At 36.7% G+C, this 72089-nt stretch overlaps 2 protein-coding genes and 2 long non-coding RNA genes across 5 annotated transcripts; all 4 read right to left on the bottom strand.

Annotated features, from left to right (window-relative positions):
- Positions 1-22985: 22985 nt before the first annotated feature.
- On the bottom strand, positions 22986-42072 carry LOC100893653 (adhesion G-protein coupled receptor G7-like). Its single transcript, XM_030995901.1, has 18 exons — positions 41991-42072; positions 41396-41509; positions 40752-40871; positions 40082-40354; positions 39689-39807; positions 38107-38332; positions 37658-37774; positions 37103-37224; positions 36366-36512; positions 35194-35379; positions 33455-33604; positions 32791-33045; positions 30987-31211; positions 28403-28512; positions 27572-27855; positions 27153-27219; positions 26437-26695; positions 22986-24217 (listed from the first exon to the last, which is right to left on the bottom strand). The coding sequence occupies exons 1-18, from the start codon at positions 42004-42006 to the stop codon at positions 23864-23866; spliced, it is 3144 nt and encodes a 1047-aa protein (XP_030851761.1). The 5' UTR covers positions 42007-42072; the 3' UTR covers positions 22986-23863.
- A 1261-nt stretch (positions 42073-43333) lies between these two features.
- Positions 43334-44577, bottom strand: LOC115928725. 2 transcript variants are annotated; one of them, XR_004066199.1, is made up of 3 exons: positions 44463-44577; positions 44081-44320; positions 43334-43556 (listed from the first exon to the last, which is right to left on the bottom strand). It is a non-coding gene; the product is annotated as an uncharacterized LOC115928725 (long non-coding RNA). The 2 variants fall into 2 exon arrangements; XR_004066200.1 differs by lacking the exon at positions 43334-43556 and adding an exon at positions 43743-43938.
- Positions 44578-45446: 869 nt separating this feature from the next.
- LOC115928568 lies at positions 45447-47413 on the bottom strand. Its single transcript, XM_030995902.1, has 4 exons — positions 47140-47413; positions 46758-46997; positions 46111-46232; positions 45447-45467 (listed from the first exon to the last, which is right to left on the bottom strand). Exons 1-4 carry the CDS (start codon positions 47393-47395, stop codon positions 45447-45449), a joined length of 639 nt encoding a protein of 212 aa, XP_030851762.1. The 5' UTR covers positions 47396-47413.
- Positions 47414-48338: 925 nt separating this feature from the next.
- LOC115928779 lies at positions 48339-49298 on the bottom strand. Its single transcript, XR_004066213.1, has 3 exons — positions 49053-49298; positions 48671-48910; positions 48339-48527 (listed from the first exon to the last, which is right to left on the bottom strand). It is a non-coding gene; the product is annotated as an uncharacterized LOC115928779 (long non-coding RNA).
- Positions 49299-72089: the final 22791 nt, after the last annotated feature.

The raw sequence follows: 72089 nt of genomic DNA on the forward strand, positions 1-72089 counted from the left end.
GGTAAAGAGAGAGAGAGAGAGAGAGAGAGAGAGAGAGAGAGAGAGAGAGAGAGAAAGAGAGAGAGGGAGGGGGAGAGGGGGGGGGGGGTCATCACTAAAACGGGATGGGGCGAAATGCACCTGGGCAGAAGGACTTCATTAGTAAATACACTACAAGAATTATATTTCTCTGGGCATCTAAGCGGGTGGGGTGTGGGGAGGGGATGGGGGGGGGGGGGGGGTCATCACTAAAACGGGATGGGGCGAAATGCACCTAGGCAGAAGGACTTCATTAGTAAATACACTACAAGAATTATATTTCTCTGGGCATCTAAGCGGGTGGGGTGTGGGGAGGGGATGGGGGGGGGGGGACTGACGCCAGCTCCACCTTATACGCCATTAAAACCAGTATAGGCTTATAAATTAAGAAAGTAGGAATAGATTCTGCAACCCAACCATGGATGATGAGGATAACGCCGATGATGATTAAGATGATGATGATGGTGATTATAGTGAAGAAGATTATGATTATGAAGATAATGATTATGATGATGATGACGACGACGATGATGATGATGATGATGATGACGACGACGACGATGATGATGATGATGATGATGATGACGCCGATGATGATTATGATGATGGATGTTGACGCCGATAATGATAAAGATGATGATGATGGCGATTATGATGAAGAAGACTACGACGATGATGATGATGATGATGATGATGATGATGATGACGACGATGATGATGATGATGATTATGATGATGATGATGCCTATGATGATGAGTACGAGGAGTAAGGAGAGGAGGAGAAAGAAATGATCATTACTGCATGCGTGTATCCTTCATCAAAAAGAGAACAAACTGAATTTTCAACTTGATAAAACGCATTGGTGTCGCAATGGGATACAGAGGGCAAAAAAAAAAGGGGGAAAAAAAGATTGTTTCATTCATTAACCTATTTTCCACATTCAAGCAAACAAACAAAAAATGCAAGATACAAAATAAAGTGCATTTCATGAGATGCAAGCGAATATACAAAGAAACAAGCTTATGAACAAGCAACTAATTTCAAACAGTTGTAAATATATTTTTTTTTAAAGCTCCTTGTCAGGGTAATGGCAACGAAAACAGAAGAAAAGAGTCATATAGATGATGTGATGGGGACGTGCAGATAACACGACCCCTCCTTTACCCTTTCCCGCTATCGTCACTGTTTTGCACCCCGTTCATCATGCTTGCCCAACCCCTCCCCCAGTTACACAAGTGCCCCTCAACAGACGGTCCCACGCTACACCGTTTAATCACAGTATACTTGCAGTGGCGTGCAACAGATTGCAATATGCGAAAGAAAAACCTGCCCTCAAATAATTCCGGTATTGGTTTGACCTATTTTAACCGGTAAAAAAATCAATTCTTTTCTTCGGAAAAAAAAATGCGGGAGAGAAAAATCGATGAACATGTCTGAATTTTAAAAAGGTTGCACGATTATGTGACATTTAGCCATGCGGATTGGTTCATTATTATATTGGTGGATATATTTTTCTTTGATGCATTCACTGAAAATGGATGGGGGTCATCAATTTCTCATAAACATCCATAATGTATTTGTGATGATTTGTTAATGTTCTCTCAAGTTTGAATGGAATATAAGTGAATGTCTTACAATTAAGGCATTATCTCCGTCGTTTCATAGTGGTCGAGTGATTAGAACGCTTGACTGGAGATATTAAAGTGATTCGTTCGGGCTCCGGCATTGCACTTGTTTGTTTGTTTAACGAAAGAAAGAAGGGAGAAATAAAGGAGAGGGGTAAACCAAAAATAGATGATAGCAAACCGTCCCAATAAAACCCCCCGCAGTAGGTGGACCTGGATGGAGAGGGGCAAATGACTGTAGTATAATATCTTGCATTTTAGTGCCGGGCTGAGATTCGAACCCTCAGCCCTTGGATTGAGAATCAAGTGAATGAACCACTGCATCACCATACCTTCATGGTTATCGTCATCCTTACAGTTTCTTAATTTGTCCACGCGCATTGTATTGTTGGTGGCAATAATATATGCTTTTAGCATGAACAAATACATTTTTTGCGACCAGGCCTAATAATTATGCTGGACACTTTTTCTTCTTCCATGGTTTACGGGCTACCCATAGATTCAACAAGTCACGCTCTGAAGCAATAGAAACAGACAATGAGATATTGCAGAGGAAAAAAAACGCGCGGGAACCTATACCAAAGTCATTTCTTGTGCCTTGATATCAATTTTATTTTATTTTCGATGTATTATTCATATCGTTGCCATAGTGACGTGACACAGGCAATATCGATTAAAAACGCATAGTCAGTCAGCCGATTGCCACGTACATAGACTCTGATTGGTTGATACCAGTTATTAATTATCGAGGTCCCCCAAACAACGTAATTTCCTATACGAGGGACTACTGTACGCAATCAGGCGATGGTCCATCACGATAGTACCTTCATTAAGTATCATTCAACGCTTAGCAAAGCGAATGCAAGCTCTAGAAGACAAATTTCTAATGACCATTGCGCAAAAATCGTGTTTGGTTCGTGTTAACAAAAGCCCTTATGTGTATTGAAGAAAAAAGTCAAGCGGGTCACTTTTAAGGCCAACCGACTTCGCTATAGAAATAGCATTTGTCAGTTCAGCCGGTTAATATTAATCAAACAGTAATGAACAAAACGCTCTGAATCGCCATTCAACGCTGTATCGTTAGGCTTCTAAATTGCCAGATGATAAACGAGACCATTTTGCATATTATTGAAGAATAACGTGATGTACGCGAAACGAGAACTGATTATAAGTCCTCTCCGTAATAATTTGTTGAGTGTAAGATAATTATTGTAAAAAGGGCAATCATTGTTTAAGGTTCATTATAATCCTCATCACGGACAGTGCATAGTTACTCTTCAATACGATGTCCACTATCAATTACAGTAATTAACGCTATTCAGCCGGAGAGAGCGGGTATATAATAATTATTATGTAATTACGGGTGGTGCGGTGTTGTGGTGGTGGTGGTGGTGGTGGTGGTGAAGATGATGATGAGAGAGGGTGAGGGAAGGAGAGAGAGAGAGATGAGAAGAGAAAAATAGAGAGAGAGAGAGCGAGAGAGAGAGAGAGAGAGAGGGGGGGGGGATGAGAAGAGAAAGGGAGAGAGAGAGAGAGAGAGAGAGAGAGAGATGAGCAGCGTAATCATCAATTTGAAGTAAAACCAGATAATAATGGGTCAAAAAGAAAGAAAAAAATGAAAGCGAAATATGGATAAATGGAGATAAATGGACAGAGAGAGAGAGGGGGGAGAGGAGAGAGAGAGAGAGAGGAGAAAGAGAGAGAGGGAGAGAGAGAGAGAGAGAGAGAGAGAGAGAGAGAGAGAGAGAGAGAGAGAGAGAGAGAGAGAGGGAGGGGGGGGGGGGGGGGGGGGGGGAGAAATGGAGACCGGAATGTGGATGTACTTGTTCTGAGGTTGAAAGGTGGCGTTGTAACAAGAAGAAGAAGAAGGCAGGTCCAGAAAACAGAGAGAAAACAAACTTCTGAAGATATTGCAAATAGGCCAAGTTAAACGAATATATATATATTCCCCCCCCCCTACATGATAAATTATTATCCATGAACATCTCAACGACCGACACGGCCAAGTTGAAAGTAGATAACAACCAACATATCTACGAAAGGCCTTACAAGAATGGGAGTCGATGTTTATCTAAACAAGATATGAATCGAGTAATATGGCCAATAGATGGCGCTATACGACTTACGTCTCTGCCCGATATGGTATAACAAGTTCTATTTTATCTATTACTACTTCAACGCATTGTTTTCCTACATATTTACCTTGATCTATATGATAATGGCCTCTTTATCGAAATAACACTGAATGTAGTGTTCGAGTCAGATGAGGAAGCATAAAAGCATACCTTGAACAAAGCGGAATTAATATGTATAATTAGGTAGAATACTAGAGGCTAAAGGGGAAAGAGGGCTGTCATCTCTTTCCCGAACATCAATTTTCTAGCAAGTGATTAACATTCGAGACATTACATTCATGTTATAGAGACAGCCAATATGGTGGAACAAACTGTATCCACACAAAAAGTATGATACATGCATTGTATAAAACGAACATCTCGCAGCCCGAATATTAGGGCGTTCCAAATAGAGTTGCAGGGATGGGGCGGGGGATCAACTCCCTTATCACATTAAGCATTTCCAACCTTAGGGCTTTACAACAGTCGACTGTTTGCACTCATCCCTATTCCTGATCTGAGAAGGCACGCCGGTATCTTATTTTCTTTCGTAGCCATAAACAAACCCATATTTCAAAATGGAGAATTATTTGAGAATGGTGTTAAAAGAATGCTAACTTTTCCACTTCTTATGACCATAAAAAAAAAAATCAAAAAAAAAAAATCATGATATTAAATATTTCTGATGAATTATTGTTAGATAAGAACAGATGAAGGCTTTATAACGGCTCCTAATTACAAGCATACAGAGTAGTGGTCTCGTAACCGTGATATCTGGGTTCGAAACCAAGTCGATGCGCTAGTGCCCTTCGGTAAGGCTTTAATCATTATTACCAAGTCCCTTAGAGAGGACTTAAATCCGTCGGTCCTCTAGATGCTTACTTACAAGCATACACAAAAATGCTTTCTCAGCAGTCAGGTAAAACCAATCAAACCATCTATTTCATTCTTGGTTACTTGATTATAAGTTGTCAATTTGGTACGCTTTGTCCGATGTAAACATATACAAAATCATAGAAAATCATCTGAACTGGAAATGACCTCGCTCTAATCTATTGTGTTCTAAAATAAACTTATGATATAATTATTTCATCGCACAGTCAATATAGCAAGAGAGCAAATCCTTTCCATTCAATGTTTATAGAGCGAACAGGTATATGGGACACACATCGTTGTATTTGAAAAGGGCAAAATCTGACCGATACTAATTGTAAACGGTTTGCGTGTTGTTACCACGGCAACAACTATATCGATTGGTAAAAAAAAAATCATTATTGCTTATGATTTGGGTTTAACTCGAATGATGTGTGTATTTTACTACTGGTAGGATTTTCACGACATTTTGTTAAAGTCATTAACATCTGAAAGTGTTAACATCTTGAACCGAACAAGTTAATATCAGTGAAGCACAGTGGTCTTGTGGATAAGACATCGCTTCACAATGCAGATGTACTCGGTTCGATTCCCGGCTGTGCCTTTCTACCTTGTGTTTTTTAATCACTTTTTCTTCATATTGATTTGTCCTTCTCTTTTTTTGTTTAGGGGACACCCCCTCCTCCTCAACAAAGGAGTACAAGTAGTTTATCAGCATATTTTTTACAGTCAATAACATCAGAAAGTGTTAACATCTTGCACCGAAAAAGTTAATATCAGTGAAGCACACTAGACTTGTGGATAAGATATCTCTTCACAATGCAGATGTACTCGGTTCGATTCCCTGCTATGCCTTTCTACCTCGTGTTTTTTAATCATTTTTTTCCTTCATATTGATTGTCCTTCTCTTTTTTTGTTTAGGGGACACCCCCTCCTCATCAACAAAGGAGTAAAATTAGTTTATCAGCATATTTTTTAAAGTCATTAACATCAGAAAGTGTTAACATCTTGAACCGAACAAGTTAATGACAGTGAAGCACAGTGGTCTTGTTTATAAGACATCGCATCACAAAGCAGATGTGCTCGGTTCGATTCCCGGCTATGCCTTTCTAACTCGTGTTTTTTTAAGCAATTTTTTCTTCATATTGATTTGCCTTTTTTTTTTAGGGGTCTCTTCCACCTCCTCAAAAAAGGAGTACAAGAAGTTTATCAGCATATTTTGTTAAATTCATTAACATCAGAAAGTGTTAACACCTTGAACCGAACAAGTAAATATCAGTGAAGCACAGTGGACTTGTGGATAAGACATCTCTTCACAATGCAGATGTACTCGGTTCGATTCCCTGCTTTGCCTTTCTACCTCGTGTTTTTTAATCATTTTTTTTTTCATATTGATTTGTCCTTCTCTTTTTTTGTTTAGGAGACACCCCCTCCTCATCAACAAAGGAGTACAAGTAGTTTATCAGCATATTTTTTATAGTCATTAACATCAGAAAGTGTTAACATCTTGAACCGAACAAGTAAATATCAGTGAAGCACAGTGGACTTGTGGATAAGACATCTCTTCACAATGCAGATGTACTCGGTTCGATTCCCTGCTTTGCCTTTCTACCTCGTGTTTTTTAATCATTTTTTTTTCCATATTGATTTGTCCTTCTCTTTTTTTGTTTAGGGGACACCCCCTCCTCATCAACAAAGGAGTACAAGTAGTTTATCAGCATATTTTTTATAGTCATTAACATCAGAAAGTGTTAACATCTTGAACCGAACAAGTGAATAACAGTGAAGCACAGTGGACTTGTGGATAAAACATCGCTTCACAATGCAGATGTACTCGGTTGGATTCCCGGCTAGCCTCTCTACCTCGAGTTTTTTTATTTCATCTTTTTTTGTTTGTTTAGGGGACACCCCCTCCACCTCACCACGAGGTAACAAGTAGTTTATCAGCATATTTTTTATAGTCATTAACATCAGAAAGTGTTAACATCTTGAACCAAACAAGTTAATGACAGTGAAGCACAGTGGTCTTGTTGATAAGACATCGCTTCACAAAGCGGATGTACTCGGTTCGATTCCCGGCTATGCCTTTCTAACTCGTGTTTTTTTAAAGCAATTTTTTCTTCATATTGATTTGTCCTTTTTTTTTTTAGGGGTCTCTTCCACCTCCTCAACAAAGGAGTACAAGTAGTTTATCAGCATATTTTTTTAAAGTCATTAACATCAGAAAGTGTTAACATCTTGAACCGAACAAGTAAATATCAGTGAAGCACAGTGGACTTGTGGATAAGACATCGCTTCACAATGCAGATGTACTCGGTTCGATTCCCGGCTACGCCTCTCTACCTCGAGTTTTTGATTTTTTATTTCATCTCTTTTTTTTGTTTAGGGGACACCCCCTCCACCTCAACACAGGGGTACAAGTAGTTTATCAGCATATTTTAATAGTCATTAACATCAGAAAGTGTTAACATCTTGAACCAAACAAGTAAATAACAGTGAAGCACAGTGGTCTTGTGGATAAGACATCGCTTCACAATGTAAATGTACTAGGTTCAATTCTCTGCTATGCCTTTCTACCTCGTGTTTTATAATCATTTTTTATTTCCCATTTGCTTTAACCCGTTGACTACTGAATTCACTCAATCCCGTAGAGTTAACACAGTGACCACCAGGCTCCCGTAGCCAAAGGGTTAAATGTGCTTAAACTCACATGAAATGTAGATTATTATATACCTCATCGAATACGGGATGCAAAAATTCTAGCAGCCGACATTAAAAAAGGTTTTATTTGAGCGCATAACAACCAATGTCCAGAACAAATATTTTCGTTCATAGCGAATAACGTGGAGAGTATATCGGTGAATGGGGTTTCGGGCTTTAAAGGCCCACTGCACTACTTGAAGCTACTTGCGCCCTCTATACAACAAACAATGCCTAATCGGTGACCTTCGGTCCCCCATGATCCTCTTTTTCTTATGTTAACTGAGATCCGAGTCGATGAGATAACCACCTGTCCAGTGACCTTGTAGGGCGGTCTAATCCATCCTGTAAACTATGGCAGATAAGCTTTAATACATTCGCCGCTAATTCCAGTTTGCCTTAATTTTGCTGAAGATCACATGAAATGTAGATTATTAAATACCTGATCGAATACGGGGTGCAAATTTTCTAGCAGCCGACGTTAAAAAGGTCTCATTTGAGTGCATATCAACCAATGTCCAGAACAAACCTAAACGTTTTGGCGCATATAACGTCTAGAGTATATAGAAAGGGGTGGGGGGTTAATACATTCGTTGCTAATTTCCCATTTGCATTAAATGTGCTGAAACTCATATGAAATGTAGATTATTATATACCTCATCGAATACGGGGTGCAAAAATTCTAGCAGCCGACATTAAAAAGGTTTTATTTAAGCGCATATCAACCAACGTCCAGAACAAACCTAAACGTTTGGCGCATATAACATCTAGAGTATATAGAAGGGGGTGGGGTTAATACATTCCTTGCTAATTCCCATTTGCTTTAAATGTGCTGAAGCTCATATGAAATGTAGATTATTATATACCTCATCCAATACGGGGTGCACAAAATCTAGCAGACGACATTACAATTTTTTTTTTTTGAGCGCATATCAACCAATGTCCAGAACAAATATTTTCGTTCATAGCGAATAACTTGGAGAGTATATCGGTGAATGGGGTTTCGGGCTTTAATACATTCGCTGCTTATTCCCATTTGCCTTAATTTTGCTGAAAATCACATGAAATGTAGATTATAATATACCTGATCGAATACGGGGTGCAATTTTTCTAGCAGCCGATGTTAAAAAGGTCTTATTTGAGTGCATATCAACCAATGTCCAGAACAAACCTAAACGTTTGGCGCATATAACGTCTAGAGTATATCGAAAGGGGAGGGGGTTAATACATTCATTGCTAATTTCCTATTTGCTTTAAATGTGCTTAAACTCACATAAAATGTAGATTATTATATACCTGATCGAATACGGGGTGTAAATTTTTTAGTAGCCGACGTTAAAAAGGTCTCATTTGAGTGCATATCAACCAATGTCCAGAACAAACCTAAACGTTTTGGCGCATATAACGTCTAGAGTATATAGAAAGGGGTGGGGGGTTAATACATTCGTTGCTAATTTCCCATTTGCATTAAATGTGCTGAAACTCATATGAAATGTAGATTATTATATACCTCATCGAATACAGGGTGCACAAATTCTAGCAGCCGACATTAAAAAGTTTTTTTTTGAGCGCATATCAACCAATGTCCAGAACAAATATTTTCGTTCATAGCGAATAACGTGGAGAGTATATCGGTGAATGGGGTTTCGGGCTTTAATACATTCGCCACTTATTCACATTTGCCTTAATTTTGCTGAAAATCACATGAAATGTGCATTATTATATACTTGATCGAATACGGGGTGCAAATTTTCTAGCGGCCGACGTTAAAAAGGTCTTATTTGAGTGCATATCAACCAATGTCCAGAACAAACCTAAACCTTTGGCGCATATAACGTCTAGTGTATATAGAAAGGGGTCGGGGTTAATACATTCGTTGCTAATTTCCCATTTGCTTTAAATGTGCTTAAACTCACATGAAATGTAGATTATTATATACAGGTTCAGCCGATTTTGAAGAGCCCATTCAATTGCAACTTTTTAAATTTGTATGCATTATGTTTTCTGGTTGTTCGTCCGTCCATCATTCTCGTGATCGCGTTATCTCAAGAACCAATAAATTGATTACCGCCAAACTTGGGTCATGTATGTATCTTGCACAGCCAATGAACTGATCAGAATTTAGGGTCATGAGGTAAAAGTTCAAAGGTCATGGGGCTCCTTATGTATGCACAAATAGCTTGTTTGAGTTTGAGTTTGAAGTTTTATTATCCAAATAAAAAGTACATCAATAAAACAATCAAACGTGAATGTTTAACATTGAAAGGGTAAATGGGACCAGTCAATAGCATGATAGGTTAATCGTGTCTGGTACCACTAACTCACAAAAGTATCACAACAATGATTGCGAATGTAATGAATAGATATGAATAACTATTGAATACATACGGTTACGGTTACGGTTTTGAATTTTTATCATAATTTTGAAAGTGTATATTCCTATTCCATGAAACTTGAACATAGGGGTTATCAAGTATCATCAATTATGTGATTAGTCTTTTAGGTGACAAAGTCAAGATCAAATGTAATTTAAGGTCTGCAAACTAAGACTTTGTTGTGGAATCAACATCAAGATTTTGAATTTTTAGCATAATTTCAAAAGCGTTTGTTCAAATTCCATGAAACTTGTACACAAGGGTTATCAAGTATCACAAATCATATGACACAAATTCCGGGTCACAAAGTCAAGGTCAGTAGACTTGGATTATGTTTTCTCAACTCAATATGATCAATATGATTAATAGATCAAATTTTGTTATTTATTTCATGACAGTTATTAATCGTGGTAAAACTAATAGTAAATAATTCTTCTGATGGTTCTTAGTCGATATTCACTTCAAAATGCTGATTATATTCAGAGGATTTCATTTGGGGGAGGGGCCTGTTAAAAAAATGTCCCAATAACCTCAATTTTTCATCATATCGAATTGCATAAGGCAGGCGAGACCGCCGAGAGCGTTTCCCTAGTGTAAGGCAGGGGTAGCTATTTTTTTTTTTTTTTTTTTTTTGGAGGGGAGGGGGGGGGGGGGGGGGGGTTGTACCCCCTGAAAATTCGAAAAAGTGCAAAACAAATTTATAGCAAATACTGACTAAAGACTGCAACACATTTTTAGGATCTGGAGGGCCTAAGAGTGCAGCGTATAGACAAATAAAAATGCAAAAATCTTCTCACTCGGGAGCTACGCTTCCTCGTACAATATCTTTCAGAATGTACAAGTAAATAACGAGAAAAGTGAAGTGTGAAAAAAGTATATTGCCTGTTTTTATTATACTATAGTTTTGCAAAGGACTGTGATTTTTAATACAACAAAACTTCAAAAACCTGTGAGGGGGTGGTCACTTCCGTCACCTTCATCCGTCTCATTCACTATCTCTCCTTCGCACTTTCGTACTGATTGGAGTGGGGGGGGGGGGGGGCTTTGAGGCAGTTCCCCCAAAATGAAATTCAAACGTGGTTTATTTCCAAATGTTGCTGAAATGGCATAATTTTTCCCTCTGCCCCTATGGATACTCATCTGATCGTAATGTAACACCTGATCTTCTGGGGGCTCTGCCCCCTGGACCACACTCCAATTAGTGACCTGCATGCCATTGTCACAAATAAGGTATCAAAATATGCTCATCTGACCGTAAATAAATGCCTAAACCCCTGAGCTTCATGGGGCTTTGCCTCTGGACTCCACGCCAATTGACACTCCACTTTGCTTTGCTTTGCTCTATCTGATCGTAAATACTTTAGCCCCCCCCCCCTTCGAAAAACGTTCCCAGGGCCTGCGTAACATGTAAGAAGCGGATTTGTTTTCTTCCCCCCCCCCCCAAAAAAAAAAAAAAAAAAAAAAAAAAACGTTTTGCTCATTACCCCCAGCTCCCTCGTCCCTCGCATATACACTGTTTTCCACATTTGTTTCCTTGGCACTTGCGACTGTTCCTCCTTTACAAGTTGCCAAAATGTTCATGCAAAAGCGATTCTTTGTAGGAAGTTATTACCTGGCCTAAGGTAAGCTGATGAATATTTTTGCTATCGTCGCCAATGCCTAATAAAAATGAGGCATTGGCGACGGGAATACTAATCACTGGCCAGGAAATAGACGTCGTATGGGGAATTACCCCCCCCCCCCTCATGGATTCGCTCGAATTGTAATGATTAAAATAATTACATTTTTAAAAAGGGAAACTCGGTCGGGGTGCCTTAGGAAAGGCGGCGCAATGGCTCGCTTAAACCATGGACCTATTACATGATTTTGTAGAACATCGTGATTCCAATTTGGAGACGTTATCATACTTTTTTTTGGAAAGTTATTTGCCATTTGGTCTAAAAGGAACAAAAGTGAGCTTCTGGGACGTCGTGTTCTACAAAATCATGTAATTAATTAATAACCAAAGATGAAAAAACATAAACCGATGTCGCGAACAGGTAGAGGAGCTCGAAATAATGAAGATCACTTTGGAGGCCATACCATTCGTTTTAAGAAAGATATTTGCAAATGTGATGAAAAACTAAAAAAATGCTTCAAATGACTCTTTTATTGCGCAATATGACAGTATATGCGCGATTTAATCGTTTTCAAGATTGCGCAATAAATAAAGATAAAAAACATAAACCGATGTCGCGAACCGTATCAGGACAATTACCCCCTGGGCAATCACCCCCCGGAAAATTACCCCCCGGAAAACTACCCCCCAAGGACAATTACCCCCTGGAAATTTACCCCCCGGAGAATTACCCCCAGAGGACAATTACCCCCCAAGGACAATTACCCCCGGAAAATTACCCCCCGGAGAATTACCCCCCGAGGACAATTACCCCCCAAGGACAATTACCCCCCCCCGGAAAATTACCCCCCGGAGAATTACCCCCCCCCCCGAGGACAACTACCCCCGAGGACAATTACCCCCCGAGGACAATTACCCCCGAGGACAACTACCCCCGAGGACAATTACCAACCGAGGACAACTACCCCCCGAGGACAATTACCCCCCCCCCTCGAAACACCATTACCGCGGCCCGAGGACAATCACACCAAGGGAATTTGTAACACTGTGACGTATAATGCGAGCTCCTCTTCAAATTGCTATTTAGAGAAAATGTCATGAACTTTCATTTTCTTAGTTATTTATGACGGAATAGATTTGTTTCGTACAGGGGTTGTGTATAAATTATATTTATATTCGTAGCTCACATTCAAAGCCCTCGTACCCATCTGCCAAATCTTTTTGCTTGACGTACATGTATCCTCCTAGGAGGAGATTTCACCCACCCCTCTCGCTCTGTATCCATTCCACCTTTGTGAAGTTTGACTTGATATGCCACGTGTACTGAATCAAATTCAATTGCCAGAAGACGCATGTATAAAATCGAATTCAATTGCCAGAAAACGCATGTATCAAATCAAAGTACGGTATTTACATTTCTTAGAAATTTAACAATACATTGCGCGCAGATGAGTACGCGTTAATACAGCTAGTCTCCCCCAAAATGGCCCAACAAAGAAATTAGGATGTAAGATATCATTATTTATGCATCCTCTGTAACTTTTCTAATCAGCTGATCGTATATTGGTCTTTGTATGTATAATGGGCCCTCATCCATGATCTATTCCAAAATTAAGGTTCTCTTCATGTTTATAAATGTAATGTAATATATATATATATATATTTCTGTTGTCATGGTGAACTAAAATATGTTTTCTTGTACTGTAATTTATTTTGAAATAAAAATTGCCTTCAAGTTAAATATATGGTATGTACGGTGCCATATTAAAAGAAAATAAGTATCCGCACTTGGGTACATTCATCTCAATGATTTTGTAATTCCAGAGCAGCGTTTTTTCAACTGGGGTGCCGCAAGAGAATGTTAGTTACATGACAATTTTTTTTGGCAAACGTTGATTTTGAGAAAAACAAATATCAGAAACGGGTAGAGTATTTATTTTCATGAGAAAATAAAATGTAAACAAATAATAAAATGTCTTTCTTCCTTGCTCACTGACAATATTTTGCGAATATATATCTTTTATTTCGACATCACATTGTTACCACACTTATCACAATTATAAACATGATGAATCAAGGCAACGAGAGGCCCGAATATCCTCATATTCGTGTATCAAGGTCATGACCGAATATTTCACTTTATATTCGTGTACATTCGGCGGTAAGGCGCCCGCATACCTTAAATCTGTGCTAGTGTGTTGATTACAACATTATGTTTTACCATTTTGAAAATGTCTTGTCCTTGTTTTTCTTACTCGTTCACTAAATCAAGAAACAAATGTGCCCATACGTGTGTACATAGCACTTGACGAGTGCCAGAGTGATGCAAAATAAATAGTTTGTGAAGAATTTAAGATTGGGCGAAACTTTTCATTTCTTAAGAGGGCATCGTGTCGAACAAAAAGTTGAAATAACGGTGCACAAGAGAAATCCTTCGTAGAAAACTGCAACCACAGTGTTGTTGCATAGATTATAGTTAAAGAAAAATGTGTAGTAATGAGGAAGATCACGCGCAAGTATTTGAACGAATGTGGGTTCATGCACGGGATTTTATGGGCTCGTAGCCTTCACAGCATCTCTCAACGTGACAGATCGTCTTTTGCTATTGAATCCTCATTGTTCCCGGGGGGGGGGGGGTAATTGTCCTCGGGGGTAGTTGTCCTCGGGGGGTAATTTTCCGGGGGTAGTTTTCCGGGGGGTAATTATCCTTGGGGGTAATTGTCCTCGGGGGGTAATTCTCCAGGGGGTAATTTTCCGGGGGGTAATTGTCCTCGGGGGGTAATTCTCCGGGGGGTAATTCTCCGGGGGGTAATTGTCCTTGGGGGGTAGTTTTCCGGGGGTAACTTTCCGGGGGGTGATTGCCCAGGGGGTAATTGTCCTAGAACCGTCGCGAACAGGTAGAGAAGCTCGAGCGCAACATAATGATACCACTTAGGAGACCATAGCTTTCTTTTTAAGAAAGATATTTGCAAATGTAAACAAATGCTTAAAATGACTCTTTTATTGCGCAATATGACAGTATATGCGCGTTTTAATCGTTTTCAACATTGTGCAATAAATAAAGATGAGTAACATAAACCGATGTCGCGAACAGGTAGAGAAGCTCGAGCGCAACATAATGATACCACTTAGGAGACCTATACCATTTTTTTAAAGAAAGATATTTGCAAATGTGATGACAAACTAAAAAATGCTTCCAATGACTCTTTTATTGCGCAATATGATAGTATATACGCGTTTAAATTGTTTTCAAGATTGCGCAATAAATAAAGATGGAAAAACATAAACCGATGTCGCGAACAGGTAGAGGAGCTCAAGCGCAAAATAATGAATACCACTTTGGAGACCATACCATTCGTTTTAAGAAAGATATTTGCAAATGTGATGAAAAACTAAAAAAGTGCTTCTGATATGACTCTTTTATTGCGCAATATGACGGTATATGCGCGATTTAATCGTTTTCAAGATTGCGCAATAAATAAAGATGAACAAAATAAACCGATGTGGCGAACAGGTAGAGGACCTCGAGCGCATAATAATAAATACTACTTAGAATATAATAATCAACAATCATGTGAGTTTCAGCACATTTAAAGCAAGTAGGAATTAGCGGCGAATGTATTAAAGGCCGAAACACCCTTTTCCGATATACTCTAAATGTTATGGGCTACTAACGAAAATATATGTTCTGGACATTGGTTGATATGCGCTCAAATAAGACCTTTTTCAATGTCGACTGCTAGAATGTGTGCACCCCGTATTCGATGAGGTATATAAGAATCTACATTTCATGTGAGTTTCAGCACATTTAAAGCAAATGGGAATTAGCAACGAATGTATTAACCCCACCCCCTTCTATATACTCTAGACGTTATATGCGCTATACGTTTAGGTTTGTTCTGGACATTGATTGATATGCGCTCAAAAAAGACCTTTTTAATGTCGGCTGCTAGATTAAGTGCACCCCGTACTCTATGAGGTATATAAGAATCTACATTTCATGTGAGTTTCAGCACAGTTAAAGCAAATTGGAATTAGCAACGAATGTATTAACCCCACCCCTTCTATATACTCTAAACGTTATATGCGCTATACGTTTAGGTTTGTTCTAGACATTGGTTGATATGCGATCAAATAAGGCCTTTTTAATGTCGAATGCTAGAATGTGTGCACCCCGTTTTCGATGAGGTATATAAGAATCTACATTTCATGTGAGTTTCAGCACATTTAAAGCATATGGGAATTAGCAACGAATGTATTAACCCCCACCCCCTTCTATATACTCTAGACGTTATATGCGCTATACGGTTAGGTTTGTTCTGGACATTGATTGATATGCGCTCAAAAAAGACCTTTTTAATGTCGGCTGCTAGATTTAGTGCACCCCGTATTCGATGAGATATATAAGAATCTACATTTCATGTGAGTTTCAGCACATTTAAAAAAAAAAAATGGGAATTAGCAACGAATGTATTAACCCCCACCCCCTTCTATATACTCTAGACGTTATATGCGCTATACGTTTAGGTTTGTTCTGGACGTTGGTTGATATGCGCTCAAATAAGACCTTTTTAATGTCGACTGCTAGAATGTGTGCACCCCGTATTCGATGAGGTATATAAGAATCTACATTTCATGTGAGTTTCAACACATTTAAAGCAAATGGGAATTAGCAACGAATGTATTAACCCACACCCCCTTCTATATACTCTAGACGTTATATGCGCTATACGTTTAGGTTTGTTCTGGATGTTGGTTGATATGCGCTCAAATAAGACCTTTTTAATGTCGACTGCTACAACTTGTGCACCTCGGTTTCGCTGAAGTATATAATAATCTACATTTCATGTGAGTTTCAGCACATTTAAAGCAAGTGAGAATTAGCGGGGAATGTATTGAAGGCCGAAACCCCATTCACCGATATACTCTACATGTTATGCGCTACTAATGAAAATATACGTTTTGGACATTGGTTGATATGCGCTCAAATAAGACCTTTTTCAATGTCAGTTGCTATAATTTGTGCACCCCGTATTCAATGAGGTATATAATAATCTACATCTCTTGTGAGTTTCAGCACATTTAAAGCAAATGGGAATCAGCAACGAATGTATTAACCCCCACCCCTTCTATATACTCTAGGCGTTATACGCGCTATACGTTTATGTTTGTTCTGGACATTGGTTGAAATGCGCTCAAATAAGACCTTTTTAATGTCGGCTGCTAGAATTTGTGCACCCCGTATTCGATGAGGTATATAATAATCTACATTTCACCCTTCAGTGCCTAAGCGCTTTATGTTATGAACTAAATTTAAGGGGCCCATAAGAGGTAATTTATGTCCGTTTCTTGCGTTTGCAATGTCCAGTGATACTACTTCCTACTGACAAAGTTTAGTGCATGGGCTAGATGGTGTGAGATCGAAAAGATGTTGGGTTCTGTTTCAGAAGCTCTGGGAGCTATAATATACACACGGCCACACGAGATAATACTAATACCAGGAGACTGGCAACCATCTTTCCATCGATTGTATGAGTAACTACGAGGGGTTAAATTTTGTGATCGGAGATCAGTTAGTGTATGTATGTTTGTATTTGTGTTACTAAATTATTTCCCATATCCTCTTCCTATTTAAAAAAAAAAAAATCTAGTAATTTAAATATTACGAATAGTATTTGTTAATACAATCAATTGAGACAGACTTTTACAAAAGCCCGGCCTTCCTTTTTAAAAAAAATAATACTTTCATTAATGTACATACACTGTAAAAAAGAATTTGTTCATTGGTAATTTTTACGTATTTTTTCCATGTAGAATTTACTTGAAAACATTAGTTTTGCCACTTACGCACTAAATTTAAGTCTTGCTAACTCAAACTTTCAATTTAGTAGAACATACGTGGAATATTTAAGTAAAATCAAATACATAAGAACTTTAAGTAATTTCAGCTTGTATTAATTTAGTAATTTTAACTCAAAATCAGAAATTATACGTATTACTCAAACAATTTATGTTGATTATTCTTATCTTTTTAAAGTAAGGACCGATGCAGTGCGTAATAGAAATATTTACATAATTTATGATCATTCATGAAGACCAACTTAAACTCTTTTTTAAATAAAACAATTCTTTTTTGTGGTTGAATGAAAATTTAAGGACTTTAAAACATTTACTAATTCATTTAACATGGCTTAGCAAAGACAAGACAATTTTTAATTGTTATCCAGTTCAAAACAAATCAAAACTTTATATTTCAGGAAATTGTCAACCAATTTTCCTTTTAAGATGCTACGATCAAGTATATATAAAATTTGGAGCCTTTCAATATGTGTCGAATTGAAGCGTATGTAATAGTTTGTGATGGTGGTAGATATATGTATATATATACGGTATGATTAGTGGATGTTACTTGATAGATTAGATGGGTACCAAATCGTGCAATATGTAATCCTATCATAGCTTTTTTTTAATTATCTAAAATGATTATAATACTTAAATTATTTACGTTAATGTAACTCGATTTAACTGAGTAAAAATTTATTCAGCAAAATAAGTAAATTCTACTTAAGATGCCGTAGGTAATATTTACTTAATAAAAATAAGGCAATTCTTTTCCTCAATTTTATTGAGTTATTTCGACTATTATTTTTTACAGTGTAGATTTTTACCCTTATTCTTCTTGTCATCTCTGCTTATGTTATTCTCATGTTATATATTGACATTATTTTGTAATTTTATGTTTTTTTACGTTTGTTTATTTCAAATAAATGTATTGAATAAAGTGAACTTAACTTGAAATGGGTGACTTTTCCAGGAAAGGCTCTTGGCTTACAATAAAATCTTATTCCACCAACAATTGATTCTTTTTTATTTAAAAGAAAGAAGTAAATTTATGTTAGCTTGAAAAGAAACACATTAATGTGATATATAGAGTAAAATTAATAAAAATGTAAACATTTGTACTTGAATTACTTCCTTCTTCAATACACCCATAGGTGGAGTGAAATGAAGACCAATATTGATGATTGGAAAAATTAGACAAAAATGCAATGAACACATATATCCAAGATTTAAAGCTAGAAACTTAAGTTTATTAAGTTTTGGAATATCTGTGTAAACATAAAGCGCATAAGACAAAGGAAACCGGCAAAGATAACTACTGTGCATTTTAAAAAAACCTTTAAATTCTGTACAGTAAATGAGCGATTCGGAGAGTCAGTTTACTAAAAACACACAAGTAATAGTTATCTTAGACGCATTCATCAAATAATCTCAACCCACTCCTCAAGTCTCTATACCAATGATGTGACAAAATATTAAATTAATCTGTTTTGAAAGATGAAAATACATAGTTGCGGATAGATGACTTGACTTTACGAGTGGTGGTTAGAAGTTAATAACCGAAGTATAACATGAATAATCGCGATCAATCACAAGAAAGACATATACTTATCACAATACGTTTATACAATGAATATGCATATGATATATTTCAATACACGAATTAGGTGGAATAAAATGAAGCCTCAATGTGATCACTTAAACCAATAAAAAGGATAGGAAAAATCTCACAAAAATGCAATGAACACGTTTAAGGGCCATTTACGCTTGCAACCCAACACGCCAAAAGAAGACAAACCGGTGTAAGACCGCGATCTTTCAGTAATGTTTGCTAGACAGCTACGCAAAACTGCCAAAGATGCTAAGCCAGAAACATTCCAAGCCGGAGTGTGATTTGTGTAATGTCCGCGTGATATGTGGTAATGTTTGGTAATGTAAACTGTAGCAACTGAAACATAGCGATGTTTAGCACGTGACCTTCAGCACTTCAGGGTCAAAGGTTGGGAAGACCACACGTGCGCATTACCAACCAAACACGCCAAAACAACACTGAGCATAAGTATAAATGGCAGCGCAAAACATCGTGATCTTTTTAAATGAAAGCAAGTAACTAACAGATTTGGAATATATGTGTGAACATGAAGCACATTAGACAAAGGGGGTCAAATGAAACTGGCAACGATACGTATTGTGCTTTTGGACAACCTTTCCCTTTTTATACAGTAGATGAGCGTTTCGGACAGTCAGTTATCTAAAAAGAATCAACAAAATAATTATCTACGACTCATTCCTGAAATAGCCTCAACCCACTCCCCAAGACTCTACCCCGATGATGTGACAAAATATTTAAGTATTCGGTTTTGGAAGACGAAAAAACTCAGTTGCGGATAGATAGCTTGTCTTTACAAGTGGAGGTTACAGAGTTCATAACCGCTGTATAACATGAATAATCGTGATTGAAGCACAGGAAAGAGATATAATATCATTCTCATACATCGAATACGTAAATACAATAATGTATGTGCTATAGGTGAAAGACATTGTTTTAAATAATGAAAATACATACTTTCTGCTGCAGTAGCTGCCAGCGGTGACCAAAACGAATTTCCTTATTTTTTGTGTCAGCAAGACAATCTGCGTATGTTATTTATTTATTATAGTTTTATTTCAACAGGGTGGTCTCATTTCAAGTCCATTTCTGGACCTGCTCTCCCAGAGAGCCCTGCATTCACACAAAACATGAACAATAAAAACATGAATTCAAAACATACAGACAAAGGTAAAAATATACATGGCGTATACAACAATTCAACTCAAATTGATATAGATAAGAGAAAGGAAAACAAATAAAGATTAAACATAGGTAACATAAAAACACACAATCATTAACAATTATAAGGACAAAAATACATCTATCATATTGAGAAAACTAAATAAAATGTAATTGATAAAGGTCATATCAACGTAAAAAGATGTTTACAAGAGAAAGTGAAAAGCTTGAACATTCTTTTTAAAGCTTTGCAGAGACTTTTTAAAATGATATTACAGGGTAATTTATTGTATAATTTAGCCCCTGAAACCGCTAAGGTTTTCATTTTTAATATTTGTTTTACATTTTGGAATGAATAATGGACTGTCTAGAGTAGAATATAATACAGGTCTTTTACTTATACATGGATTTGGATATGGTGGTGATAGGACGTTTATGATTTTAAAAATCAAGATGCATTTCTGATATTTTATTCTTTCCTCAACTGACTGCCAATTCAATTTACACATTAAAACATTTTGGGGTGTAAAATATTTGGCACGAAGAACTAATCGTGCATATCTATTTTTAAAATTGTGACAACTTTGTTATATTTCCCCATACTGAATTACAGTACTTTAAATGCGGTAGGATAAGAGAATAGTATAATGTAATTAGAGTTTTAAGAGTACTATAATGGCGTATACGTCTAATGCAGGCAATCGTACCCGATACTTTCTTAACAACTTCTCTTATGCTTACGGACTTTTATCCGTAAGCATCCGCAGCTACCGTAAGTGGCCGTGTGACTGTGCCATATTGGCACAGTCACACGGCCACTTACGGTAGCTGCGGATGCTTACGGATAAAAGTCCGTAAGCATCCGCAAGGATCCGTATCATCCGTAAGCATCCGTATCCATCCGTAATTCAATCCGCAGGATCCGCAGACATACCCAGATCCGCAGCGGAATTTTGAAAATCTCAAAATTTTGCTGCGGATGAAATATACGTAAGCATCCGCAGGTCCGTAACATGGCCGTGTGACTGTAGCATAACATGAAGCGACCATGTTAGACATTTGTTTAGTGTTGCACCTAGATATTTCATACTTTCGACTGAGTAGAGTACATTATCACTGAAATGAATTCAAAAATTATTATTTTGAATTTTTTTTTTTTACAACCCAAGAGTATTGTTTTGGTTTTATTTGCATTTAAAAACAGTCCATTGTATTTAAGCCATTTCAAGATACTAGAAAAGTCTTTTAGGGGATGCATTCACAAACTTTGTAATCTTTCCATGATGAAACACTGCCGTTCCATCCGCAGGAAATCTTGTCTTAGAATGGAGTTGCAGGTTACAAATATCATTCACATAGAGGCAAACATTAATGGCCCTAGTATTGATCCTTGTGGAATTCCTGATTTCACAGTTATAAAATTTCTTTTCGTCTTTTGCAAGAATACACATTGTTGCCTATTGGATAGATACCACTCGAACCACTTAATTTCAACTCCCCCAATACCACACAATAACTTTTTCTAAATAATCAACGGATGTGTACTTATGAATAGGTCCATGTTTATATTTATAAAGTAGCTTTTTTCAGCTACTATATAAATATGAACTGCGCTTAATACAAAGTATCATAATATGATACTTTGTATAATATTATTATAACCCCGGCTGTAGCTTAAAGAAGTTTCGCCTAATCTATGTATAGCATTTTTGCATACATTAATTGAACACATTTGAATAACTGAAATGTAATAAACCCCAAAGTTATCTTTTGAAATTAGGTACGAGTCATGAAATTACATTGTGAAAGAGATTGGTCGGTAATTAATTGCAAAGGGTGAATGAGAAACAAGAAATTACATAAACAGTCAGGTGTTGGAATAATTACAATAGAAAGAAAGAAAATCGATCATGCTGAAAATCACATGTACTCCAAACAAAATGGGACTACACACACCTGTGTCATGAAAGCTTTGGTCTATGAGTCTTATGGGGCTTTCACATATACACTCCGGGGCCCGTACGGCGAGTAAAAACAGACATTTTGGGAATTTTCGGCCGGTGTCCGGCTGGTTGCCGTAAAGTTCCTACAGGCGCCGGGACAGTTTTTTAAGCCGTACGGGCGCCATGGTGCTGAATTGGCTGCTCCCAATTCTCCCGGCGTTTTTATCTGACCGTTAGGCCGTAGAAAGCCTGTAAAGGGCTCGTAGGGCACCTTATGGGTCCCGTGCGGGCTCCGGACGGTGGCCAGACGGGCCCCTCACGATTTTGGGGGTCAATTCTCATGAAAAATCTTTACGGGCGCCTTGCGGTGCTCAAGGGCCCCTCAAGAGCCCCGGGTGATATGCACAACAATATGCGTCTGCCGTCCGGGGGCCATTTAAAATGAATATTGCCCGTGCGGGTCCCTCACGGAGGCATCTCGAAATGTACAACGCAGTTTTAAATACAGGAGATGCGGATACCAGAGGACACCTAAAGAGTGAGTCAGAAAAAATGTGCCACTTTTTAAAAGTTGTATTGTTTGAAGTATGAATATTTAATCATGAGTTTCATGATTTGTCTTGATAGAGTTATCCTCCCATTACATTAAGGTAACATTTTCCTTTGAATCTCTGCCAGATTACAAGAATAACATTGAGTGACCAGCATTCCGTAATACTTATAATACAACATATATATAAAAAATAACTCTGCTCAAATTGATATTTAAAGGTAAAGACCAGTATTGGAAACGCCCCAATTTCAAAAAATGAAATGGAAGCTCTCATTACCAATCATGTGAAAAAATATGTTTTGACTAATACATGATGATAAAAAATTTGCCGGGAAACCGCCTACTAATTCATATATTTGGTAAATTTGTTTCTCTCATAGGGTAGTCCCATATACATCTTTCTGTGTATAGTGCTTGTAACTTTACAAAGAATGGGCCAAATTTCTTATCATTTTGATGATTCCAGAACCTTGCAGATGCTAGATGCTAGATGATCAACCTTTTCTGATCGATTCCACAACGTTTCTTTTACAATGCAATCGCATGACCATAACTGGTCTTTACCTTTAAATATCGATGTTGACGAAAGATTCGTCATACATTATATAGTAACTCATTCATTTATTTGAGTATGGACAGCGGTAAACATGTACGATCGTGTGTTTTTGTGAACTAGTTTTAAAGGCAGATTTTAAAGAAAAAAACGACTACTAGATAAGAAATCCTTAATAATAACTAAAAGTCTCGAGGATTCACCAGTGTGCTATAAATCAGATCTCTTTCTTTTTTTAAACTTGCTCTATTTACATTTAGACAAAAATTTTCATTGTAATTCAGTTGATTTCTTTACATTTACAATCATTTATTTATATAACATGTCTTGAAAGAGTGCTGACTATGCTGACATCAAAGCAAAAAAAAGGATACACCAAACGACCTGTTTATTACAAAATAAAGTATAATTTAAGATATTTCCTTAGCCTGTAGGGGTAAAGTGCTTTCATTGCCGAAGTGTAAGAGACCTGAAGAGCCTATATTACATATTAAAAGCAGAAGGTAAGGAATCCTGTTATGGATAATAGTGCCTTAATTGCCGACAACAATTACAAAAGAAGAAGGACCAACAGACCCATGGAAAATATATTACAAACTTAAGTGATACAAAAAAACTTTCATTAGTTGTGGTTATTGTAACATATATTTTAAGCTTCTACCAATCTTGACATTTAGTCGGCAAGCTTTCATCCACTAAAAGTTGAAGTTTATATAAATTATTTCATTAGAGATAATAGTGCTTTAATTGTCGACAATAATTAAGACTTGAAAACATACCAAGAAAACTTGGGCCTATTTTTACAAACCAAAAGTAAAGTTATAGGAATTTTGTTAGAGATAATGGAGCTTAGCAGAGATTGTTATTGATCCAATGAGATTAGATTTTGCTTTCGTCAGAGTGTTCAGTGGAAGTGCCAAAGTCGAGGCCATGATATGCGGGATTGGAGACTGACGCTGACAGTGAAGAGTCTGCGCCATTTGAAACTCCAGTTAGACTCTCCTCGCCAACGCTGTACTTCTTCACACGTTTGCTGCTGAAGAACTTAGAGATGGTAGTCAGGCTATCAGAAGCTGATGAGACTCGTCTTCCACCACTCTGCGTACTTTCTCCATCGCACCAGGAGCAGGTCAAACCCCATTGCTGACGGATTAGAGGCTTTCGCACACAGTAGAGGATGAAGATGAAGAGACCTTGGAAGGAGTTGAACATGATGAATAGGGCCTGGACAACCTGGAGAAGAGACAATGGATCAAATTCCTGTTGACTTTGGAGCATTTACAGTTTGTCCCAATTATTTTACAAAGTCCTCGATTATCGTAATTAATGGAGAAAGCGATAACCTAAATCAGAACAAAATGATGAGAAGGAGAAATGTATTTTATTCCCCCCACGTTTTAACGTTTATTGTATGAATATATTTGCAGTCTGTAAAAAGGCACGTTTATTTTTTAATCGGCTCAAGAATTCTTTCGGGGGTGGAGGGGGGGGGGGGAATTATATTGTTCATATAAATTACCATACAAAATACTTTTGTGTGTGTTTCCTTGATGATGTCTCATTCTGATGACCAGGTTTTACAAAAAAAATTTAAGCAAGAAATTTTGAAACTTTCTAATTGGTTTTTATATAATAAATTGGTTTTAAATTGTGATAAAACAAAGTTTATGGTTTTTACAAATAGAAATATTGATTTAAACAACATTCACTTACGAGTAAATGATCATAATTTTGAACGTGTAGATAATCTTAAGTTTTTAGGTATTGTAATTAATCATAAATTGAAGTGGCATGGGCATATAAATGTGGTGTGCAATAAAATAGCAAAAAATATTGGTATTTTATATAAAGTTCATTTTTATCCCTTAAATATTTTGAAAATGTTGTATCATACTTTAATAACACCATATTTTAATTACTGTATAGTTGCATGGGCAAATTTTAATAAAAATGATATGTTTAGGTTACTTAAGCTTCAAAAGAAAGCAATACGCATTATAACTCATTCCCAATATTATGCTCACTGTAATCCTTTATTTTGTAAACTTGGAATTTCGAATGTAATCGATATGCATAATTTTTATATTGCAGTTTTCATGTTTTCATGGCAACTTGCCTACCTTTTTATCTACATGTTTTAACTTAAATTGTGACGTGCATAATTTTAATACTAGAAATGCCCTAAATTATCACCTTCCCAAGATTAGAACGACTTGCATAAAAAATTCACTATTTTTAAAGGACCATTAATATGGAATAGTATACCTCAGAAAATTAAAAAATGCAAAACCCTCAATCTTTTTAAAATCGAATATAAACAATTTTTGTTAAACAAGTATAATAATCAGTATCAATAGTATCGGCCAATGTTTGACATTTTTTTTAATATACTCTGATCGTGCATGATAATAAGTTTTAATATGTTCTTTGTTTTTTGTTCTGTTCTTTTGTTCTTGTTTTCATGTATGTGTGTTTTTAGGGGTAGGCTTTTATATAAGGAACTTCCCTCCTTTCTGCCTATCCCAAATGCTCTTATAAATTTCCATTGTATTTGTCATCACTTTCTTGTGTCTTTTTATATTTATAACTCCATTCTGTATTTGTATATTTTAAATGTTTTTATGAAGAGTATTGAATAAACTTTGAATTTGAATTTGAATTGAAGCAAATATTTGGTCTATCTCTTGGCGCATTCTTGAAACAAAAACATCCATTATTTGTAAACCTTTCTTGGTCTAATAATTTCTTCCATGGCTGAATATACTCATACACACACACACACAAACACACACACACATATATATATATATATATATATATATATGTAAAAATCAAAACTATTGAAATAAAAATCCTTTAGAGTTTTCTACTTCACTATGACCAGTTTCATTTTATTTTGTCAGATAGTCCAAAATTGAAACCGGTCATAGTAAAGAAGTGGATTTTTATTTCAACTGCCTTATTATGTATATATATACAGGCCTGGATATGTATATGTGTGTGTTTGTTTGTGTGTGTGTGTGTGCGCGTGTGTGTGAGTGTGTGAGTGTGTGCTCTCGCCTCAGCATTCTTGTGGGGTTTTATGTGCGCTTCACATACCCCTTGTGAGGCATTTTTACTTTGTGGGGTATTTTTTCAGGACCCCACAGAGTAAAGTCTTTCAAATGACTGTATATTCGGTGTCCTATGCCCTGCGGGGCATTAGAAGTGGTACCCCATAAATGACTTTTTGTGAGCGTGTGCTAAAACTTGCACACTTTTTTATGGTAACATCGTAAGCACACCGCCGGGTTGTTATCGCCAGGTTGTACATACCCCACTAGTAGGGGACCACAAGGTATATCTGGAACGCACAGAAATACCCCACAATCAGGTGCCCCACAAAGGCCCTGATGTGAGAATGCGTGTGTATGTGTGTGTGCGCGTATGTGAGTCAATGAGAACGGGTTTACCAGAGTAAAGGCTTCGATAAGTAGAAGATATCCAGTAGTCCAAGTCAGCCCCATCAATACCAGGATTGTCACTGCATTCTTGACGCGTTCAATCATCTCTTCGCGCCTTCCATCTTTGTCTTTCTTTATTTTCCCGGCTATCTGAGCCGATTTCGATAGCTGTCGGATGACCAAAATAAAGATGACCATGTTGGTGATCAGGACGACGGCTACAGGTATCAGAAGGCCGCCGACTTGAGACCAGAGGCGAAGGAAGCAGCTATATTGGGAGGCAGGTACATTAACAAATATATTATCAATTTGGTAAATGAACACCAATAATACATATAGGTTGCACGCACGCCAATCAATATTATGCTGTAGTCATTCTGTGTCTTACATAAATTCATTATACATTCAAAAGATTTGTTATGTGTATATTTTCATTATTTTTATTTGGCTTTTAGCAATTGTAGACTACCGATGATACATTGGCTTATAGAGTCAGGGAAAATAACAAATAATAACATTAAACACAAAAAATAAAAATAAACATAATAAAAGAAACAAACAAACAAACTACAACGTAATGCATTTTTTTTACAGTTGTGTGCGTCACTTATCAAAATATGCCTAACATGATTCCTTAAGGCAATGTAATAGAAAACTAAAATGACACTTTAGTTGATTTCTCAAAAGATTTTCCGATCGCGCTCTGTGTAAATATCTTAACTTACACATCTTCCCTGGCATAGTTCGTGTTTGCAATACCACCAGTCAGGATAACGATGATTACAGGGATACCTACAGTAGTAGAGAAAAGACAAAACAAAACATCAGGAAAAGTTTATTGTTTAGTGTGTAAAATAATTAACTTAGACATTAAGCTAGATGGGTAAATGGCTTTTTAATCGTTTTTTTACTAATCGGAGAGCAAAAAAAAAATCAGCTTTGATCGAACCACGTAGCCCAAACATCTCTCTGAGATCCTTAAATATTTTTATATTTGTTAGAATATTTGTATTCCATGCTTTGTTTTGTTTTTGTTTGTTTTTGGGGGGATGGGGGAGGGGTGGGGTGGCATAGTCTGGTTAAATTTATTAATCTTTCTTTACACTTTTCTCTATATAGCATTCAAATTGTCATATTAACGTACCCCAGGCTGCAAGACCGGCCTTAACCATGAAGTTTGGTATGTATGTATTGAATATTTGTACGATGACCAGGTAAGTATTGATGCCTTCCACTCCCATCCACGCAATGGAGGAAAGTACGAAGAATTGAATGAGGCCGGCCAGAAACCCGCACGCTACTGAGTTCACCTCCGTATCTCCTCGAGTAGTGTCCAAGACAAGCAAGGCGAGGAACGAGGTGTACAGGCCCAGCATGGTGGCACACAGGCAGATAAAAATCTTGTTTGTCTGGCGGCTCCGTAGCTTTCTGTTAAGAAGGTTGAAATAAGCAAACGCATGGGGAACAATAAATTATGCAATCTCTCGGCGCACACCTCCGGAAATAGCTAAATGAGTAACTACAATATAAGCAAGATGTTAGCCTACCGACTATCGCAAAATAAATTGATTATTTTAGTTCTTACCAATAAACGTGGCATCCATGATAAAGATCCTATGCCGATTATAAGTCAGAGAGAAACGGTCATGATGGTTATGTTTTAAAGCCTCTTTTTGGATCGAGGTGTAAATATGGACAAATTGAGACCGCTTCTAGCGTAAATTAAGAAAATAAATGTCATCAGTTTCTTAAAATATCGCACCTGTAACAACACGTGACGGTAGGTTCTTATGTAGACTAATCACAAACAGTGCTGATCTTTGTAGTTAGACCAACACAAAATTAAACCAAATTCCCCATACCCACCCAACCCCCCACCCCCCCCCCCCCCACAAAAAAATTGTTATTGTCTAATCTAGAACGATTAAAACCAAAAATAGACAATTTTCTCAAAGAATTTTGAAGTGAGACTTACTTATTCCACAGATATGTCCCAAGTGCGATCAGTAGACATACAGCAGAGATTGCACACCCTATGTAGCTTAGGATGTTGTAGGTATACTCGGTAGTAACATCGTGGATATCCTGAACGAAACAATGTAGCAGAAGAAGGAAATAGTCAAAGTGGAGGGAAAAACAAGGGGAAAAGGAGAAAATATGAGATGAAGGTTTAAAAATTACCAGATAAAACAGAAGTCGTAAGCGCAAGACAGGGACGCATAAAGTACTTCGCGAAAGAACAGCAGATAATAATATGATTACAGGACCCTCAGGGAGAATAGAATTAATAATGATGGTGTGGTATATTTCAATTGTAGGTGCAGATGCGGCCCTCCCGGTTGGCAGGGGGGCACAGTGCCCCCACTTTTTCAAGCACCCGAAAGTGCCCCTTTTACTTTGACAAGTGCCCCTATTAATTTGTAAAAGTGCCCCTTCCTTTTTTCAATTCTGATAAGTGCCCCTTTTATTTGGACACGTGCCCCTTTTTCTTCGACAAGTTCCCATTTTCCTTTGCAATAAGTGTCCATTTTCCATTTTCATAAATGCCCTTCTTAATCTCTAGTAATTGTCCCTAGTTAGGTACGAGAAGTGCCTCTTTTCACTTTTCCTAAGTGCCTGCTTCACCTCTGATAATTGTCTTATTTAAATCTGAGAGGTACGTGCCTCTTGTACTTTGACAAGTGCCCCTTTTCCTTTGCTAGAAATGCAACTTCCCCTTTTAATAACTAACCCCATTTCAACTCGGAAAAGCGCACCTTATATTTATGTGCCCTTTTTCCTTTCTAATAAGTGCCCCTTTTCCTAATGATAACTTCCCCATTACAAAAGAGCCCCTTTCCTTTCTCATAAGTGCCCCTTCTCTGGTAAATGACCCTTTTCAGGTACGAGAGGTTACTCCTTTTCACTTCAGATAGGTGCCCCCTTCACCTCCGATAAATGACCTTTTAAAATATGATCGGTTCCCATTTTCTTTTAACTAATGCACATTTTCATTTATTACAAGTGCCCCTTTTTCATTCACCTAAGTATCCCTTTTTTACATCTGTTCATTGCCTCTTTTTAGATGCGATAAGTGCTTCTTTTCACCTCTGATAATTTCCCTTTTAACAATATATAATAATATCTTTTAAATGCCCCTATCAAAATCTGATGGGGGGGGGGGGGCACCTTTTCCGTCGACAAATGCCCATTTCCTATTCTCATGACTGGCTTTTTTCATCCCTGTTTAATTTCCTTCTTTTGCACCTTTTTGTACTTTGGCACATGCTCCTCTTCTTTTCTGCTAAGTGTCCCTTCTTTCTCTCCGCGTTAAACGTGCCCTAACTAAATTCAAGCGGCTAAGAGAAGTTTCCCCCTAAGTTCGCTCGCTACGCTCGCACGCATCTATAAATGATATATATACTTATGTTACTTATCAAAGGTCTTTCCGGTATTCCGTTATGAGAACGTGCATATAACCCCATTAGGATTGTTTTTTTTCCTCTTTTAAGGTAAAATTTAAGAGGACATATATATATATATATATATATTGTGTCCCAAAATGTGAAAAATTGGCCGATCGATATTTCGTTTCGTGGGGGGGGGGGGGGGGGGGTAAGGTAAGCTTTTGGGGGGTCACCCATTACCATTATATATTTTTTTTTTTAATTAAATACAAAAACAAAACAAAGGGGGGTGGTTTCCTCCAAAACACACACATACAAAAGACTTAAAGGGGGGGGGGGGGGCTTCAAACCCCATTTGATTTTGATTTATCATTATTGATTTACCAATAGAAGCCATTGGACTAGGGTTAGTCGCGTACGCACCTAGTGCCCCCCACACTTTGGAAGTCGCTCGGCCCCCCCTGACTGGGTGAATAAGACATAATACTAATATTGTCATTGTTATAATTATTAATATTATTATTATCATTATTAATGTTAATATTAATGATCCTGACTACATTGATATGGAACATAAGATATACAAATTTTAACAGAATTAGATGACAAAAACAATGTCAAAGCATTTACACATTAACATGTGGAGTGGAGTGGACTAAACTATTCTACTTTGAGACCTACATTTTGAATGACTTATTTTTTTCTATGATGCATAGAGTCATAGATAATAATACATTGATAGTACATGTATTTTATATTACATATTCTTCATACGCTAACTAATATGTATTTACCATTAAAATATCCCGCTGACATACGATATACGATCAAAAACTTAAGCCAACCACAACGTATCCGATTCTAAAGAATTCGCAATATTCATTGACAGGAATATTCGAACCTGTATTAAGTTGTTAAAGATCGCAGTTATATGAGTAACGAATTCAAACATTTCAGATTATTTGCAAGCTTCTTAGAAAGGACATATCGGTCCCGATTCGACTTGATATCAACCACTTGTGCAAACCTCGAAAAGGAAGATTGCAGTTGTGTTAACGTCCATAACCAATACAATTCTAATACACTGGACTTCAGTGTGATCGTAGAGATTGAATGTGGCTTTAAAGGCTACTTAAAGGCTACTTACAGGCAATTTACTCTAAAATACATTACCATTATAATTGCAAAGTTGGTCAGGTGATAACACGCACACGTGTACATCTCCATGGTCTCCGAGTCCTCTAGAATGTTGTCAGAGTTGTTGCCTTCAGAAGCTCTGGCTGAAACACCAGACAGCACTGAAGGGACAGGCCTCGGGGCAACAAAAAAACATCCCTCAGTTGACCAATCTAAATCATCCTCGTCCCAGAAGACACACATCTGATTCTCGTAATCAGGCTGTCGAAAAATGACAGACATTTCTTTTTAGGAATTGCCTACAGCTTGCAAAAGAAAGGTTAAGTATAAATCCTACATGTACCGTATTTTTCTTCGAATGTGACATCATATAATAGATTCACGGGCAAGTCCATGGATACTCTTGTAATACTTTAACCGCTACTTATGATAAGTGTTCGGTTTAGTATTAGGTATGGGTCAGTTGTTAAAGTCCATGTAAATGGCAAGTCCATGGATACTCTTGTAATACTTTAACCGCTACTTATGATAAGTGTTGGGTTTAGTATTAGGTATAGGTCAGTTGTAAAAGTCCATGTAATTGGCAAGTTCATGGATACTCTTGTAATACTTTAACCGCTACTTATGACAAGTGTTCGGTTTAGTATTAGGTATGGGTCAGTTGGTAAAGTCCATGTAAATGGCAAGTCCATGGATACTCTTGTAATACTTTAACCGCTACTTATGACAAGTGTTCGGTTTAGTATTAGGTATGGGTCAGTTGGTAAAGTCCATGTAAATGGCAAGTCCATGGATACTCTTGTAATACTTTAACCGCTACTTATGACAAGTGTTCGGTTTAGTATTAGGTATGGGTCAGTTGTTAAAGTCCATGTAAATGGCAAATCCATGGATACTCTTGTAATACTTTAACCGCTACTTATGATAAGTGTTCGGTTTAGTATTATGTATGGGTCAGTTGTTAAAGTCCATGTAAATGGCAAGTCCATGGATACTCTTGTAATACTTTAACCGCTACTTATGATAAGTGTTGGGTTTAGTATTAGGTATGGGTCAGTTGTAAAAGTCCATGTAATTGGCAAGTTCATGGATACTCTTGTAATACTTTAACCGCTACTTATGACAAGTGTTCGGTTTAGTATTAGGTATGGGTCAGTTGGTAAAGTCCATGTAAATGGCAAGTCCATGGATACTCTTGTAATACTTTAACCGCTACTTATGACAAGTGTTCGGTTTAGTATTAGGTATGGGTCAGTTGGTAAAGTCCATGTAAATGGCAAGTCCATGGATACTCTTGTAATACTTTAACCGCTACTTATGACAAGTGTTCGGTTTAGTATTAGGTATGGGTCAGTTGTTAAAGTCCATGTAAATGGCAAATCCATGGATACTCTTGTAATACTTTAACCGCTACTTATGATAAGTGTTCGGTTTAGTATTATGTATGGGTCAGTTGTTAAAGTCCATGTAAATGGCAAGTCCATGGATACTCTTGTAATACTTTAACCGCTACTTATGACAAGTGTTCGGTTTAGTATTAGTATGGGTCAGTTGTTAAAGTCCATGTAAATGGCAAGTCCATGGATACTCTTGTAATACTTTAACAGCTACTTATGACAAGTGTTCGGTTTAGTATTAGGTATGGGTCATTTGTTAAAGTCATAAATTTCATTTTATGGCAAACGCAAATTCCGGTCTCCAATTCTCATTCTTCGATGCAGAATTTAAATTGCTTCGAGCACAACTGAATGGTCAAGTTTGACTCCGAACGGCAGTTCAATCTTATCTACAGGTTATATACACACGTTTCTTTCTATCAAAATACTGAAGAGTTCCTCACCACCAAAGCAGTAAAAGTCAGGTTAATCGCTTGGTCTAGGTCTGCAACGACCACCCCACCTACACTCAATAGAATGACAGGTGTGTTTGCGGTCCGATTGACACCTGGGTTCTCATTGCTGAAGTTAAGAAGCGACGGTGAGAAGAACAGAACAGGTGTGGAGAAGACACTCATGATGATGTTGATATTCGTGTTGTTAACGTTGCCTGATGAAGCTCCTAAAACGATGTCAGCGATTTTAGGAGGAACGCTTACCTTTTTTCATACATTTCATTGAAATAAAGAAAAAAAATGCATAAGTTCTATTGCCACAATATACACGTAATTTTAGCAAAGATGATAATTGAAGATAAACAGTAATGACAAAATAAAGGTGGGATGGGGACAACAAATATAAGCTGGTAGAGGTTTTATGAATCTTTTTTTTTTTAAGGTCCCGTCTCACTTAAACATTACTTCCAGAAAAAAAGTTTTGTAAGCGTTCAATTTTCGAAATCATATAACATTAAATTAAACATAATAAATAAATTTCGATGCATCAAATTCTGCAACAAACCAAGGAAAGTCAAACGTCTATCTTACGACCATTTTAGGGCCACAGAGAAAGTGGTCACTATAGACAGGTGGTCTCTATAGAGAGGTAATCATATTTGATGACTATTACCTCAGCTATAAGTCCGACACTTGTTCCTTCCGAAGGGGTATCCCCTCCTGCTCTGACGGTAATGTTGGAACCAGAGAAGTCTTTCGAACTATCCCCGGAGAGGGAAAGGACCAGCCCCTGATTGAGCTCTTCTGAGGGTACACTCCGAACCTTTAAAAAAAAGAGTTGTACGACTTGTTTCTACACTTGGTGTGTTTATATGATGTTAATGCAGCATCTACAGGCACCATTTACGAGCTAAATACTTCTTCTAAATTATGTCGAGTTTGAATTTCTTTAAGTTTTTTATACTGTCCCAGGGATCCTTGTTGCAATGTTTACTTTTGAAACATGGCTTCCTTATGTTCTGTAAAAAGAAGGAAATAGTTATGTAGTATAGTGCCATGCAGTATGCCGGGTGTAGTGAATGCCACGTTATGATTTACACTTAAATCATTATGTTTATATTCATGAGTAATACCTTAATGATTTTTGGAATCAGAAGTCTGTGACTATATAGGATTTAAGAGGTATATATATATACACTGTCGCTCATAAAGGTGGAATATTTTTTTAAAATCCCAATTAATGTAATTATTAAAAAAATTATTTAAAAATAATAGATCTATATAATAGTATACATTCTCAGATTTTATTGAATAATAATTTGCCAATGTGTGTTTTGCGTGACTGCTAAAGCATGTGTATGTTACTATGCTTATCAACTAGGGGACCTATGCCCTTAAGTCATAAATGACAATAATGAGGGTTAATGCCCCACAAAAGTGTACTAATATAGCACTTCGACACGGTTTTGATCCTGGGGCCTCACAGTCACGAGGCCATTGCTTTGTCACTGAACCATGACTTTACGCAGCAGGGGCTAGGGCAGGGGGCAGTTTCCATAAATAAAAAAAACCCATAGGAAATACAATTTTTTAAAAATAATTTATTGCATTTTACCCCGGTTCCCAACATGAAAAAAAATTCTGTGTGCCGATGCCTTGAGCCATAATGCATTGCCCTTCAGAGGATTTTTTTATGTTGGGGACCGGGGTAAAATGCAATAAATTATTGAACATTTATTGCATTTTCTGTTTGTTTTTTTATTTATGGAAACTGCCCCCTGCCCTAGCCCCCGCTGCGTACAGTCAAGGTTCAGTGACAAAGCAATGGCCTCGTAACTGTGAGGCCCCAGGATCAAAACCATGTCGATGTGCTAAATTAGTGCCCTTTTGTGGGGCATTAATCCTCATTACTGTCATTTATGACTTGAGGGCGTAGGTCCCATAGTTAATAAGCAAAGTAGCATATACATGCTTTAGCAGTCCCGCAAAACACACATTGGCAAATTATTATTCAATACAATTTGAGAATGTATACTATTATCGAGATCTATTATTTTTAAATAATTTTTTAAATAATTCCATAAATTGGGGTAAAACTAAAATATTCCACCTTTATGAGCGACAGTGTATATATATATATATATGTATATAAACATGTATATATATAGTCCACCTCTTAAATAGAAAGACAGGTAGAAGAGAATATCGTGTAATATGTCAATTTGGAGTTCAGTCCCTTCGTGTTACTCATTCTTCCACCAAACAAAATTGCGTTCACACTGCAACAAGGTATAGGTATAAACTTTTCTTACAGAATAGCATTCGCTTTAATAAACTGTTACGTATAGTAACCGGGTGAATCCTGTAATAAACCTTGGATATGACATGATTTGGTGATGAATGACTTAATACCTGAACGGCTATGTTTTGCTCCGCTGCATCGAACGGTTCTCCTTCTGCAACCTGGACGTTGTTGAGCTGCGTCTCGTAGGCCATGAGGATGTTTGAGATCGCATTGGTGGTTTCTTCTGCCTGCTGGAGCTCGGTCATGTCAACCGAGGCAATGTTGCTGACAATGCTCGCCACCGTAGCAGTAAACTTGATAAACATGATAACATGACAAAAAAAGTGTTCCTTGTAAGATAATACACTCAGAGAAAACGAAACGAAAAGAAAAGAAGTGGAAAGTATTGACAGTTTATATTTTCAAATGAATATTCAATATAAATTTATCTTTCATCTATCAACATGAATATAAATCAATCCTCCCTAATATAATATGCAAGCCTACCAAACATGCATGAGTGAGCATGGCCATTTAACAATAAATGAGTCTCTGAAAGAAAATTGCAAAAATGTGGCATCTGACCATTCAAATTATGATGAGCATTTGAGGTATCATATGGCTCGTTCACGACCTTGGGTGGAAAGCAGAGACATCTTGACCGTGCTTCTGAGACTACAGGTGACACCCAAAGCTCAATCCTCCTAATTTTGTCTCATTCCTTGTTTTTATCGTTGAAAAGGAATGTCTAACAGATGCACATGTTCATTTACAATTGGATGGTAACTTGCTCTATTTGTGCAACTTTCTTAATTAGAACTTGTAACATTTAAATGAATTTGCCCATCCAAGCATTACAAGTTTAAAACTTGATCTTAAATGATGTTCGTAGGAAATGTATAAACATATATTTATATATATTGTAATATCAATATAAGAATATATGATCTAATGTTAGTCCACGTTACTGCAGGACGGGGACGTATACAAAATGGCAAAAAACAACAAACATTGAAGGCGAGATAACATCATCCAGATCCTCTTCGCTAAGATCATAATTCCCAAGGGGTTTCCTTTCCTACATTTATAACCTTCAAAAACGTAATGCATAGCTCCAGAATTATTTCCAATGACATCATATTTTACGAATACCACTTAATGATTTCTAAGATCCTAATGCAACAAACATTTCGCTTTGAGGTCATCCATGACTTCTGCGAAATATGAATATACGCCAGGGAAATTTAAATTTGATTACTTTTTAAAGAAACTACCGATCAAAGAATAAGGCAATGCTCACCTCTGTTCCACTGTTGTTTTGAGCTGCTACTACTGTGGCAATGTTTGAAACTAGAGTGACATCCGAGGCGGTGATTTCTCCAGTATTTGTTGTAATGATCGCAACTTGATCTGTAATGTCCTCAACCGTTTCCTGCGTGATCTCAACCTGTAAATATGTATGACAAACACAATCGCATAGTCTTTTAAAAGATCAGTCGAATTTGATAGTTTTCTCCGTCACTTTTTTCGCAATGTGACATGTAACACGTAATCCGAACATGATATCTGTGGTATGGAATTAACGCCTTGGAGTTTATTTCTCGAAAGTCATTACAATCATGTTTGTACAGGATATGCTTGAAATTATTTGTGGTATTGAATTATAAAGGAATTATTTAGAAAGACACACCACAATATAACACATTTTAAAGCCTGCCCAATGTATATATTTCCGGATGGACTGTGACTGAAATCAGTTTCAAAGAGATCAACAATAAAGAGGATAAAGAGGATGAGAAACTATCATTTGGAATTAACGGACCAACTAAAACATTGCACGAAAATGTGTACATATATTAAAAGCATTCCTTTTTTTTTTGTTTTAAAGAGAAAGATTGTCTAAATAAAACTTTGTTTTGTGGAAGAAAATACTGATAAGAATTACCAAAGAAATTTCATTAGAATTGAAAGTACAATAGATTCTCACAGAAATTCTAGTTTTAAGAGTAATATAAAGTATTAAAACGTAGGTCTTACATTATCAATTTCTTTTAACAGCTCTGTTACATTCCTGACATTGCCACAGTTATTTCCAGGGACCCATACGGCTCTGCTAATCCTGTCTCCAACACACAGGGCTGTAGCAACAGACTGGTGCGCTACCATCGCGGGACGAAAACGGAAATAGTATTAAAATAAAATCGTACAACATACCCAATAACTAATCACATACTGCATTAAGCTATTGATATAACAAGAACATGATGAAGAAATGGAAGAAAAAAATCCTTGTGTCCATCTAAGCATTACTGCAAAGAAAGGTGACATTTTCACACTTAAAAAAGGTCTCTTTAGACTTTCTTGTAAATAAGAAACGAAATTCTATTAAAACACCTTATTATTAAGCTGGTGACTCAATACTTGTATTACATTTTACAATTCTGCTATTTAAAACGATTGAGTATACTGCTCCCCCTGAGTGTTATTCACCATGTTTTGTTTGTTAAGAACAAGCTATTCCTGTGTAGAAATTTCGCTATATAAACTGCATTTACAGTTATTAACATCATCATCTATTATTTTCATCATTACCATTAGTTGTATTGAAGGGACAATATCGTCCTGTTGAATTATACCGTAAATTCAATTCTCCCTCTGCGAAGTGAGCCTCACCGAATCTTGACACCCAAGTAAAATTGGGACAGATTGCTGCAGTGAAAACAGAGGATACATGTGAAATTTAGGCTAGTTGAATGACTTTCAAAGAGTGAAGTTCAATTTTCAAAAAATGATAATCATTCAATTTACAAGACCTTTTACGCCTTGGTGATCAGATTATTATACGATAATGGTCGCATTACAGCTGCTACAGAGCTTTGATGTCTGTTAAATGGGCCTCAGACATCCAAATTCCAATCTGAACCGTAACCCTATAATTTTGACGAAATAAATCCAGAAGTAAAAAGTTAGGGTATCGACAAAAGCTATTATGACTAGATAACAAAAATAACGGGGAATTAACAAATGCTTTTGAAACTCACAGGTACTGATGACCCTGACGGTAGATGCGTCAAGTATTCCGTCCGGCCGGGACGACAAGACGAGGAAGGATTCTTCGACACTTTGTTGAATCCGGAAAGAAGACGTCTCGTTGTCTACGACGTACATATTTAGGTTAGCAATGATGCTTCCCTCGCGAAGGTTGGAGGGTACCACGTACAACGGATTTCCCTCAAAATTACCTGTCTCCACCATGCCCGTTTGAACCTAGGATTTATCATGAGCAATTCAAGAAAAGGATAAGTTTCAAATTCATGAAAGGATGAACTATAATTTACATTCACCTATTGCATTTCAAGGTATATTTCTTCAAAATCTGTCTCGCAGCCGGGGCTGCAATGTACAAACTCTCGACAAACAAAAACAAAACGCATACAACAACACATATTAACAATACCACATCAACATCACAAGGTACAAACGAATGATATTCGATTTGACATGGCAAATGGGAATCACAAGTAACTTGATTAAAATTAATCCGATTGACTAATTGTCCGTCCGAAGGAAAATAAAGAAGAAAAAGTAAAGGTAGAAGTCATTGAGAAGAGAAGGGAAAAGGTCAAAATTGAAGTGAAAAAATCAGGAAAAGAACAGGAAAGGCGGATGAAGAGAAGGGAGAAGATTACATGTAGAATGTTTTAATGAGGCGAATAATACGTTAAACCTATACATTCAAAACGGGAGGATTGGTGCTCAAAGCAGGACGTATAACGTTGTCCAAATATAATAATTATTACGACTTGCTGCAAATTTAATTATCTAATTATCTTTACCTGCACACACCCACTTGTACACACTTGCAATTTTGTATTTCTTTAATTTTTGTCCACTTTTTATTTAGATACTTTCTGAACAAAATCTTTATACGTAACACTCTATTCTCCTACATACTCCTATAAGAGCGCCATGTACCCCCCCCCCTTTCCCGGCTGCTATCAACTCAAGCATTCTTGCTTATGATAGTTGGCCTCTGCATTTATCTTGATTATTTTTACTTACCTCCATACTTTCAAGCTTTCAATCATATATATATTGTGTGTATGTGTATTTAAGTTGTCACTCTTTATGTAAATCAATTATGTTATATACTATTATTGTTTATTTGAATATTTTATATTTGATTTATCAATAAATGCAGAAACATCTGCTATAATTTTGTTTTCGTTCTTATCAAGAGTATTTTAATGGTGAGGTAATCGTTTCTAGTTATAGTGATATGCTACTTTTTGCAGCATTGTAAAACGGATGTACATAAAGAAATGATACGGTAGAAAGGCATGGTGAAAGAATCAATCCTAGATTTTGAAAATATTCATCTCTCGTTTTGTCATAAGATCAATCCCTTCTGTTCATCGGGAGAGTTAAATATATATATATATATATATATGAGGAAATACTTCGGAATAAAATTAAGTCACGCTTAAAAAATAAACAATAGAACACACTGCCCGCTTTCCAATTTTGTAGTAGAGTGATGTTGTAATATATTCTTCAATACTGATGATTCAACTAATATTTCAAATTTAGAATCTATTAATTTCTGAAACGAATAATTCTTACGTAATTTGTGATCATTTCCGCAGCATCCTGGTAATATTGAGATGTAATGTCTGACAGATTCCCGGATGAAGTGACGTTGATATTAAATCTGACATTATCGATTATTATGTTAGATAAATCTGAAGAAAAAAAAAGAAGAAAAGAAGCAATGATTGGTATAACGTGCATGCTGCATTGATTAGAATACAAAACAAGAACCTCGCCATTATGGCGAATGATTAATGTGCATCATAGAGAAAACACTGTTGACGAACCTTGATGAATAATTCCAAACAAAATCGAGTTCAAATAATCTCGACGACGTTGTTTAATAACCAGAAGCTCCATGATTCAATAGAGTTATAATCATGTACTTAATTCACGAAATCTAAGAAAGATGGAAATAAAATCTACCTTTGATGTAAACAGCAGCCTGATCAGTAAAAACCACGGTACTAGCACCATTCTGATTCCTGCCTTCACCTTGACAGCGGTAGTATCCGATATGTGCAGGGGTCACTGATTCGATGGTGTATACACGCTGGTTTTCAGTTCCAGGGATCGTTACGTTATCCTTCTGCCATTCAAACCGAATCGCATTCTCAAAGCTACACATCATCTCGGCACGTTCAAAAGCGTTTATCGTGAGACTTGTCGGTGAAGATAGTGCTTGGATTGGCCCTAGTTCTGTAATTAACCAAGGAAATATTGTATTGCTTCAAAGAGGGGAGGGGGAAACTAGCTTTAAATCCTACTGAATTATGAACCCTGTATGCAATCAAATGATACTATCCAAAAGCATCTTTTTAGACCATAACATTTCAAGAAGCCGTACCCTGCCTCTTGTTCATGTCTGTTCAGTTGTCGTAACTTCAGGTTGAATACTTACTCCCACTCCCACATGGAACATCCACGGATTTAGATAACCATGTAGCATTGTTTTTAGATGTTTGTTAAAATATTCTGGGACAACCTTGTGTCTCTAGCTTCAGAGCCATATTCATTGTCAGAATTTGCTTCATTGCTCTTCGTGAATATGTATATATTTTGAAGAAAATCCCTTTGAATTTCTAAGGTAAATTACCTGTCTCACAAGTGCTTCCAATGTAGCCCGGTACACAAGTGCAAGTATACATGTTCAACAAGTCATTGCAGGTAGCACCGTTCAGACATGGACGACTGGCACACTCGTAGATTTCTGAAACTAAATAAGGGGGAAGAATTCTGGAACTATTAACAATCAAATAACCGACAATCATCATGGATATTCCCATTGTATTTGATCTGTCTTACAACCGCTCTCTTCTCCCCTCTCATACTTACATCCACTCTCTCTATGTAATGTGCAATTTAAAAGCTAAATTACTAAATTACTAAACTTAATTACTTTTACAAATGGTGTTCCTCTAAAAGATACAAAATGGTGCCGAGATTAGGTCAGATTACAACTATGTAATCAAGGGCAACAAGATTCAAACAAATACTTTTTCTTTAATAACGATATACAAAAAAGCATCGAGATGATTTCTGGTGCCTGCTTTGTTATTAAAAGGTAACTTTCAGGATAGGAGATAAAGATCTATATATAAACACAATAAATTAAAGAAAGAACATGTAGTGCTTCAGACACTTTTGTAGACATTAAGTGGTATGAACATTTAGGAAAAGAAGAATTTCTGTCACAATTTATTAGGTGGTCTTCAGATAATTTAAACATAGAATACTTACCCGTTGAGCAGTTCATTCCAGTATAACCTAGAGCACATGTACACGCATACGAGTTCAACCCATCTGTACATGTTCCACCATTCAAACAGGGCTTAGGTTTGCAGTCGTCAATATCTACAATAGGAAAGTGTGATTTTTTTTTAATGGAAAAGACAAGGGATTAAGATATATTCCTCCATAACACGAATCGTGTGAATTTTTATTCCACTTCCGACTGTTTTTGTCATGAAATAAAAGTTAAATAAAAAAAAAAGAAGGAAATTACGAAATATAGTTTTCCATAATATTATTTTTGTTTATAAATCAATGAGATTGAATTAGGAGCTTAACTAACTTATGAAACAAATACTTTTTCTTTAAAAACGATATACAAAAAAGCATCGAGATAATTTCTGGTGCCTGCTTTGTTATCAAAAGGTAACTTTCAGGATAGGAGATAAAGATCTATATATATATACACAATCAATTAAAGAAAGAACATGTTGTGCTTCAAACACTTTTGTAGACATTAAGTGGTATGAACATTTAGGAAAAGAAGAATTTCTGTCACAATTTATTTGATGGTCTTCAGATAATTTAAACAAAAAATACTAACCTATTGAGCAGTTCATTCCAGTATAACCTAGAGCGCATGTACACGCATACGAGTTCAACCCATCTGTACATGTTCCACCATTCAAACAGGTCTTAGGTTCACAGTCGTCAATATCTACAATAGGAAAGTGTGATTTGTTTTAATGGAAAAGACAAGGGATTAAGATATATTCCTCCATAAAATGAATCGTGTGAATTTTTATTCCACTTCCGACTGTTTTTGTCATGAAATGAAAGTCAAATAAAAAAAAAAAAAAAAAATAACGAAATATAGTTTTCCATAATATTATTTTTGTTTATGAATCAATGAGATTGAATTAGGAGCTTAACTAACTTATGAAAGAAATACTTTTTCTTTAAAAACGATATACAAAATAGCATCGAGATGATTTCTGGTGCCTGCTTTGTTATCAAAAGGTAACTTTCAGGATAGGAGATAAAGATCTTTATATAAAATAAATGACAACAAATCTTGAAGAGCAACACTTTTCAATCCTCTTTAACCCTTTACACCAGATTTGACTAGGTTGTTTAAGTTTTAAAACAAACTTATATATCATTACCTGTGACTGTTACAAAAAGAATGCACCTGCCAGTGTTGCGGGCATCATCAGTAGACGAGCAATTTACAGTTGTAATGCCAATCATGAATTCATGTTCAGGTGAATGGGAACAAGTCACATTAGGATCTGCATCAACATTGTCAGTTGCATTTGGCATGAAATCAACAGTTGAAGATGAATTTAGTCCCCAATCCGTAGTTGAAGTTACATTTTGGCAATTCAGAGTAGGTGCTTCGTCATCTGTAAAAGCAGACAATAAAAAGCGGCATTTTAAACAAATGACAACAAATCTTAAAGAGCAACACTTTTCAATCCTCTTTTACCTTTAACACCATTTTTGAATAGGTTGCTTAGGTTTTAAAACCAACTTAAATATCATTACCTGTGACTGTTACAGAAAGAATGCACCTGCCAGTGTTGCGGGCATCATCAGTAGACGAGCAATTTACAGTTGTAATGCCAATCATGAATTCATGTTCAGGTGAATGGGAACAAGTCACATTAGGATCTGCATCAACATTGTCAGTTGCATTTGGCATGAAATCAACAGTTGAAGATGAATTTAGTCCCCAATCCGTAGTTGAAGTTACATTTTGGCAATTCAGAGTAGGTGCTTCGTCATCTGTAAAAGCAGACAATAAAAAGCGGCATTTTAAATAAATGACAACAAATCTTGTAGAGCAACACTTTTCAATCCTCTTTAACCTTTAACACCAGATTTGAATAGGTTGCTTAGGTTTTAAAACCAACGTAAATATCATTAAATGTGACTGTAACAGAAAGAATGCATCTGCCAGTGTTGCGGGCATCATCAGTAGACGAGCAATTTACAGTTGTAATGCCAATCATGAATTCATGTTCAGGTGAATGGGAACAAGTCACATTAGGATCTGCATCAACATTGTCAGTTGCATTTGGCATGAAATCAACAGTTGAAGATGAATTTAGTCCCCAATCCGTAGTTGAAGTTACATTTTGGCAATTCAGAGTAGGTGCTTCGTCATCTGTAAAAGCAGACAATAAAAAGCGGCATTTTAAATAAATGACAACAAATCTTGAAGAGCAACACTTTTCAATCCTCTTTAACCTTTTACACCAGATTTGAATAGGTTGTTCAGGTTTTAAAACAAAGTCAAACATCATTAAATGTGACTGTAACAGAAAGAATGCATCTGCCAGTGTAACGGGCATCATCAGTAGACGAGCAATTTACAGTTGTAATGCCAATCATGAATTCATGTTCAGGTGAATGGGAACAAGTCACATTAGGATCTGCATCAACATTGTCAGTTGCATTTGGCATGAAATCAACAGTTGAAGATGAATTTAGTCCCCAATCCGTAATTGAAGTTACATTTCGGCAATTCAGAGTAGGTGCTTCGTCATCTGTAAAAGCAGACAATAAAAAGTGGCATCATAGATAAATGAAAAAAAATCCTGAAGAGCAAAACTGTTCAATCCTCTTTAACCTTTTACACCAGATTTGACTAGGTTGTTAAGGTTTTAAAACAAACTTAAATATCATTACCTGTGACTGTAACAGAAAGAATGCACCTGCCAGTGTTTCGGGCATCATCAGTAGACGAGCAATTTACAGTTGTAATGCCAATCATGAATTCATGTCCAGGTGAATGGGAACAAGTCACATTAGGATCTGCATCAACATTGTCAGTTGCATTTGGCATGAAATCAACAGTTGAAGATGAATTTAGTCCCCAATCCGTAGTTGAAGTTACATTTTGGCAATTCAGAGTAGGTGCTTCGTCATCTGTAAAAGCAGACAATAAAAAACGGCATTTTAAATAAATGACAACAAATCTTAAAGAGCAACACTTTTCAATCCTCTTTTACCTTTAACACCATATTTGAATAGGTTGCTTAGGTTTTAAAACCAACTTAAATATCATTACCTGTGACTGTTACAGAAAGAATGCACCTGCCAGTGTTTCGGGCATCATCAGTAGACGAGCAATTTACAGTTGTAATGCCAATCATGAATTCATGTTCAGGTGAATGGGAACAAGTCACATTAGAATCTGCATCAACATTGTCAGTTGCATTTGGCATGAAATCAACAGTTGAAGATGAATTTAGTCCCCATTGCGTAGTTGAAGTTACATTTTGGCAATTCAGAGTAGGTGCTTCGTCATCTGTAAAAGCAGACAATAAAAAGCGGCATTTTAAATAAATGACAACAAATTTTGTAGAGCAACACTTTTCAATCCTCTTTAACCTTTAACACCAGATTTGAATAGGTTGCTTAGGTTTTAAAACCAACTTAAATATCATTACCTGTGACTGTTACAGAAAGAATGCACCTGCCAGTGTTTCGGGCATCATCAGTAGACGAGCAATTTACAGTTGTAATGCCAATCATGAATTCATGTTCAGGTGAATGGGAACAAGTCACATTAGGATCTGCATCAACATTGTCAGTTGCATTTGGCATGAAATCAACAGTTGAAGATGAATTTAGTCCCCAATCCGTAGTTGAAGTTACATTTTGGCAATTCAGAGTAGGTGCTTCGTCATCTGTAAAAGCAGACAATAAAAAGGGGCCTCATAAATAAATGAAAAAAAAATCTTGAGGAGCAAAATTTTTCAATCCCCTTTAACCCTTTACACCAGATTTGACTAGGTTGCTAAGGTTTTAAAACAAACTTAAATATCATTACCTGTGACTGTAACAGAAAGAATGCACCTGCCCGTGTTTCGGGCATCATCAGTAGACGAGCATATTACAGTTGTAATGCCAATCATGAATTCATGTTCAGGTGAATGGGAACAAGTCACATTAGGATCTGCATCAACATTGTCAGTTGCATTTGGCATGAAATCAACAGTTGAAGATGAATTTAGTCCCCATTGCGTAGTTGAAGTTACATTTTGGCAATTCAGAGTAGGTGCTTCGTCATCTGTAAAAGCAGACAATAAAAAACGGCATTTTAAATAAATGACAACAAATCTTAAAGAGCAACACTTTTCAATCCTCTTTTACCTTTAACACCATATTTGAATAGGTTGCTTAGGTTTTAAAACCAACTTAAATATCATTACCTGTGACTGTTACAGAAAGAATGCACCTGCCAGTGTTTCGGGCATCATCAGTAGACGAGCAATTTACAGTTGTAATGCCAATCATGAATTCATGTTCAGGTGAATGGCAACAAGTCACATTAGGATCTGCATCAACATTGTCAGTTGCATTTGGCATGAAATCAACAGTTGAAGATGAATTTAGTCCCCAATCCGTAGTTGAAGTTACATTTTGGCAATTCAGAGTAGGTGCTTCGTCATCTGTAAAAGCAGACATTAAAAAGTGGCCTCATAAATAAATGAAAAAAAATCTTGAAGAGCAAAACTTTTCAATCCTCTTTAAACCCTTTACACCAGATTTGACTAGGTTGCTAAGGTTTTAAAACAAACTTGAATATCTTTACCTGTGACTGTAACAGGAAGAATGCACCTGCCAGTGTTTCGGGCATCATCAGTAGACGAGCAATTTACAGTTGTAATGCCAATCATGAATTCATGTCCAGGTGAATGGGAACAAGTCACATTAGGATCTGCATCAACATTGTCAGTTGCATTTGGCATGAAATCAACAGTTGAAGATGAATTTAGTCCCCTATCCGTAGTTGAAGTTACATTTTGGCAATTCAGAGTAGGTGCTTCGTCATCTGTAAAAGCAGACAATAAAAAACGGCATTTTAAATAAATGACAACAAATCTTAAAGAGCAACACTTTTCAATCCTCTTTTACCTTTAACACCATATTTGAATAGGTTGCTTAGGTTTTAAAACCAACTTAAATATCATTACCTGTGACTGTTACAGAAAGAATGCACCTGCCAGTGTTTCGTGCATCATGAGTAGACGAGCAATTTACAGTTGTAATGCCAATCATGAATTCATGTTCAGGTGAATGGGAACAAGTCACATTAGGATCTGCATCAACATTGTCAGTTGCATTTGGCATGAAATCAACAGTTGAAGATGAATTTACTCCCCAATCCGTAGTTGAAGTTACATTTTGGCAATTCAGAGTAGGTGCTTAGTCATCTGTAAAAGCAGACATTAAAAAGTGGCCTCATAAATAAATGAAAAAAAATCTTGAAGAGCAAAACTTTTCAATCCTCTTTAAACCCTTTACACCAGATTTGACTAGGTTGCTAAAGTTTTAAAACAAACTTGAATATCTTTACCTGTGACTGTAACAGAAAGAATGCACCTGCCAGTGTTTCGGGCATCATCAGTAGACGAGCAATTTACAGTTGTAATGCCAATCATGAATTCATGTTCAGGTGAATAGGAACAAGTCACATTAGGATCTGCATCAACATTGTCAGTTGCATTTGGCATGAAATCAACAGTTGAAGATGAATTTAGTCCCCATTGCGTAGTTGAAGTTACATTTTGGCAATTCAGAGTAGGTGCTTCGTCATCTGTAAAAGCAGACAATAAAAAACGGCATTTTAAATAAATGACAACAAATCTTAAAGAGCAACACTTTTCAATCCTCTTTTACCTTTAACACCATATTTGAATAGGTTGCTTAGGTTTTAAAACCAACTTAAATATCATTACCTGTGACTGTTACAGAAAGAATGCACCTGCCAGTGTTTCGGGCATCATCAGTAGACGAGCAATTTACAGTTGTAATGCCAATCATGAATTCATGTTCAGGTGAATGGGAACAAGTCACATTAGGATCTGCATCAACATTGTCAGTTGCATTTGGCATGAAATCAACAGTTGAAGATGAATTTAGTCCCCAATCCGTAGTTGAAGTTACATTTTGGCAATTCAGAGTAGGTGCTTCGTCATCTGTAAAAGCAGACATTAAAAAGTGGCCTCATAAATAAATGAAAAAAAATCTTGAAGAGCAAAACTTTTCAATCCTCTTTAAACCCTTTACACCAGATTTGACTAGGTTGCTAAGGTTTTAAAACAAACTTGAATATCTTTACCTGTGACTGTAACAGGAAGAATGCACCTGCCAGTGTTTCGGGCATCATCAGTAGACGAGCAATTTACAGTTGTAATGCCAATCATGAATTCATGTCCAGGTGAATGGGAACAAGTCACATTAGGATCTGCATCAACATTGTCAGTTGCATTTGGCATGAAATCAACAGTTGAAGATGAATTTAGTCCCCAATCCGTAGTTGAAGTTACATTTTGGCAATTCAGAGTAGGTGCTTCGTCATCTGTAAAAGCAGACAATAAAAAACGGCATTATAAATAAATGACAACAAATCTTAAAGAGCAACACTTTTCAATCCTCTTTTACCTTTAACACCATATTTGAATAGGTTGCTTAGGTTTTAAAACCAACTTAAATATCATTACCTGTGACTGTTACAGAAAGAATGCACCTGCCAGTGTTTCGTGCATCATCAGTAGACGAGCAATTTACAGTTGTAATGCCAATCATGAATTCATGTTCAGGTGAATGGGAACAAGTCACATTAGGATCTGCATCAACATTGTCAGTTGCATTTGGCATGACATCAACAGTTGAAGATGAATTTAGTCCCCAATCCGTAGTTGAAGTTACATTTTGGCAATTCAGAGTAGGTGCTTCGTCATCTGTAAAAGCAGACATTAAAAAGTGGCCTCATAAATAAATGAAAAAAAATCTTGAAGAGCAAAACTTTTCAATCCTCTTTAAACCCTTTACACCAGATTTGACTAGGTTGCTTAGGTTTTAAAACCAACTTAAATATCATTACCTGTGACTGTTACAGAAAGAATGCACCTGCCAGTGTTTCGTGCATCATCAGTAGACGAGCAATTTACAGTTGTAATGCCAATCATGAATTCATGTTCAGGTGAATGGGAACAAGTCACATTAGGATCTGCATCAACATTGTCAGTTGCATTTGGCATGAAATCAACAGTTGAAGATGAATTTAGTCCCCAATCCGTAGTTGAAGTTACATTTTGGCAATTCAGAGTAGGTGCTTCGTCATCTGTAAAAGCAGACAATAAAAAACGGCATTATAAATAAATGACAACAAATCTTGAAGAGCAAAACTTTTCAATCCTCTTTAAACCCTTTACACCAGATTTGAATAGGTTGCTTAGGTTTTAAAACCAACTTAAATATCATTACCTGTGACTGTAACAGAAAGAATGCACCTGCCAGTGTTTCGGGCATCATCAGTAGACGAGCAATTTACAGTTGTAATGCCAATCATGAATTCATGTTCAGGTGAATGGGAACAAGTCACATTAGGATCTGCATCAACATTGTCAGTTGCATTTGGCATGAAATCAACAGTTGAAGATGAATTTAGTCCCCAATCCGTAGTTGAAGTTACATTTTGGCAATTCAGAGTAGGTGCTTCGTCATCTGTAAAAGCAGACAATAAAAAGTGGCCTCATAAATAAATGAAAAAAAATCTTGAGGAGCAAAATTTTTCAATCCTCTTTAACCCTTTACACCAGATTTGACTAGGTTGCTAAGGTTTTAAAACAAACTTAAATATCATTACCTGTGACTGTAACAGAAAGAATGCACCTGCCAGTGTTTCGGGCATCATCAGTAGACGAGCAATTTACAGTTGTAATGCCAATCATGAATTCATGTTCAGGTGAATGGGAACAAGTCACATTAGGATCTGCATCAACATTGTCAGTTGCATTTGGCATGAAATCAACAGTTGAAGATGAATTTAGTCCCCATTGCGTAGTTGAAGTTACATTTTGGCAATTCAGAGTAGGTGCTTCGTCATCTGTAAAAGCAGACAATAAAAAGCGGCATTTTAAATAAATGACAACAAATCTTAAAGAGCAACACTTTTCAATCCTCTTTAACCTTTAACCCTAGATTTGAATAGGTTGCTTAGGTTTTAAAACCAACCTAAATATCATTACCTGTGACTGTAACAGAAAGAATGCATCTGCCAATGTTGCGGGCATCATCAGTAGACGAGCAATTTACAGTTGTAATGCCAATCATGAATTCATGTTCAGGTGAATGGCAACAAGTCACATTAGGATCTGCATCAACATTGTCAGTTGCATTTGGCATGAAATCAACAGTTGAAGATGAATTTAGTCCCCAATCCGTAGTTGAAGTTACATTTCGGCAATTCAGAGTAGGTGCTTCGTCATCTGTAAAAGCAGACAATAAAAAGTGGCATCATAGATAAATGAAAAAAAATCCTGAAGAGCAAAACTGTTCAATCCTCTTTAACCTTTTACACCAGATTTGACTAGGTTGTTAAGGTTTTAAAACAAACTTAAATATCATTACCTGTGACTGTAACAGGAAGAATGCACCTGCCAGTGTTTCGGGCATCATCAGTAGACGAGCAATTTACAGTTGTAATGCCAATCATGAATTCATGTTCAGGTGAATGGGAACAAGTCACATTAGGATCTGCATCAATATTGTCAGTTGCATTTGGCATGAAATCAACAGTTGAAGATGAATTTAGTCCCCAATCCGTAGTTGAAGTTACATTTTGGCAATTCAGAGTAGGTGCTTCGTCATCTGTAAAAGCAGACAATAAAAAGCGGCATTTTAAATAAACGACAACAAATCTTAAAGAGCAACACTTTTCAATCCTCTATTACCTTTAACACCAGATTTGAATAGGTTGCTTAGGTTTTAAAACCAACCTAAATATCATTACCTGTGACTGTAACAGAAAGAATGCATCTGCCAGTGTTGCGGGCATCATCAGTAGACGAGCAATTTACAGTTGTAATGCCAATCATGAATTCATGTTCAGGTGAATGGGAACAAGTCACATTAGGATCTGCATCAACATTGTCAGTTGCATTTGGCATGAAATCAACAGTTGAAGATGAATTTAGTCCCCAATCCGTAGTTGAAGTTACATTTTGGCAATTCAGAGTAGGTGCTTTGTCATCTGTAAAAGCAGACAATAAAAAGTGGCATCATAGATAAATGAAAAAAAATCTTGAAGAGCAAAACTTTTCAATCCTCTTTAACCTTTTACACCAGATTTGAATAGGTTGTTCAGGTTTTAAAACAAAGTCAAACATCATTAAATGTGACTGTAACAGAAAGAAAGCATCTGCCAGTGTTGCGGGCATCATGAGTAGACGAGCAATTTACAGTTGTAATGCCAATCATGAATTCATGTTCAGGTGAATGGGAACAAGTCACATTAGGATCTGCATCAACATTGTAAGTTGCATTTGGCATGAAATCAACAGTTGAAGATGAATTTAGTCCCCAATCCGTAGTTGAAGTTACATTTTGGCAATTCAGAGTAGGGGCTTCGTCATATGTAAAAGCAGACAATAAAAAGCGGCATTTTAAATAAATGACAGCAAATCTTAAAGAGCAACACTTTTCAATCCTCTTTAACCTTTAACACCAGATTTGAATAGGTTGCTTAGGTTTTAAAACCAACCTAAATATCATTACCTGTGACTGTAACAGAAAGAATGCATCTGCCAGTGTTGCGGGCATCATCAGTAGACGAGCAATTTACAGTTGTAATGCCAATCATGAATTCATGTTCAGGTGAATGGGAACAAGTCACATTAGGATCTGCATCAATATTGTCAGTGGCATTTGGCATGAAATCAACAGTTGAAGATGAATTTAGTCCCCAATCCGTAGTTGAAGTTACATTTTGGCAATTCAGAGTAGGTGCTTCGTCATCTGTAAAAGCAGACAATAAAAAGTGGCATCATAGATAAATGAAAAAAAATCTTTTAGAGCAAAACTTTTCAATCCTCTTTAACCTTTTACACCAGATTTGAATAGGTTGTTCAGGTTTTAAAACAAAGTCAAACATCATTACCTGTGACTGTAACAGAAAGAATGCACCTGCCAGTGTTGCGGGCATCATCAGTAGACGAGCAATTTACAGTTGTAATGCCAATCATGAATTCATGTTCAGGTTTTAAAACAAAGTCAAACATCATTACCTGTGACTGTAACAGAAAGAATGCACCTGCCAGTGTTGCGGGCATCATCAGTAGACGAGCAATTTACAGTTGTAATGCCAATCATGAATTCATGTTCAGGTGAATGGGAACAAGTCACATTAGGATCTGCATCAACATTGTCAGTTGCATTTGGCATGAAATCAACAGTTGAAGATGAATTTAGTCCCCAATCCGTAGTTGAAGTTACATTTTGGCAATTCAGAGTAGGTGCTTCGTCATCTGTAAAAGCAGACAATAAAAAGCGGCATTTTAAATAAATGACAACAAATCTTAAAGAGCAACACTTTTCAATCCTCTTTAACCTTTAACCCTAGATTTGAATAGGTTGCTTAGGTTTTAAAACCAACCTAAATATCATTACCTGTGACTGTAACAGAAAGAATGCACCTGCCAGTGTTTCGGGCATCATCAGTAGACGAGCAATTTACAGTTGTAATGCCAATCATGAATTCATGTTCAGGTGAATGGGAACAAGTCACATAAGGATCTGCATCAACATTGTCAGTTGCATTTGGCATGAAATCAACAGTTGAAGATGAATTTAGTCCCCAATCCGTAGTTGAAGTTACATTTTGGCAATTCAGAGTAGGTGCTTCGTCATCTGTAAAAGCAGACAATAAAAAGCGGCATTATCAAAAGGTTACTTTCAGGATAGGAGTTAAAGATCTATATATATACACAATCAATTAAAGAAAGAACATGTAGTGCTTCAAATACTTTTGTAGACATTAAGTGGTATGAACATTTAGGAAAAGAAGAATTTCTGTCACAATTTATTTGATGGTCTTCAGATAATTTAAACATAAAATACTTACCCGTTGAGCAGCTCATTCCAGTATAACCTAGAGCGCATGTACACGCATACGAGTTCAACCCATCTGTACATGTTCCACCATTCAAACAGGGCTTAGGTTCACAGTCGTCAATATCTACAATAGGAAAGTGTGATTTGTTTTAATGGAAAAGACAAGGGATTAAGATATATTCCTCCATAATATAAATTGTGCGTATTTCATTAGAATGATATTGTCTTTGTCAAATAATAAGATTAATGGATTAATCAGTTAAATAAAAAGTACAAGGAATTACGACTTATAGTTTTCCATGATATAATTTGTCTTTATAAATCAATGAGATTGAAATTAGGAAGCTAAACTTAATAATAAAAGAAAATACTTTTTTGTTCTCAACAAACATACAAAGCAGCACCGATATGTCTTTTTGTTACTGCTATGCCATCGAAAAGTAACTTTAAGAAGAGGAGATATATATCTACATGTATGCTCAATAGTTAGAGGATGGTCATGTATATAGTCCTTCAGTCCCCTTTGTAGACAAAAAAAGCATATGAAAGTAAGAAAAGAGTAATTTTGACAAACATATGTGGTAATTATAATACAATTTATTTACCCGTCGAGCAGGTCATGCCAGTATAACCTGAAGCACATGTACAGGTATGAGAGTTGACACCATCTGCACATGTCCCACCATTCAAACAGGAATACGGATCACAGTCGTCAATATCTACAATGGGAAAGTGGGGGTGGGGGAGATGGGGTTAATGGAAAAGCCATCGGATAACGATATATTCCTCCATTCTATGAAATGTGTGTATTTCATCACAATTCATGAAGTGAGAGTAATGGTTTTGATTAGTTCGATGAAACATTCAAGGATACATGATATAGTTTTCCAGAATATCATTTGTGTTTATTTCATTATAACAAATATTTTTCTTTGTCGTACAGTAAGATTGTAATGAAGAAGCTAAACTGAATAATAAAAGGAATTAATTTTTCCTCACCAAAAAAAAATGAGCACCGAGATGACTTCTTGTTTTTGCTTTGCCATCAAAAGGTAACTTCAGGAGAGGAGATATAGATCTACATGAATGCTCAATAAATTGAAGAAAGAACATTTAGTCCTTCAGACAGCTAAATAGACATAAGGTGGTATAAATGTTTAGGAAAAGAAGAATTTTTGACAGCATTTCTTGGGTGGTCTGCAGAGAATTATGACACAATTAACTTACTAGTTGAGCAGTTCATTCCAGTATAACCTGAAGCACATGTACAGGTATAAGTGTTGACACCATCCGTACATGTCCCACTATTCATACAGGGCTTAGGAGAACAGTCGTCAATATCTACAATAGGATAAATTCAATCGAAAAAGACATGGTATTCAGGTATATTCCTCCATAGTTTGAATTGTGTGTATTTCATAATGAATTAATTAGTTGAATGAAAAGGACAAGGAATTATGATATAGTTTTTCATAATATTACTTTTGTTTATAAATAATTGAGATTGAATTTAAGAAGATACACTGAATAATAAAATACAAACTATTTCTTTCACAAATATACAAAGTGGCACCGAAATGACGTCTTCTAACTACTATGTCATCAAAAGGTAACTTTCAGGAGATCAGATGTAGTTCTATAAATAAATGCTCAATAGTTTGAAAGAGAGAGAGGATTGGTTTCCATCGAAATGAACCAATAGGGACAATGCAAATTTCCAGGGATAGATAACAGTTTCTATTGCTCAAGACGACTGTCTGTACGGTTCTGAATTGCGAAAAATCATCCTGCATTAATTTGTTTTTGTACACAAAGGCTGTGCCCCTGCATCGCTCTAAAGGCGAAAGGGGGGGGGGGCACTTGGGCGCTCTTGAGTTTTCGCAATTCAGGGGGCTGAACGCATGCCCTTTCGAGCTTTCACGCTCGCAGTGCACTACGATATAATAAGGTTCTTTCTTACGCGCTTGTAGTGTCCTTTGCGCATACATTAACTTCGTAACTTCCCTCTATAGAGGAAACCTGGATCCGCTGCTTTCAACTGCAAACTCTCTCTTAAAATCATACATCAATATATTTGTACGAATTTAGTGTTTAGTGTACCTATCGATATCTAAAGGAAAATTTGGAGTAGAAATATAAATCGCATATTTCATTAATGACATCAAATATTTACATGGAGAAAAGTAGGCCAATGGAATATCAATGATCGAGCGAACGGCACTGAATTCCAATAAAAAAGTACATTTTATTTTGTTGACAGGGAGAAATGTAAAGAAATATATTACTATGAACAAATATTTCATATAACAAAAACACCATCCGTAAAAGCCATAAGGCTTGTTAATGGAATGCACCGGGCGTAAAATAGTATAGGGCAGGTGCAGGAAAATGGAGATCGCGGGGAAATGGAGATCACCAAGCTTGAATCCATCACTGTCTGTCTGTGTTGGCTCCAATATTGCTATAGCGCCTTCGGTGGCCGTTAACAACACTACTGCATATATCCAATTCATTTTGAAGACTACAATATGCTCTTTCTCCAAGAAAATCGGAAAAATTGACCAAGGTAACCAATTTTGATCGTAACATTTTGCTCTGATATATAAACACAACTTTCACTGAATGTTTTGGTGTATGCAGATATTTAGGGGTGACTCTTAAAAAGTAGTTTTAAAATGAAGTTTATGAAGTGTGCCAACCATCACAGAAAACTTATGGCCATTGTATGTTGTGAATGGGTGTTGCACAGCACATTATGAATGGTGTCTGATCAGAAATGTGTGCAGGTAATGGGGAACACCAGGTCCAAGATTTATTATTATTATTATTATTGTTATATGTATTGGTATATAATGATCGACCAGCAGCACAAGGTTGAAAGGGTCAATGTACAAAGGTAGAGTGATGTCTATTATATACATGTACAATAGTATTACGAAACATAGTAAATAAATCTGTAACATAATGACAATACAGCAGAGTCATATTGCGTACGTTTATGTACATTACGTGAAAGGATGTACTAGCAGATGATATACAAGAGCAGGGGAAGGTATATGGCTCATGAAAATGAGATTGATAAAGCGAATGGAGTAAAGAGAGAGAGAGAGAGAGAGAGAGAGGATGGGGAAAAGGGGAGAAACAAAGAGAGAAAGGAAGAGAGAGATAGATAGAGAGAGAGAGAGAGAGAGCAGGGAATGGAATGATCATAATCAAATAAACATATTATTCCTAATTACATGTAATGCATTCATGAAAATTAAGACTATAGAGAGTCAGATTTCGGCGAGACAACAGTAATCATCATACTGTACCAGTACATGCTAGAAGAGAGAAAAGGGAAGTATAAAAAAAAGAAGGAGAGAAGTTTGAAGAGAAAGAAAGAGGGAGAGAAAGAGATGGGGGTTATTTGTTGTGAATGTCGAGTCTGCCGAGGACAGTCAATGACCCGATGCTGGTTGGTTAATATTTTGGGTCACATTGTTTCAAAATCGTTTAAAATTTACAGTATGTTCATTGGCTGCATATATCTCTTGCAAAAAGCGTTTGAACTAACCTTAACAATCCCTTTTTCATTTAAATTGTATTTAAAATGTCTTGATTTGTGACGGTCCCTTATTACCTGCACATGCAGGTAATGAGAGACCTTTGGTGCTGACGTCATTAATCATTGTTATCTTATTAATCAGTTACATCATGCCCACAATTTTGTTACCAAATAAAGAGAAGAAGTTACTGAAGAGAATACAAAACTTTCTGTATGTGTAACATTTTTCATGTTTATGTAAATTATGTAAATGTGCTTAAGGGTCTCCAATTCCCTGCACCTACCCTATGTTTTAATTAAACAAATTAATGAATTGCAATTCAGTATGAATACTGGCATACTTCAAATGAAATGGTTGACAAAACAAAATCGTAACAGCGTAACTCACTCATTCTCTCATCCTTACTTTTTCTTCCCCTCCCCCCATCCATTACCCCCCAGTTTGCTCCTATATTTTCTCTTTAGGTTATTTACCATCAGCATATTTCATGTTATTTTAGGTCTGTAGCCTGTAGGCCAAGGAGGAAGGATCTAGAATCACAGATTTATATGAATCATGCAATATTTGTTCATAAACGTTGATTTAATGAGCTGGCCTTTTCTTCTGTTTGAAATCATATTTGTCTTAACTCTAAAAAGGCCGGGCTATTTGACGTCTTAGTACGGCTGGGGGGGGGGGGGGCATTATGCCTCCTTAAGATCTCGCCCGTGAAACGGCTGATCTCCGCGAAAATGGGCACGCATGTCAAGTGAAGTGTAAAGAATAATATGATGATTTCATTTTTTTGAAAAATTCAGCCATTTGCATATTTATGGTAATTTATGCAAATAAGGTCATAAAATAACATTTTACCCATAAATCATATATTATTCATATTTTAGCATTCTTTTTCATCACATATATTCTTTATACCATTTAAAATAATAATACAACAAACAATTTGGAAGAGCCAGCTTATTCCTTATGTTATCTCTTGTTTTGATCATTTCTTATATGTATTTCCTTGTTTTCTTAACTTATGTATTTTTTTTGTTTTTTTTGTTTTATTTCATTTCTTACTACAATTCAACTATTTTGATCTCAAAACAAGCACCTTAACTTTAAACAAGACCCAATAACCAATGTTTGATCTATTTTTAGGAAAAATGACATTTCCATATGTTTTGTACACAAATCACAAAAATTTGCTATTTTGGGGCTGGCATGCAAAGACCAAAGGTCACATGACCTTGTAACTGTAGGTCCGATTTTTATATTTGTTTTTAAAGATGCGCAAGACTCGAAAGAAAAAAGTCAACGAGTGGGGCGCCATCCATAATGGCACCTGGGCCTTATTAGGGTTAATGAGAAGCAAACCGTTTCAAGAGTGAAGTTGCCTTTTAAGAAATAACACCGACGGGTGCTTTATATTAATTACCTAAATCACAAGTAGTTCCGTTGTAACCAGGTTCACAAGAACAAGTGAATATATCGACTTCATCCTCACAGCTTCCGCCATTCATGCAGGGGTTGCTTTCACATTCGTTGACATCTAAAACCAAATATTCAAAACTAAAAAGGAATTTTCTGCAAGATACCAGCAAAACTGATTTCCGTATACATAAATGCTGTTTCCCCATTTGAAAATAACAAACAAGAGAACTTGCGTACATTTGAATTGTGCAAACTCGTAGGGAATATTATTTAAGGAGTGGAGATGGTGGACACTTGTGTGAGAGCTTGAAATTCAGTGAACAGATAATAATAATATTTTGTTTAAGCACATTGAATCGTTTACGTAATGCATTATACAAATTCAATTCATTTTATATTTTTATTCTGAATGTGTTCTTCAATCTTAATGAAATAAAAATAATAGTAAGCACTGTACTATTATTGCCCAGGCAATAGCCGAGCAGCCCTGATAAGGCGCTCTGGAATTCTAGGAATTTCTTCCTGCTGGGTACTCATTTACATCACCTGGGTAAAGAGTGGCAAATGCGGATTATTATTTTGCTAAAGGACATGAGTGCGCGGCAGGACTTAGAACCGCCGTCCACGTTATCCACAGTCGGTAGACGAAACCATTAGACCATGACACCTCTACATAAACACTTTAAATTATTATTTCATACTCAGTGAAACAGGTGTTTTCATTTAATGTACAGTTTTATCACATTAATTAAATCTGAAAGTGATCGATTTAGTATTAAATGTCACACCGTACCCTAATTAACGATACTATAGAAGACAGGAAGGAACAGTTTCATATGATTCTACTCTTACCCTCAAATACATGGAAGCCTCCTGGTCGCGAAATGCCACCTGGTAGAAAGTAGTTCTTTGGCCATGAATGCCGAGATCCTTCATTTACTCCTATACCATTGAGTTTCCAATCGGTCCACATCAGAGTTCCATGGTGGAAGATAATATCAAATGGATGATGGAGCGTACCATGAGAACTATCTAGAAGGAGTTTCCGGTTACTGCCATAGAGGTCTGAGGATTCGATCTTGTCCAGGTAAGCGTCGCACCAATAGAGCCGTGAACCTGGAAAGAAAGATCCGGGCCCTGTTACACAAAATTAAGTGATTGATTGTACGTTTGATCAATCTTACAGTCAATTATCATAGTCATGAAATAATGATAGCAATCAATTGCTAACTAGTTAAATTTGGGTTACTTGGCCCAGGTCCTGCCAATGCATGGCAAGAAACTGGAAAGAAGGAACTGTCAGTAGTTGGTAATGGAGAATATGAGAATTGAAATTGAATGTAAGGTTTGGAATGATTCGAGAATGTAAAGAAATTAACTTCATCTTACTGAAAATATCATACACTGCACACAGAAATGGGTATATGGGACTAAATATGCATGGAGTATGAAAGTTTGGTCCAAGCTTATCAGCTATTTTGGTCATATCTAAAATACATCCAGGTGTTACATGGGTACCCAATAGGATGCGACGGTCATTATTGGTCAAACAGTTTTTGAGAGTCAAGTAACGCCTGGCTGGAATGCTCCCCAGGAAGTGGAGATTGTGTACACAGTGTGTGCGGGCAAGCAATGAATCCAATGACCGGGGTAATAGTATATCTGTAAAGCGCTTATAGACATTGAATTAAGCGCTATACAAGCGAAATATGATTATTATTATTATTTGATTACGATGATAAATAAAACCTTTTAGGATGAACATTTCTGAAATTATTGAGTTTACCCATTTTTATAGACCTTTAAGCTTTCATGAACATCACATCTGGACCGTCAGGGGAAAAGCTTGAGAATCTCTGTTTCATGCTGATGACAAAGTTTTAATTTCAGTCCATCTTCATTTTGTTTTCAATTCCTTTTTCATTGTTCTTGTACAAGTATTTTACATGTAGAAGCTTACTTGATATGAACTTGACTACCAGCATGGTTGTTCCCATAGGCTTTTTAAAGGTTGTGAGTGTATTGTATTTAAACTTGAAAACCCCAAATTTCGAAAAGAGAAATAATTGAAGATTCCCGGAATGAGGAAATCTAGCAATTTTAAATGAATTAATCATATTTTCATCAATGTTGGTGTCTGTTTTAGAATAGTTCAAAAATAGGTTCGGTATCATGAAATAATGTGACCAGCATGTCAAACTCACCTTCTCTATCATATGTGATACCGTTAGGCCAGCCCAAACCTGTGTTGATAACAACCTGCCGATTCTTGCCGTTGAGGTCGCAAAATTCTATTTTTGGAGAATCTCCCCATTCCGTCCAATACATCATTCTGAAATTAGGTGTGGCTTATTAATCATCTTATCAGGTAGTTTAATAATCAAAATGAATTTAATTATGTACAGACGATATTTAAATTGAAAAAGCCATAATTCAAGCTTCTCCCTGCGTAACTACGTATATTTTGAGGAAGACTTGCAAAATTAACGTTGGTTTGGATAAGAAAAAAGATTCATGATACGACAAACGTGACTAGGGCTTGTCGAATCAGGCAATGAAGGATAAGAAAGGTACATTGTGAAGGTTGTTTTATGATCTATGCTCATCAACTGATGTATACGCCTTGAATACATGTTAAATTAATGACCCAAACTTTTTGATTGAGTTGTTCAGAAATTAAGTTTTTTTCAAAAGCTAAGGCTGCACAGATTATTACAATGCGATTTATTATTTTTCTATTTGGAGCCATAAGGGTGTAAATTCATATACTATAACACAGAGTTAACGCATTTCTGGCTCTGAACTGATACTGTGCTCATATTAAGGTCTATCTCAAGGGATGCTCAAGGCTCCTTCCTACAAAGTATATAATTATTACCCTTGCTCTAGCCAAGCTGCCCTTAGGCATTCACGGAATATCTTCCTACCAAGTACCTAATTACTACGCCCTGATGAAGAATTGCTAATGTAGATTAGTGGTTCGCAAAACGACATTAATGCCGCGCCGGGATTCGGACACGAACCATGCAATCCACAGTCTGACACCCTACCCACTAAACCACAACACCTTTACTTTTCATACAGTCACTCGCAAAACATGGAGCAATATCAAAATGAAACCTGTTGGTTGATACGATGATTATCGCTCTCGGTTTATCGAGGTCTGAAAGAATGTTGTGTCTGCCTGTGCCATTGGGGTGCACTGCTTCTATCGTGTTGTGAAGTGCATCAGTCCAATATATGGTCTTGGTTTTAACATCAAAGTACATTCCATCAGGTGCTGAAGAGGAAAGAATTGAGGCACGATAATAAACGTTTATGATCAGGTTCATAGAGGGGTTTTCAATGTGTTTATAATTTCCAATTGTTGTCGAATGTGATTGGATTGTAGAGGGGGTAAAGGGTTTTTACTGTGTTCATCGAAGAAGTTCAATGTTTATTGCAGAAAATGCTACGTGATTTCCGTGATGAATTAGGAGAGAGAGATAAAATGGTCTTCAATCTAGAATTGGGAGAGAAAATGCACATGCGATTGCAAATATTACATGAATACGTTAACACAACAATACCTATGCAGTTTTATCTTATATTTTAGAGGCTGTTATCTACCTGATTAGCTTTTTCGCTACGCGATGAATGACGCAACTTAACTCAAATTCCACGAATTCATTTAGCAAAAATAATATGTTCATCATGAAAAGTCTGAAGGCCAAGTATGAAAGATCTGATGAAAAAAAAAAAATCGAAAACGAGTGACAAAAAAATGTTGACCAACTTACTCCCGAGCCCAGCTATAACTGTTTTCTGGTTAGTCCCATCAATGCGCGCTGAGCTTATTGTAGCGGCAGAACTATCCGTCCAGTAGACGATGCCGTCTACTGGGTCATAGTCAACGGCCACGGGAGTTTGAAGACCCGCAAGGGGCAGCTGGGTGAAGGTGAGGTTGGTCGCTGTTGCCATGAATATCGCACCTTCGGCTAAGTCGGTTACAAAGACGATGGAATCTGTTTGATTACGATAGTAAATAATAATAATAATCATGTTACTACTGCTACTACTACTACTACTACTACTACTTCTACTAATAATTAAACTAATAATAATAATAACACTAACAACAATGATAACAGCAATAATAATGATAATCACGATTGTAATAATTATGATAATAATAATGATACACCTGACGATGGCCTGTACTGCAATTGAAGAAGAAGAAGAATGATAGTTATTATAATGATAATAATACTGATGATCAGCATCTTATTTACCCAGGGTAGTTGCATGAGTATTTATACTGCGCTTGGATTGAGGGTCAAGTGAATGAACATACATTGAAAAGGATTGGCAAGTTGAACAGTTTGGGAGGCATTTAATATAGCTTCTAAGTTTTCTTTCTTAATTCAGTACACAAATCCAAGCACATTAAAGGTTAATATCATTATTATTCTGACCAGGTTCATCAGAATCGCAGCTGGCTTCATCCAACTCGTCGTCACAGTCTATTAGTCCATCACATCTCCATGATATTGGTATGCAGAGCGTATCATTGCATGTGAACGCATCTTCTAGACAATCTTCTCCTGCCTGTATTTCGTAAGCATCGCCTGCAGGTGAGGTAATAACATAAGCAATAAATAATGATGATGATGATAATGATAATGATAATAATACTAATTGTAATAATAATAATGATAACAACAATAATGATAATTTAATGATAATAATGATTATAATTACAACTATAAATTTAATTCATCATGAGGACGATTTAGGTGGTCTGTCTTCAATTCTTATGATCAGTTAAAGGTCAAAAAGAAAAACAGTGAAGAAAAAAATTGTTGGAGACGCTCGGACTCGAACCAGTGATCTCGAAGTCGGAAGTCAAGTGCGTTACCGATATACTAAAACATTTCCCATAGCGATTACACGTAAACGGAAAATGGTATTCTCAAATCCCACTTTGCAAGTGAAATATGAGCATGATCCCGGCATCTGATCGATAAATGATAGCTAATCGTCTCAGCTACAACATAGTCGAAGCTGTGACGTCCTTTTAAGGCACTGCCGGGCACGGCCCATCAGTGCCTAAACAAATTAGGGACTTTTAGATTTGCCGAACGACAACGTGGATTGCTACGATCGACGTCCTTTTAATGCACTGCCTTGAATGGACGTCATACGTATCAGTCCACGCAAATCTAAAAGTCCCTATTGTCACACGCGGCAGTCCACGCTCTCGTCGTGTAAATCTAAAAGTCCCTATTGCTCGCAAAAGACGGGAATGTAGAATCCAGTTTTGAGAAAAAGTCATTTCTCATAGAGAATACACGCTACATGTGAAAAATTGACATGCCTCCTTTAATCGCAAAAATACGCCATGATGCCTTTGTCAAAATGAAAAATAGATTGAACTACAATTGTCGAGAATTGTCTTAGCTAGAATATATCGAAATTTGGAAGAAAATCGATCAATATTTACAGATACAATCAATTTTCAAAAAATATGCTGACGTCATAATATGCAAATTACAGTTTTGTGTTCGGAAGCCATTATGATGATGTTATGAATTAATTGAGGGTCAAATGAGACGTGAAATCATATCTAAAATTAATACTCTATCAAAATATTTAAAAAATTGGGGTCACCTTGCATCCTAAAGAGTTACAATGGATTTTGTATAGGCATGTTTTGCCCATATATGCTATGTATTACAAGAGCTCGCACGCACGGACATGTATCTTAAGCGGACGCTCATTCCGTTGTTAATGGTCAGAAAAAGGTGAACAAGGTATCAAAATGCTTGGAAAATGTGCCAAATATGATGACAGAGAAAATTCGGTGGTTCTATGTTCCAAAATTCCAGGACGCGCGAAAACTCGCTCGCATGCGCGTGTGTGCATTATTTTGCGAAATGCTTAAAGTGACCGGAAACGTATGCAAAATGAATTTAAGATGATTTAGAGCGTTTTGAAATTTTGCGCGCGCGCGTTTTTTGACCTGAAATTGACCGGACGGATATTGACCTTAATCAGGATAAATATGAATGAGAAATGACCTTTCGTTATGAAGAAATGATCATGATGACAAACAAAAAAATGGCGCCTGGATGACGTCATGAAGACTTGATGATCTTGAAAATGTTCCTGTCACGTCTCATGACAACGACGTATGACTGTGCCAAAATTGAAAGAAATTGACTAAACTGATCTTGAGTTATCCTCGGAACAAAAAAAAGGGGGGGGGGGAATAAATAAAAATAAAGAATAAATATATAAATAATAAAGAAAGAAAATTCTGACGAAAACAAAAGGTGATCTGTCGTTGACACTGACCGACCACCTAATAAAAATAATGTTAACAGATCAGTTGAGGGCACATCTACAAATAACAACTAAATATCAAGATATCTTTTATTTTAAGCATGGTAACTGTCAATCTGTATATTCTAGAAATAATCATAGCCAAACAAATGGAAGTGCTTTATGATCAATTTTGTTTGCCGTCTCGAAGAGAATGTTTAGACCTTCTTACATTTATGTATCTAATTCTGAGTGAGGTACACAACAACCAAACATAACGTAACTAAATGCCGAACCTTCTGTTAGAAGAATGCCATGTTGAGTCTCAAAATAGTCATGTATCAAGATATTCGCATAGATTTATATTTCGTCAAAGCTAGTACTTATAGCATTTACGATCGGTCCATAAATAGATGGTGTGTATATAACTTGAATAAACAATATCCTGTATGCGTCTCAATGGGTCTTCATAGTTTTGTATAAATGCCCTTTCAACAGGAACTCCCCGATGCGCACACTAGGAAAATAAATCCTAAACACCTTATGTGTTATAAATTCATGGAATAACTAATAATAAAGAAAGAAAATTCTGACGAAAACAAAAGGTGATCTGTCGTTGACACTGACCGACCACCTAATAAAAATAATGTTAACAGATCAGTTGAGGGCACATCTACAAATAACAACTAAATATCAAGATATCTTTTATTTTAAGCATGGTAACTGTCAATCTGTATATTCTAGAAATAATCATAGCCAAACAAATGGAAGTGCTTTATGATCAATTTTGTTTGCCGTCTCGAAGAGAATGTTTAGACCTTCTTACATTTATGTATCTAATTCTGAGTGAGGTACACAACAACCAAACATAACGTAACTAAATGCCGAACCTTCTGTTAGAAGAATGCCATGTTGAGTCTCAAAATAGTCATGTATCAAGATATTCGCATAGATTTATATTTCGTCAAAGCTAGTACTTATAGCATTTACGATCGGTCCATAAATAGATGGTGTGTATATAACTTGAATAAACAATATCCTGTATGCGTCTCAATGGGTCTTCATAGTTTTGTATAAATGCCCTTTCAACAGGAACTCCCCGATGCGCACACTAGGAAAATAAATCCTAAACACCTTATGTGTTATAAATTCATGGAATAACTAAGTGCTTTGTGATTTTCATGTTTACCTGTGTTCACTAAAGGAAAACAATCACTTGTGTTTTTTTTTCGTTGGGTCTAGAAAACCTCTTCGTTATCAAACGGCCTTCAAGTCAGTTTTTTAATTTACATGGAACCATAGTTGATACTTTTGTCCTCAGTGTAGCATAACAGAGTTATTATTTCATTATTTGTGTTAACCAACACTTTAACTAGATCAAATTGACACTCTAATATATGATTTCCCGGCCAAATTCACGTGTTTGTCATTCGAATTTATTTACTTTGCATTTAAGTTAGCGCAGATCGGCTTTGCCATGCCAATTATCATTTAATTTTCCAGTTTTTGTATTTAATTTAGGATTTTGGTCAAAGGGTTTCACAAATCTGTCATTCAATTTAGAAACTGCTCAACTAGCATTCAAATTAATATTCAATTGTCGTAACGTAATTTTTATCATTCAAATTAACACCTGTCATTCGTATTCCTAATGTTTTTATTCAAGTTAGGAATGTTAGGGGGAAGAAATGCAACAAACTTTTAAAGTTTTTGAATAATCCATTTAAAATGCATGATTTGCCATTGGGGTCTAAGCTGTTTTTCCATTTATTTATTTTCAGGACAATGCAGATGGTTGTAGTCAGACATAAAGTAAAGAAGGGGCGAAATCAAGGGATACGGCATTTCTGCACGGACATGTTCATATACTCGGGAAAGGTGGGGGTACCCTCAATCGCCCCCCCCCCCTTTTTTTTTTTTTTTTTTTTTTTTTTTTTTTTTTTTTTACTTCAGACTCGGAATTTTACAAAAGTAATTCACATCGTCTTTTATACCCAGCACACCCCTCTTTTTTTCTTAAAGAGTTTCATAATTTAACTTGCCCGCCAGCAGATCGATGGCTAAAGACATGGCTAAATAATGAATCATGTTCAAATTGTTGACTCTAGTCCCTACCCCTGTCACAATATTATACACTTCTTCCATAATGAAATTTATGATGAAATTATGATAAATTTATGATGAAACATAAAGACAAACAACTTCCTTACATGAACATTTACAAATATACTGAGACCATTAGGTCCGTATAGATGCAAGTCGTTTTTTTTTTCTTCTTAACAATCAAACTTATATGCTGATGAATATCAGATAAATCTAATAATTATGAGTGTATAAATGCAAGAAAATGAAATATGATGAAATACACATGAAAAAACAATCTTGAAAAAAAAAGAATGAGCTATAAAAAGTGTGTAATAAACGAGAAATGTATAGTGACCATCAATTTAAGTGCACAAAGTGCTAATTTGAATGCTACAAATGAATTAGAATGCGTTGTCAGAAAATCGTGGTGCGCCAAATCGAATGACCAAATAGCAAAAGAAGGACATTGTTCATTAATTGAATGAAACATACGTAGATTCTAACAAAAATTTCATAGATTTGAAAACTAGAAAAGTGAATATAAACCCGAAATATACCTGACTGCACTAAAACCGTCGAATTTGAACGCAAGACAAATTAATTTGAATGACAAACTCACGAATTTGACCGGGAAATCCTATAATTCATATTCATAACGATATGTTTGGTCATATCTGTATTTCAATAGTTTACATGCCGGGTTGGGATTTAAACCCTCAAACCTTAAATGTAGAGTTAAAGATAAACTTGAGTTCTGGTAAAAAAAGAAAATGAATTCTCACAGAATCTAACGAAACTTACACTGAATGTTCAAGATTACAAATAAATGTCATGTCATGCCAAACAATTTTGGAAGAAAATGTATACTGGCTGAGTAATGAGCATAGAAAGATAAGGAAATCAGGGTAGTACCAGCCCCGTCACAGTGTGTGTTGTCCCATATACATCTTTCTGTGTAAGTGATTATTACTTTACCAAGACTCTGCCAAATTTATGATGATTTTGATGACTACAGAACCTTGCATTACACACCATTACTTACATGCTATATGATCAACTTTTCTGATTTATTCCACAGCTTTTCTTTCACAATGCAATCGCATTACCAGAACTAAAGTTTATCTTTAAGTTAACGAACCACCGTATCCCGACTGCCCCTCAAGATGATGATACGTTGGTACTCACCGTAGTAAACATGTATTCCTGTTGCTTTCTGAAACTGGTTCAAGCTCGTAATGCCGGCCGAGGGACCCCCTCTCTTCGCCATGAACCCGATGCCTCGGTAGGAGCTGTCGTCCGTCCAGAGAGGAGACCCTCCATACCATTCTACATCCACAGGCTTGGTATTTTGGTAGTAAAGAAGAATCTGGTGGTCTTCACCTAGCGGGCCACATGACTCCACAGTTCCTTTCATGTTATCCAACATAAAGAGACGGGACCCTAGAGCCACACAAAGAGGTAATGGGCAAGTTTATCTCAATTATATGAAGGGAAAAAAGACAAGTTAAGGAGAAGGCGAGAAAACAGACAGAGAGGGAAACGAAAAGACAGAAAGAGAGAGAGATAGAGACGAAAAGACGGAAGAACATATTACATGGGGCCAATCGGGATTTAATACGACTACCGACGACGCGACCGCAGCATTCACGTGCGTGCAACATACGCGAAACCGAAGCGCGAGGAAAACTTCGATCTGTTTCGCCAACGTTAGCGCGCGCTGACCCAGTTAATTAAGTCCATTCGTTTACATGCAGTTGTCCAAAAGAAGACGTAGATGGCGTTAACCAGTATTTCCCGTGATACACTCCCTCTAACTTGGTTAACTGATGGCAAGAAGAAGAAATAGTGAATGCCAAATGTGGTTCTAGGACACCTACTCCCTGGACATCCACCTGGATAACCACCCCAAGTCACGTACCCCCTAGGACAACTACCCCCGGGCAACCATCCCCTAGGACGACTACCCCCTGGAACAACTACACCCTAAGACAACTACCCTCTATAGCAACCACCCCTAGGACGACTACCCCCGGACAACTACCCCCTGAGGGCTAATTGTCCTATAGGATGGTTGTCTGGAGTGGTAATCTGGGGTAGATGTCCAGGGGGTAGGTGTCCGGATACGGAGAAATGTGAAAGATAGTTGAGCTCTGGTAAGCTCTTTGTCTGGGCGAGTAAAAATTGACATATGATGGATCCTGGTCGGTCACCAGCTAGCCTAAGATCAGCAGATATCTTATTGATACACGTCTGTACAGGGGTACAGACCTGACTACACATTCACATACCGTACCTAAACACAGGCGTGTGCCTGTACACACATCCGCCCACACGCATGCTTACACTGTTACTATTACTACAAATATTTTCATCCAACACTATGACAATCAGTATAGCACGGTGATTGTTACCTCATCCCTTCCATGGAGAGAATACAGAACTCTTAAACAAATTATGAACACAGGAGGATTTGAATTTTGGACACGTGTCATATGCTAATTTTCAATTCATGCTCACCATGCCGATCAAATGCCATACTAAACGGAGAAAATAAGGATGATTTCTGAATCGGTTGCGTAGTCGTGAAATTGCCTTCTACTCTTAATATCGTAGGAACGGTTCCATTCTCCAATGCATACAGGTCTCTGGAAGACAAAAATCAAATGAACCTCAAGTGAAATAATTTGAGTGAAAAAAGGAGTTCAATTGAAATTATTTTTAGTTATCAAGATATATACAAATCGAAAGTAAAATCTGTACTCAGTACAACAAAGTGGGAGCCCTAACATGAAGGTCTATGCGATCAATTCATAACTTTCATTCTCCTTACAACTCTTACCATCTTACTACTGTATATAGCCAAATTGCAGGGTCTAGTGGTTCACACCCGTCCTTGCTTGTCCTCGCCGGTGTGAAACTGCCACCAGTTCCCCGAGAGAGTGCCGTTAGTAACTTGCAAGAGCTACCGGTATTTACCTACCTTTGCAAGCAGCCTTCGTGAAAATGAAGGCGGTCATTGTCGCTTCGCGACAGACAGCTACTTCTACTACTACTACTTCTAATACTACTACTACTACTACTACTACTACTACTACTATATAGCCAAATTAACAAACAAAGCCCCATATGCATAGCAACATCATCTATCCATCAAAAATGTAGACTAAAAATGTAGGCTTGCCTGCACACAATGTATGCACATTTTTCACTCCCTGCATGGGGTGCATTCTAGTGATTCGCGATTTTACAGACACTCACACTGCTGCGCATACTACATTAACGTTCGCCTCCTACTGGGTACCTATTTAACACCTGGGTGGAGAGTGGCACATGTACATTAACGTCTTGCCAAAAAGACGTTAGTGCCATTAGAGCCAACAAATGAATCTAAACAGCGCGATAATTATAACAGAATGGAAATTATGACAATATTATATCAAATTCAATACAATAAATATTGAAACCCATTGATTTTTTTTGTAAATGTTTATAACAACGATAACACATATCATATATTACGTGTTCGGATGTAGGCAAACAGACGTCAGATGATTGGTGGTATTAAAGCTAGTCCGACCAAAGGGCGCTGAGTTGTAGCCTTGCTGGAGTATTAAATTAGTCTGAGATGCGATGAACCCAAGAATTTCAGACTGGGTATGAATTGTTACATCGCTGAAATCTAGGAGGAAATTATGAACAAATAATCAAAAGAACTCACAATTGACTTGACATTGGCAAAGTGCGTAAAAAAAGTGTACAAACGAATGCATTTTGGGGCATGTAATTGAAGAACAAAATGCAGTAATGAATAAATACTCATCCAAGTGGCCAGAGAGGGATGTCGTGGTAGCTTTGAAAGAATTAAAACATGCACTTTTAGAGAATAAAAAACAACATAATTATATAATGATTCAAGATTGATTGTCATGGTAAACATGCTGTCACCAGATGAGTATTCGTTGTGTTAAATCAACAGGAGTAATAATCAAGCGATAACTTATCAACCTATTCATCAAATGTAAATCATGAAGTTTCTATCAATATTTACAAAGAATGTTTAACCAGGTCAAATTCTTACCCGTAGAAGTGCTCTCAATGACGGGTAACTATTCATCGTATTGAATCAAAGCAAGCAATAACTTAACAATATTATATCAACCACTTTCTGAAATGAAAGTCCCGGAATAGTTACATTCATTCGAAATAATCATCAACCGCGTCAAATCCTTACCCTCATAAGTTCCCAAAAGTACAGTGTGACCAGAACCGTTCCGGAATGCACGATTAAGAGTGCCGTTTTCAGCGTCAATCCAAAAGATGAGGTCCTCCTTCGGGCTATAGGCCACAGCTACAGGACGGTGTACATTCGGGATTGGTAGCGGGCGGAAATCTAAGGAATCAGCACTGCTTTCGAAGATAGCCCCAGCTTCCTCGTCACAGACAAAAATCAGAGGTGCATATTTCGATCCTGTTTTGTAAAGAGAGAGAGAGGCTTTTAACAATAAACGAGAAAATATTTCCATCTACCTATCAGGTTTTCTAAAGTTTTGATTAATAATTTCCAACGTACTGCCCATAACAAAGAAATATAGGGAAGCTGAAATCCAGACTTGTGCATAACTTCAATGTGTAGTGTCTAATATATTTTTTTCCACGAACACTGCCAGGATGCCAGGATAATAACTAGATGAAAAATGTGATTCCGGGGAATCCCACAGCTTCTCATGAGAGTGAGAAAAAGAGAGAGAGAGAAAGATTCTGTACGGAGCATGTGAGATTCTTAAATTCATGTTCCTTTGACATTTCTGGATCCCCCCCCCCCCCGAAAAAAAGAAAGACAAACACTTATAGATATAAACAGAGAAGAGAGAAAGAAACTTAATCTTTCGTGTCCTACATTATGCCCAAAGCCTTGACCAACACTATATTTTCATTACCATTATACTGATTGTATTCGACATTAAATACATTGTATCAATTTAGTCAACTTGTAGTTAGTTACTTAAACCTCAAGAACTAAGTAACATGGGAATTATTTATTGTTTGTAGGCTCCAGAGGGTACCAAAATTTTGCAAATCTAAAAGGATTGTGGAAATGAACAAGAAACAAGGTACAGAAGGGATGGTAGGCGATTGATCTCCGAATATAACAAACGACATTTTCTTCCTCAACGTTTAAAATATTGAGTACCTATTTTGATCAATAATACGAGCTTTATATATTGACAACTAAATGACGTTATGAGTGTTGCTTTTTATGGTTTATTTTTGAAAATGATTTAGATTTAATGATTTAATTTGCACGCCAAAGATTTTGCCACCGCTCACGAACTTGCTGCCGGAGCCTGAAAAATCGACCGGCGGTCATATGATATGCCCGCGTCACACTGTGCCGAAGTTGACATAAAATGGACACACGATGAAGAAAATTTGAACTTCGCATGAAGATGGCCCGTACTTGGTCAACAGCCGAAACAAGTACGATGCCTACAGAAGGTCACACGATGGCACCCGAACCACTCACGAAGGCAACGCGAAGATGTGAATTTGTAATAAGAAGTGTACCCGCAGGCCACACGACGGCCACACAATGGCTACACGACGTCATATTGAGAGAACGATGCGTTCCAACTTGGTCACGAAGGCGTCACGTGACCTACCGTTGGTATAAAACCTTCGACCGACGGTGGGAAATTCAATTGCTGATCGGAAATTAATGATGCTAAGAGAAGGGGCGTCGGAGCGACTTCCAGATTGGGGGATGGGACCAACAAAATAAGGGCATATTCTGGAAGAAAAAAAAGGCACCCACAAAGGAAAATCTCAAATAAAAAATATACAAGTTGTTAGACATTGGTATGTACCCCTATACATCGTGGTTACATTAACAGGGATGCTTTCAATATATTTATTTCTCTTTGCACATCATTTAAGATATTGTTTAGGCATCATAATTTGCATTTGGGTATGATGGTCTGAATATTTATATGCGAACGAGGAAAAATGTTAAGATTTTTCAAAAGAAATCGCCCTAATATTCACTTTAGATTAGGGGCACGTTTGTAAAGAGAAGAAAAGGGGACACTTATCGAAAAGGATAAGACACTTATTTCTTATACCTGATATGAAGCACTCACCAGGTATTAAAAAAGGCACTTATGAGAATGTTAAATGGGAATTTGTCGACGGAATTGGGGCACCTATCAGATTTTGATAGAGGCATTTATAAGAGTTGAAAATAGGAATTAATGAAAATGGGATAGGTCCCTTATTAGACAGGAAAAGGGGCACGTATCATTGTTAAAAAGGAAATTGTCAGAGGTGTAAAGTGGCAATATTGCCCCTGAAAAGAGGCACTGACTAAATATGAAAAGGGGTACTTATGAGAATGAAAAGGGACACTTTTAATAGGTGAAAAGGGGGCATTTATGAAAAGGGGAAGG

The sequence above is a fragment of the Strongylocentrotus purpuratus genome, unplaced genomic scaffold (genome assembly GCF_000002235.5).
Source record: "Strongylocentrotus purpuratus isolate Spur 01 unplaced genomic scaffold, Spur_5.0 spur5_scaffold_3, whole genome shotgun sequence".
NCBI lineage: Eukaryota > Metazoa > Echinodermata > Echinoidea > Camarodonta > Strongylocentrotidae > Strongylocentrotus > Strongylocentrotus purpuratus.

Excerpts from the sequence above, each read along its gene's own strand:
- LOC100893653 (XM_030995901.1), bottom strand. Across the intron at positions 38,333-39,688 it reads CGGAAATGATCACAAATTAC|GTTCAAACGGGCATGGTGGA; the intron begins GTAAGAATTATT and ends GATAAATCCTAG. Across the intron at positions 33,046-33,454 it reads GTGTCGGACTTATAGCTGAG|GTAAGCGTTCCTCCTAAAAT; the intron begins GTAATAGTCATC and ends GTATGAAAAAAG.
- LOC115928568 (XM_030995902.1), bottom strand. The coding sequence starts at position 47,395 with ATGTCTGCTTTTACAGATGACGAAGCACCTACTCTGAATTGCCAAAAT. Across the intron at positions 46,998-47,139 it reads TCTTTCTGTAACAGTCACAG|ATGACGAAGCACCTACTCTG; the intron begins GTAATGATATTT and ends CTGCTTTTACAG. Across the intron at positions 45,468-46,110 it reads ATGTTGATGCAGATCCTAAT|ATGACGAAGCACCTACTCTG; the intron begins GTGACTTGTTCC and ends CTGCTTTTACAG.